General features: G+C 41.7%; 4 protein-coding genes across 10 annotated transcripts in view; 3 read left to right on the plus strand and 1 right to left on the minus strand.

The window, feature by feature from the left end:
• The window catches only part of LOC109893572 (alpha-(1,3)-fucosyltransferase 9), a 6,989-nt gene extending 3,336 nt beyond the window's left edge, over positions 1-3,653 (minus strand). The window contains exons 1-3 of one of the 5 annotated variants that reach the window (XM_031834887.1): positions 3,562-3,653; positions 3,081-3,109; positions 1-2,291 (exon numbers count right to left, since the gene is read on the minus strand). The exon at positions 1-2,291 is cut by the window's left edge and continues 3,336 nt beyond it. In XM_031834887.1, coding sequence (XP_031690747.1) covers positions 1,240-2,286 — 1,047 coding nt within the window. In that variant the 5' untranslated portion in view covers positions 2,287-2,291; positions 3,081-3,109; positions 3,562-3,653 and the 3' untranslated portion in view covers positions 1-1,239. Of the gene's footprint in view, positions 2,308-2,984; positions 3,110-3,311 lie in introns of all 5 variants that reach the window. The other 4 variants (XM_020486838.2, XM_020486840.2, XM_031834889.1 and 1 more) reach the window with 4 other exon arrangements.
• A 25,565-nt stretch (positions 3,654-29,218) lies between these two features.
• On the plus strand, positions 29,219-51,211 carry LOC109892019 (CD97 antigen-like). Of its 2 annotated transcripts, XM_031834890.1 has the most exons (19): positions 29,219-29,633; positions 34,531-34,608; positions 36,259-36,426; positions 38,067-38,219; positions 38,370-38,591; positions 38,902-39,030; positions 39,202-39,245; positions 39,388-39,492; positions 40,358-40,511; positions 40,821-40,940; positions 41,099-41,289; positions 41,482-41,643; positions 42,115-42,309; positions 42,651-42,868; positions 43,016-43,082; positions 43,182-43,273; positions 43,446-43,614; positions 44,457-44,558; positions 50,191-51,211. In XM_031834890.1, exons 1-19 carry the CDS (start codon positions 29,603-29,605, stop codon positions 50,230-50,232), a joined length of 2,442 nt encoding a protein of 813 aa, XP_031690750.1. In that variant the 5' UTR covers positions 29,219-29,602; the 3' UTR covers positions 50,233-51,211. The 2 variants fall into 2 exon arrangements, with proteins under 2 accessions (XP_031690750.1, XP_031690751.1); XM_031834891.1 differs by lacking the exons at positions 29,219-29,633; positions 34,531-34,608; positions 36,259-36,426 and adding an exon at positions 37,048-37,329 and having other exon boundaries at positions 50,191-51,203.
• An 8,792-nt stretch (positions 51,212-60,003) lies between these two features.
• LOC116375752 (prostaglandin E2 receptor EP1 subtype-like) lies at positions 60,004-71,355 on the plus strand. Its single transcript, XM_031832820.1, has 3 exons — positions 60,004-60,354; positions 69,249-70,205; positions 70,447-71,355. Exons 2-3 carry the CDS (start codon positions 69,249-69,251, stop codon positions 70,708-70,710), a joined length of 1,221 nt encoding a protein of 406 aa, XP_031688680.1. The 5' UTR covers positions 60,004-60,354; the 3' UTR covers positions 70,711-71,355.
• A 354-nt stretch (positions 71,356-71,709) lies between these two features.
• Positions 71,710-72,089, plus strand: part of LOC116352795 (long-chain fatty acid transport protein 1) — a 9,731-nt gene continuing 9,351 nt past the window's right edge. For both annotated transcript variants that reach the window (XM_031834892.1, XM_031834893.1), the window contains exon 1: positions 71,710-72,089. This exon is cut by the window's right edge. The gene's annotated coding sequence lies outside the window, so the exon portion shown is untranslated.

The raw sequence follows: 72,089 nt of genomic DNA on the forward strand, positions 1-72,089 counted from the left end.
CAGGACTGATCATAGTGGAGTCTCTCACATAGTCTATTCCAGTGACCAGAGGGAGGAGAGCTATAGTACCTTCAACAGTAACCAGACTTTCTCAACAGGCATTACACTTCAAAACCAAATCTCTCTCACAGTAATGTTAATAGGGTCTTTCCACCAATTTGGTGCCTTTTGAGAAGTGTAATTTGGTCAAAAATAACTTTTGATTTCACCTCATTTTAACCGTGTCTAAAAGAGCACATGTTCAACTATTAAAAAAAAGTTTTCCCTCATCTAAAAAAAATATATTTTATTAAGGGCCTATTAAAATGTCAAAAAAGTAATGATGATTTTTTTCTTAAATAAGCCAGACATCCACTTGTGACAGGGGAATGGAAGGTTGTTGCTAAAGGGAGTGGCAATTGAATGGAAGCCCTTCTCTATGAGTAACAGGGTTGACGTGTTCTGCCCAACCCGCTCAGTTTCTTCACCACGAAACAGCCAAAAAGATTAGAACCAGCTAACCTGCTTTTACGCTATGATTTGACTATTAGATGTTCTATTTAACAAAAATGAATAGTTTCACCATATTAAAAACGACAGGCCAGTTCACATAACAGGGTTGACCATACAATGAGGGACAGAGGTAAATGAATCACTAATCACATGAAACGAATACATCTTCAGAGATGACTTTGTTAAAGTAAAATAACTATGGCTTTACAATGATGTTGAAACTTGGGGATTAAGGGGGTTAAAATGTTCCTAGAAGTGACACAGGGTTGATGGAGGGACATGTCAAAAGGCTACATTTTGGTACTTCAGCAAGCCTTTATACATATCTGATTTATTTCTCTATTCGGTCTCTATTAAAAAAAGTCCCTTTGTTTAATATAACAGGTTTTTAAAATGTAATATTAGTGCAGAACATTGTGCACCAATATAAAAGGGATGCGAAAGGCACTCTTAGTGGAACGACCCAATAGTAAACAAGTAGATAACGGTGGTTTTCACCACCACACTGTTTATCAGTTAACATGCGATAGCACAGTAGCAAAGGACAGAAGAAAAGTAAAAAATATATACCATTTTGACTTGTACCGCCCCATTAATTGTTCATGTGGGGGAGGTTTGGTGAATGTACTTTAATGAAATAGAATTTGGCACTTCTGCCATTGTGTAAAAGATACATATTGCTCAGTTCCCCCCACCCTGGACTATGGAGAAGTGGATATTGTTTATTTGTAGTAGATTTGCTCCGCATCACTCCTCCCAGAACCATTTATCGAGCTCAGTAACCATCCGATTCTCAGGGTGGCCTCTGATGTACTCACAGCTGTTGCAAGCATTCTGAATGGGGAAGCTGTTGATACGGACCGTGTGGATCCTCTGCCACTTGAAGTATTTACGGTACATCTCCTCATTCTCGTCCAAGAAGAGGAGGTGTTTGGCCAGGGCTCTGGGCGAGCGGAAGTCATCCACATGGATGAAGGAATCTCCAGGGATGAACTTCTCATAGTTCCCTCTTGTCGGGCCCATGACCACAGGAACTGCACCCAACTTGAGAGCGTTATATAGTTTTTCTGTGATGTAGTCCTTATGGACAGAGTTCTCAAAAGACAAGTAGAATTTACAGCTGGCCACGATCATTCTGTATTCACTAAGAGATACCCTTTTGTTGAAAGGGTCCCCGTAGGTGTGAATCCTGATGAATTTGCGCAGCTCCATGTAGTACCAAGTCCTCTTGTGTCCTGGGTTCCAGTTGCTAACGATCCAACAGACCAGTCGGTTTTTATGTGGGACAAACTCCTCCCTCTCTTTAGTCTGAGGGACGAGAGAGCCATAAGGCATGTTGATGTCTGCATCCTGCCTGTAGTTCAAAGTCACATTAAACAGATCTTCCAAGCCAGGTATTCTATTCGTGTGTGCCGGCGATTCGAAATTCATCCACACCCATTTCTGGAAGGAGGGCCGTGGATCTTGGGGCAGGTTGGATAAATCCTCTTCGATTTCTCTGTGGTGGATGAGAACGGCATCCGCTTGACTGTACAGCTCTCTGTCCGCTGTCAGGTGACAGCCTTCGATGTTGTACAAGGACCTGCAGGAGTTCAGTTTAAAGGGATGGTCAAAGGGCCAGTGCCAGACCAGCACGGTAACGTCCTGTTTGTGCTCCGCCTGGAAGTGCTTGGCCAGGACAGGGAGCCAGGTGATAGCAGGTCGGTACAGTAGACAGGTCAGCAAGCAGCCCAGCAGGAGAATGCCCATCAGGCTCTGGTGCCCAATTCTACAATTTGGTCCAACACACGTCATTTGGCCTGCCAAAAGGAAAGGCTGTTCGTTTATAAGTTTATTAAGAAAAGGCAAACACATCTAAATCACTATTATTGCATGTATTCGTAAAGTTGACAATGATTATTTTAGCACGAGGACTACTGGTCAATCATAAACTCAGACCACAGACAGGTTTTAGGGTGCGGGCAGACATCTGCTGACGAGGCTAGTTCTCTATCAGCGTACCATTTCATTGGTTCACTAGTCATGCATATTATGTGGTTGTCATAACAGTAATCAAAGTCAATAAGACAAGCTTAGGTTTCTGTTAGGTTAGTGACTGAGGCAGTGGTTGTCACTAAGATCCTGAGTTCACAGGACATGCTTTCCACCCAGAGAAACAAATTAGTCATGTGGTCAAACTAAACAAATACTCTGGATATTTATCTGGGCTATTGTGTGTAGAGAGTCCACCCTCTGAACCAGAATATAGCAATAACTATTGAGGATACAGTAAGACTATTGAACTAAGGGGTCATGGGACCCAATGTGTTGGGGGCTGTGATTTCACCCGTGCCCGGGGTAATTAACTACAGGATGCAGGATATGTAACCTAAAGGGTTACTGATGAGAGGAGGACAGGTTCTACGTAAACATACTACGCAGTAAAATACAGACAGCATGTTATACAACGGGAAATACCAGAGTAGACAATAAATGACATGGTAATAACAAACCTGTGTGACTGTTTTGATAACAAGTTGCCATAAAGCCAGCTAATATTTAAATACATGAATATAGCTATGTAGGATCTATACGGTATCTGACCAAACCTTTGTTCCGATGTTCTGTTTCGACTTGTCTGTTAAAAGAAACACAAAATAATTTAACACAACCAATTATTTAGACTTGATAAAAGACAAACACATACTAAACTCAACACTAAATCAAACAGACAGAGACTCCATTCAAACATAGAGAACAGCTACATCCAATAATTCATATCTTCACCACATTCCACACTGCTCTTCAAGGAAATAATATACTGGGTGAAGGGTGCTTACCTGCTAGCTCTGAGATTTGACTTTGAACTTAAACAGAATGATGTTGCTAGCTTTGACTAAAAGCCACACCTGACACCTAGCTGAGTCACATTGCAGTCATGTGCCTCCACAACGTTGAGTGAGGACAAGCCTAGAACTGGTGTGCTACTACAGGCAGAGGGACAGCCTCTCTAGCCTTTGCCCTTCATGTCACACCTTAGACACACTGCCCACTTCCCTGCCGTGTGCAATTTGTCAAAGAAATACACACCTTCATAATGTGCTTAGTTTTGTCAATGTGGGTTGGAGAGCGACCCTTCTGTAGGTTCTCACTCCTGCCCCAGAGTTGTAATTGACCTGGTGCAGTTTATCAACCAGCTGATTATTAGAGTCAGGTGCGCTAGATTAGGGTTGGAGCGAAAACCTACAGCATGATAGCTATCGGGGAACAGGGTTGGAGAGCCCTAGTATATCATGTGTAAGTAGTGTTATGAAATGTAAATAATATTTTAAAAGAGAATGTATACGTGTAATGCAGTGTAAATATCAGAGAAGGAGGAAGTAAATACTCAAAATATTAATCGTAAGGTAAAGATTAAACTTGTCATCAGACAGTAAAGATTCTCTTTGGTAGGAGTCCTTTTGAAACCAGATATTAATTAGCTTCTTCTATAGCTGCGTTTACACAGGCAGCCCAATTCTGATATTTTTCCACTAATTGGTCTTTTGACCAATCACATCAGATTATTTCACATCAGCTCTTTTTCAGACTTGTGAGGCATCTGTTTCTTAAACTAGACACTCACATGTACTTGTCCTCTTGCTCAGTTGTGCACTGGGGCCTCCCACTCTTTCTATTCTGGTTAGATCCAGTTTGCACTATTCTGTGAAGGGAGAAGTACACAACGTTGTACGGGATCTTTAGTTTCTTGGCAATTTCTCAAATAGAATAGCCTTCATTTCTCAGAACAAGAATAGACTGATGAATTTCAGAAGAAAGGTCTTTGTTTCTGGCCATTTTGAGCCTGTAATCAAACCCACAAATGCTGATGCTCCAGATACTCAACTAGCCTAAAAAAGGTCAGTTTTATTGCTTCTTTAATCAGCAGTTTTCAGCTGTGCTAACATAATTGCAAAAGGGCTTTCTAATGATAAATGTGCCTTTTAAAATGATAAACTTGGATTAGCTAACACAATGTGCCATTGGAACACAGGAGTGATGGTTGATGATAAAGGGCCTCTGTACTCCTATGTAGATATTCCATAAAGAAATCTGCCGTTTCCAGCTACAATAGTCATTTACAACATTAGCAGTATCTACACTGTATTTCTGATCAATTTGATGTGATTTTAATGGACAACAAAAATGATTCTTTCTAAAACAAGGACATTTTTAAATGACTCCAAATGTTTGAAAGGTAGTGTACACATAGTATCGCTAAAAACTGCTTGCCATTAAACAACTTTAGTACAAACTTTCACCACCTGTGATGAGCCAAACATCCTTCACTTCTTGTTTATCTCACAAGCCTTCTGTAAACTATGAAAGCCCTCTATGTTCATGATAGATAGAGCTAAGGTTGCAAATCAGCAGGGAATAAGTGAGGATTTCTGAAAAAAAAAGGGAATTTATTAAAAATTTTACAACCCTAAATAGAGCTAAATATAAGCACTATAATGTAAACAGACAGGCAATTCTCACATAAAAGCTACACTACATGACCAAAAGTATGTGGCTCGTCAAACATCTCATTCCAAAATCATGGGCATTATTATAGAGTTGGTCCCCCCTTTGCTGCTATAACAGCCTCCACTCTTCTGGGAAGGCTTTCCACTAGATGTTGGAATATTGTTGTGGGGACTTGCTTCCATTCAGCCACAAGAGCCTTAGTGAGGTCGGGCGCTGATGTTGGGCGATTAGGCCTGGCTCGCAGTCGGCGTTCCAATTCATCCCAAAGGTGTTCAATGGGGCTGAAGTCAGGGCTCTGTGCAGGAAAGTCAAGTTCTTCCACACTGATCTCGACAAACCATTTCTGTATGGCCCTCGCTTTGTGCACGGGGGCATTGTCATGCTGAAACAGGAAAGGGCCTTCCCCAACTGTTGCCACAAAGTAGGAAGCACAGAATCATCTAGAATGTCATTGTATGCTGTAGCATTCAAATTTGCCTTCACTGGAACTAAGGGGCCTAGCCTAAACCATGAAAAACAGACCCAGACCATTATTCTTCATCCACCAAACTTTACAGTTGGCACTATGCAGTGGGGCAGGTATCGTGCTCCTTGCATCTGCCAAACCATGATTCATCACTCCAGAGAATGTGTTTCCACTGCTCCAGTGTCCAATGGCTGCAAGTTTTATACCACTCCAGCCGACGCTTGGCATTGCATATGGTGATCTTAGGCTTGTGTGCGGATGCTCGGCCATGGAAACCAATTTCATGAAGCTCCAGACGAACAGTTTTTGTGCTGATTTTGCTTCCAGAGGCAGTTTGGAACTTGGTAGTGAGTATTACAACCGAGGACAGAAGATTTTTACGCGTTACGCGCTTCAGTGCTCAGCGGTTCTGTTCTGTGACATTGTGTGGCCTACCACTTTGGGGCTGAACCGTTGTGGCTCCTAGACATTTCCACTTCACAATAACAGCACTTACATTTGACCGGGGCAGCTCCAACAGGGCCAAAATTTGACATATTGACTTGTTGGAAAGGTGGCATCCTATGACGGTGCCACGTTGAAGGTCAATGAGCTCTTCAATAAGGCCATTCTACTGCTAATGTTTGTCTATGGAGATTGCATGGCTGTGTGCTCAATTATATACACCTGTCAGCAAAGGGATTGGCTGAAATAGACAAATCCACTCATTTGAAGGTGTCACCATATAATTTTGTATATATAGTGTATATTGGCAGGAAGGATGTTTGGCATGCATTTTACATTTACAATAAATCATGAAAGTGGCCATTTTAGGCAATTTTTAGAGCTTATACATGTGTCCTGTAAGACCCTATGATCTGTAAACCGTACGTGATACAGAAAACAGTGTTAAGAGTCAACATTTTTCTATTAATTTATTCAACATTACAAATATTTATATCTCAAAAGTACCCTTTTTGATTTTGTTAATTTTAAGATTGTTTGGATAATACACTCTACAAGTACATACAAGTTGAAAGTTTACATAGACCTTAGCCAAATACAATGAATGTAAGGGGTGCGTGTTGGTGGCAGGGAAGTCAGGTGCAGGAGAACGAATTTGGTATCAACGGAGTTGTTTAATAAAATGCTGACAAAACTCCAAAACAACCAAAATGTACAAAATAACAAAGTGGGTACAAACCCGTCACACACCAACACTACATACACATCACATACAATCAAAACATTCTCTGACAAGGACATCAGTGGAAACAGAGGGTTAAATACACAACATGTCATTGATGAGATTGGAACTAGGGGTGAAGGAAGACAAGACAAAACCAATGGAAAATGAATCAGTGATGGTTAAAAGGTTGGTGAAGTCGACAGCCGAACATCGCCCAAACAAGGAGAGGGACCGACTTCTACGAAAGTCGTGACAATTAAACTATTTTTTTTCACAATTCCTGACATATAATCCAAGTGAAAATTCCCAGTCTCAAGTCAGTTAGGATCACCACTTTATTTTAAGAATGTGAAATGTCAGAATAATAGTAGGGAGAATGATTTATTTCAGCTTATTTCTTTCATCACATTCCTAGTGGGTCAGAAGTTTACATACACTCAATTAGTATTTGGTAGCATTGCCTTTAAATTGTTTAATTTGGGTCAAACATTTCAGGTAGCCTTCCAAAAGGCTGAACGGATGAACCAGACTTGTGGAGGTCCACCATTTATTTTCTGAGGTCTTGGCTGATTTTTTTTTATTTTCCCATGATGTCTAGCAAAGAGGCGCTGAGTTTGAAGGTAGGACTTGAAATACATCCACAGGTACACCTCCAATTGACTCAAATGATGTCAATTAGCCTATCAGAAGCTTCTATTGCCATGACATAATTTTCTGGAATTTTCCAAGCTGTTTAAAGGCACAGTCAATTTAGTGTATGTAAACTTCTGACCCACTGGAATTGTGATACAGTGAATTATAAGTGAATCTTATAATCTGTCTGGAAACAGTTGTTGGAAAAATGCACAAAGTAGATGTCCAAACCGACTTGCCAAAACTATAGTTTGTTTACAAGAAATTTGTGGAGTGGTTGGAAAACAAGTTAATGACTCCAACGTAAGTGTATGTAAACTTCCCACTTCAACTGCAACATTTCTAGAGTGGGCTCTGCTAAGCTATGATACATTTTGTAAGCACCACCAATACAGTGAATGGGAAAATGTATTAAAAGGGAACTCCCTCTGCTAGTGATTTGTTGAACGTGCAACCCTAAAGGAGAGCTGTGATTGGTTAATCCCCTTTAATAATCTCTTCAAAAGTACCAGAGACCCAAATCTGGAAATGTTACATGTTGAAGATTGTTATTGTTCCAAACAATATGTCAAAACATTTGGTGCCATATTATTAGCACACAATGATTACGTCAAGGTTGTGACTCCACAAACGTGTTGGATGCATTTGCTGTTTGTTTATAATGTCACACATGTAATTGTAATGGTGAGAGGTTAGCATGTCTTGGGCCTTTTTTCACCCAACTTTTAATCTAAATCCAATGACATGGTGACATTTTCTGTTGATTTCAAGTTGAATTCACGTTAGTTGAAATCTCAACCAAATGTAAATTAAACTAGACTTTGAACTGACATCTGTGCCCAGTGGGTGGGACCAAATTTGGTTTATATTCAAAATTTGGATGACTAGGTTGCCTAGACTTATTCAATACAAAATTATTAACTGGAATTTTAATAGGCCTACAGTTGCATAGGGCAGGACTAGACGAGGCAAACCTGCATATAGCAAGCTCAGAACTGTGAGTTTTATTGTCCAATCATGTTGTTTTCTCTGTGTCTATGCATAGGAAACCCAACTAGTCCTTCTTTCAAATATAATTCATATGAACAAGTGGTTGCGGTTTGACAGGTTTTCATCCTCCACAAGTCCAGGTGTTTTTCCAGGGGATTTTTTTAAACCATCCCAGCTAGCACATACCATTCTGAGAACTCCCCTCACTCCAGCCTCAGCACCTGGCTCCCTGCAACCCGCCCGAGCTCTCCCTAGCCTGCACCCCATTGTCCCCCTGTTTTTCAGTAAATACATTGGTTACCTTATCCCAGTTTCCTCGTCTGAGTCTGCTCTTGGGTTCACCTGCTCGCTCAGCGTAACATAATCTCCAGTCCAAGAACCTGAAGTAAATCATTAGGCCATGGCTATCCTCTTCCTTTATTAAAAAAAACACCTCCTAACAACTATAGAAAAGCTCAGTGTATTAGTGAGCAGTTATCTTCATATTATTCCTATAACTGCATTCTCCCTGTTCTCCTCTTTATATCAGCGAGACGTGGCTATTGTTGAGCAGGGGATGTCCCACCTGGTTGTTTTTCTACTCCCCATTCAGCACCAGGTATGTTTCCCTCGCCCTTAATTACCTAAGGATATGGACATGACCTGGTGAACAGGACCTTGGTATTTGCCTCGGTTGTATTCATTAGGGCAAAATGGAAAATAAGCATTTCTTATTGGACAACTTCTGTTTGCTGTAGGGTTGCAACACTAACATAACAGGGAGGCTTTGTATGGACAAGTCCAAGCGTTGCTGAACTTTAATGGCTCTAACTGCCATATTGTGTGTATTAATATGATGAGATGTAGGGTGTTTTAATGCCGTTTAGCAGGGGTGTCAAACTCCTTCCATGGAGGGCCTACTGTCGACAGGTTTTTGTTTTTTCCTTTCAGTTAAGCCCTGGACAACCAGGTGTAGGAGTTCCTTACTAATTAGTGACCTTCATTCATCAATCAAGTACAAGGGAGGAGCGAAAACCTGCAGACACCTGGCCCTCTGTGGAATGAGTTTGACTCCTGTGCCGTATTGGATCAGTGAAATGACTGATTATGGACACATTGGGTAAAGTAGGATTACCTACGTCTACTCTATCATGTTGAATGCTGGCCTTGTGCCTTTAACCCCTATTTTACAGTTGTTAATAAAGTTGCATTGCGATTCTTGAAGAATGTTACTTGTAAAATGTCTCGTGAGCTGAGACCATCATAACCGAAAACATATGCTTTTTTTTACTCCATTGCTTGTAAACAATGCAATTATATTATATAATTAAAGTTAATAATGACATGATTAGATCATTACACTGCATAGCTTCAAAACATAGTTAAAAGTATCATTTTGATTTCATGGCTGGTCCTGAGAGTGATTACATTTCTCAGCCCCACAGCTCAGCTGGTTACCAAACTGCCCTTATTGTGGAACAAGCAAATTAGTCATGAGGAATATACAAGCACTGTGGCCAGCTGTAAGTTCCACGTGTCATTTGACAATACGAGAGAACACCCTGACTATATGACTGAGAAACTGTTCAATGCCATGAAGTTGGGCTCTGTGCCAGTTTATGAGAAGTTCATCCCAGGTGATGCCTTTGTCCATGTGGATGATTTCTCCAAACCGGAGAAGTTGGCTCAGTATCTACAGGGCATGAGTGAGGACGAATACTCTAAGTTGTTCAGGTAGAGGAAGTTCTTCAAAGTTAATTGATGTGTCTTTCCTATTAACCATGCCCGTCGAGTGTGCTAATTTGTCCATCAGAAACAGCAATACCAGGTCACAACCAATCGGATCCAAATGTCACTGGGGTTAGGTGCATGGGAATAAGTTGAGAATGTGTTGGGAGAAGGTTTGGGTAGGTTAATTTCTAAATGCAATCCGTTACAGTTGCTAGTTACCTGTCCAAAATTGTAATCAGTGACATAACGTTTGGATTACCCAAACTCAGTAATGTAATCGATTACTTTCAGTTACTTTTGGATTACTTTCCCTTTAAGCAGCATTAGAAGGTGACAACAATTTATATTACCAATTGAACAACATCTATTGCAGGATAAATCAATGTTAGAGTTTACATAGATGGCCATTAATGGATGTTGCAGGTGCGTCGGCCGTGTCCGAGGGGGATCAGGGGTTGTCGGTGAACCGCAAACATTTTTGCTCCATGAACTGTGGCCTCTCGCTCTGGCGAAGGGCGGTGGGGGAAAGGAGGGCAACCTCCCCCTTGTTACCCACATGTGCCCCCCTACCTCCTCGCCTCCACCATCTGATGATTAGCAGAACGGAAGCAGGCTTCCTACAGTCTGCATCAAGGGCCCCCTTCGGGCTTTGGCCCCAGGGATTCAGACCCTGTAAGCCCTTGCATTAATCAGGCCCTTGATCCGCACTGTGCAGCCATTGCAAGAGCCATTTTTCACTGGCTGGCCACTGATCTGCAGTTTAAACTTCTTTAATTCAACCATTATTGGGTTAATATACACATACAGCACCAGTCAAAACTTTGGACTCATTGCAGGGTTTTTCTATATTTTTATTATTTTCTATATTTCCTCAGATTTCAGCCCAAATAAATGCTTCACAGAGTTCAAGTAACAGACACATCTCAACATCAACTGTTCAGAGGAGATTGCGTGAATCAGGCCTTAATGATCGAATAGCTGCAAAGAAACCACTACTAAAGGACACCAATAAGAAGAAAATGAACACAAGCAATGGACATTAGACCGGTGGAAATCTGTCCATTGGTCTGAGTTCAAATTTGAGATTTTTGGTTCCAAATGCCGTGTCTTTGTGAGACGCAGAGTAGGTGAACGGATTGTCTCAGCATGTTTTGTTCCCACTGTGAAGCATGGAGGAGGAGGTGTAATTGTGTGAGGGTGCTTTGCTGTTGACACTGTCGGTGATTTATTTAGAATTCAAGGCACACTTAACCAGCATGGCTACTACAGCATTCTGCAGCGATACGCCATCTCATCTGGTTAGCGCTTGGTGGGACAATCATTTGTTTTCAACACACCTTCAGGCTTTGACCAAGAAGGAGAGTGATGGAGTGCTGCATCAGATGACCTGGCCTCCACAATCACTTGACCTCAACCCAATTGAGATGGTTTGGGATGAGTTGGACCGCAGAGTGAAGGATTAGCAGCCAACAAGTGTTCAACATATGTGGGAACTCCTTCAAGACTGTTAGAAAAGCATTCCAGGTGAAGCTGGTTGAGAGAATACCAGAGTGTGCAAAGCTGTCATCAAGGCAAAGGGTGGCTACTTTGAAGAATCTCAAATCTAAAATACATTGAGTTGTTTAACACTTTTTTTGGTTACTTCATGATTCAATATGTGTTATTTAATAGTTTTGATGTCTTCACTACTATTCTACAATGTAGAAAATGGTAAAAATCAAGAAAACCCCTGCAATGAGTAGGTGTGTCCAAACTTTTGACTGGTACTGTATACATTTGTGAGAAGCCATCCACAACAATCACTATCCATAATTTGCAAAAAGCTAATAGCTAAATAAGAGAGCAGCAGTGTGATTCACATCAATGCGCTATGTAGATATCAATAATACGTGATATCTGTACGCCCTTAAACTACACCACTGCTGTCGTCCTCCAAGCGTTTATTCAAACGTTATAATCTTTGGATAATGACAACAGTCACACCATTGGAAGGCATAGTTTGGACTGTAGCCTATAAAAGCCTGTTCCTACCATTTTCTCGCGATCGTTCAAACAAACGCATTTGATGTGTCGTCATAGTGGTCTCTGATTTCTGGTCAGACTCAGGCAGAAAAATGTCATATTTTTTCAATGCTGATTTAAATGTAATTGAGGATATGGAAAGGTGCAAACATCCTTCTGAATTTAAACGTAATCCAATAAGTAATCGTCTGCTTTAAAAAAAAAAGTAGTCTGTAATCTGCTGGTAAGAGATTACAGTTACGTTTTTTTGTATTCCTATGCGAAATGGAAAGATTTTCGGTGAACGAACGTAAAGGTGAAAAATGTACAATACTTTTTTTTATAAAAGCGTTGCAAAAAGTATGTGTCCACAAGATGTCGCTACATCCCTGTGTAAATCACTCAACACTTCAGATCACAGCTACTGGTATGCTGATAGTCTGCCTATTTAAGTAACACTGTTTGCTAAATGACTGCTTGATGGTCCTAAAATTCTTTAATAGAGCGAATGCTGGGGTTGATTGTGTTGTGTGTCCTGTCCTGTCCTCTCCACCGTATCACCCCTGAACCACATATGACCTGGACAACTTTCTCACAGCCTTCAGTCATCACATTGACGAATTTACACTACAGGACAACAGGTGGAATTTACAAACAAGAAGTGGGAACATTGACTATTGTATACGGCACTTATTTATGGCATCAGATTCAGTAGTAGTTGCACAACGTTTGGGCCCTCCCTACTTGTACACTAGCAGTAGCATCCTGTGTGAACACCACAGATAAGAGTTTCTGGAACCTGCTCTCCTCTCTAGCGTTACTGCGTTGATTGAAATAAACAATCTGGCCTTCCCAGTTTACAGGCCTGTCACTGCTATAACTTCATCAATTCACATCTGTGCAGGCAACAGTATGAACTGTGCTGTATGGGAGAAGGAGCTGGTTGTCACATGGGTTGGGTGTCATTTAAAACAAAATACTTAATTACACCTGTAATTACACTGTAACAAGGACCCTTTAAAATGAAGTGTTACCCCATGTTGTTCATATTGTTGGTGTCGCACAACTTCCAGAGGCAGACAGATTGAGGTATGAGCAAAGAAACATGACACAATCAGTCCTTACTCAATCACGCAGAGCTTTGGGAGTGTTGGTATGGCAGAGCTGATGGTGAGGTGTTAGTGGTTTAAAAAAGCCTGGATGAAGATGAGGAAGTTGCCAAGAGAGTGTGACACTAGCTAGGTTTCCATCCAATGTGCAGAAATAAATTCCCATGCGACGAATGAAAAACGCATGCGCTATAGCGAACACCTCGCAGATACAGTGTGGATAAGATACATTATGAGATTATTATTGATAAAAACAATATTTGATCTGTCAAACGGCAGTCTGTCCTGGTGTGCGTCGGGTTATGGACCCATAATTTGATTGTTCTGTTTTCCGGTGATTTTTTTTGTTATTAAACTGCGCCGTTTGTAAACACAGTTTTTGCTCTCCTGTGTCTGACTTCTCTGCCTCCAGTACGCACCCCTTACACCCCTCCACCCCTTACAGAATCACCTACCCGACTATGGAGTTAGCAGAAGCAGGTACCCCGGGTATAGGGGTGGAGGAGCGTGTCCAGGAGCACGCAGCAATGCTCCACCATCTTGGCACCGTCATGGACCGCGTTGTCCAGACTATGGACCACTGGGAGAGACAGGGAGTTCTTCCAGCGCCTCCACCAGCACAACCAGGGTCACCCCTAAACACCCCTCTTCCTCCTGGTCCCAGTGAGATTTGTCTCCCCCTACCCCAGGAATACAACGGAAAGGATGCGAACTGTCAGGGGTTCCTTCTTCAACTGGACCTATACCTGTGAGAGGGTGTCCGCTCTCGTCTCGTGCCTCACCGGGATAGCCCTGGAGTGGGCCAACGGCGTGTGGAGAGAGGGAGATGTGGCGTTGGACCAGTTTGAGGAGTTCACCCCGGTGAGCGCCTCTTCCATCTGAGGCAGGAGACGAGGAGTGCCCAGGAGTTCGCCCTGGAGTTTAGGACCCTGGCTGCCGGCGCGGGATGGAGCGACAGGGCCCTGATCAACCATTACCGCTGCAGTCTGTGCGAGGACGTCCGTCGGGAGTTGGCCTGCAGAGACACCACCCTCACGTTCGACCAGCTGGTGGACTTGTCCATCCGGTTGGAGAACCTGCTGGCTACCCGCGGATGTTCTGATCGGGGCCTGGTGGTTCCATCCTCCCGCACCCCCTCTCCGATATCCATGGAGCTTGGAGGGGCCGTGCACAGGGAGAACGGAGGGGGTTCCAGCTCGTGCACCATCTGTGGCCGCAGAGGTCACACTGCCGGTCGGTGCCAGGTTGGTTCCTCTGGGGATCGAGGCAGCAGGCAGGGCGCTCTGGCGTCACCCCAGGTGAGCCGGCGTGGCCGCAGAGGTCACACTGCCGGTCGGTGCCAGGTTGGTTCCTCTGGGGATCGAGGCAGCAGGCAGGGCGCTCTGGTGTCACCCCAGGTGAGCCGGCACCATTCTCACCCAGAGCCCTCTGTTGCACATAGCTTTGTGTACGTCACTTTCCCTAAGTTTTCCCCGCATTCCCAGCATAAGGCGCTCGTCAATTCAGACGCGGCTGGGAATTTTATTGATAGAGCATTAGCCTATAGTTTAGGGATCCACATTGTTCCAGTGGCTGTGCCTTTCCCCGTTCATGCTTTAGATAGTCGACCATTAGGGTCGGGGTTGATTAGGGAGGTCACTGCTCCTTTGGGCATGGTGGCGCAGGGGGGTCACAAGGAGAGAATTAGTCTCTTCCTTATTGACTCTCCTGTGTTTCCCGTGGTGCTGGCCTACCTTGATTAGCTTGTTATAACCCCACTGTTCCTTGACCACAGAGGGTTCTAACGGGGTGGTCGCAAGAGTGCTCAGGTAGGTGTTTAGAGGTTTCCGTTGGTGCTACTACGGTGGAGAGTCCAGACCAGGTCTCCACCGTGCGCATTCCCCCTGAATATGCCGATTTGGCTCTTGCCTTCTCCAAAAAGAAGGCGACTCAATTACCACCTCATCGACGGGGCGATTGTGCGATAAATCTCCTGGTAGACGCTGTACTTCCCAGGAGTCACATGTATCCCCTCTCACAGGCAGAGACGGAGGCCATGGAAACATATCTCTGAATCCCTGCGTCAGGGGTACATTCGGTCCTCCACTTCACCTGCCTCCTCAAGTTTATTTTTTGTGAAGAAGAACGAGGGAGGTCTGCGCTCTCCATGTATTGACTATCGGGGTCAATACACGGGCACAGACCTCCCTCCTTCTACATAAAAAAAATAATAAATTGTGAGGTATAGTTACCCGCTACCGCTCATATCCACAGCGATAGAGTCAATGGAAAGGGTGTGCTTCTTCACCAAACTTGATCTCAGGAGTGCTTACAACCTGGTGCGTAGGGAGGGAGACGAGTGGAAGACAGCTTTCAGTACCACCTCAGGGCACTATGAGTACCTCGTCATGCCATACGGGTTGGTGAATGCGCCATCAGTCTTCCAAGCCTTTGTAGATGAGATTTTCAGGGACCTGCACAGGCAGGGTGTGGTGGTGTATATTGATGACATTTTGATATACTCCGCTACATGCACCGAGCATGTGTCCCTGATGCGCAGGGTGCTTGGTCGCCTGTTGGTGCATGACCTGTAGGTCAAGGCTGAGAAGTGCCTGTTCTTCCAACAGTCTGTCTCCTTCCTAGGGTATTGCATTTCCACCTCAGGGGTGGAGATGGAGAGTGACCGCTTTTCAGCTGTGCGTAATTGGCCGACTCCCACCACAGTAAAGGAGGAGGTGCAGTGGATTTTAGAGTTTGCCAACTACTACCGGAGGTTTATCTAGGGTTTTGGTCAGGTAGGGGCTCATATTACCTCACTGCTGAAGGGGAGCTCGGTACTCTTGCAGTAGTCACCTGAGGGCTCTGTTTACCTCGGCTCCCATGCTGGCCCATCGGGTATGCCACCGAAGCTCCGCCCCTGTGCCTTCTTCTCGAAGAAGCTCAGCCTGGTGGAGCAAAACTATGATGTGGGGGACCCGGACCTGTTGGCTGTCATCAAGGCTTTGAAGGTGTGGAGACATTGGCTTAAGGGGGCTAGACACCCTTTTCTCATCTGAACTGACCACCACAATCTGGAGTACATCCGGGCAGCAAGGAGACTGAACCCTCTCCAGGCAAGGTGGGCCATGTTTTGTGTTTACCCTTTCTTACAGACCAGGCTCCTAGAACGTTAAGGCAGATGCACTGTCCCGGCTGTATGACACAGAGGAGCGGCCCATGCATCCCACTCCCATACTCCCCGCCTCCTGACTGGTGGCGCCGGTAGTGTGGGAGCTGGACACGGACATTGAGCAGGCGTTACATGCAGAGCTTAGTGAAATAATGTACAGGAATTCTCAATTACCCACAATCCTCAAGCAAACTTGCTACATTATTGTTTGTTTTACAGAGCATGCTCATCCATAAAACCAGTCAACATTGCAGTCTGAGCTAGGACTGGGCTGTGCCAACTAGTAACCATAAATTCCAGCCTGGTCTCATAGACTAGACGTAACATGGTAAAAGTAAATCCGGGAAACTCAAATTAGGATAATATGTTATGTTTGGTATGGTTATATAAGACAGAAGGTTACTTGAGGCAAAATCGAAAGGAGGGTGGTTGTTCGGAGTGGATTGGTGGGCGTATAACACAAATCAAAGGTTGATTGTTCGAATTTCATCAAGGACAACTTTAGCATTTTAGCTAATTAGCCACTTTAACCATCAGTCATTTGCCACCCTTGATGTTCTGACTCATTTTCTGTGTTCTGACACGTTATGTTCTGAGTTCATCTTCTGTCTCACTTGGTAAAAAAAGCAGTTCTGCAATCCAGAGACAGAGTCCAGAAAAAGACAGAGATACATTATTATTAACAGCAGACTCGTACATTTCCTCAATGAAAACAATGTACTGAGCAAATGTCAAATTGGCTTTTTACCAAATTACCGTACAGACCATGTATTCACCCTGCACACCCTAATTGACAACCAAACAAACCAAAACAAAGGCAAAGTCTTCTCATGCTTTGTTGATTTTAAAAAAGCCTTAGACTCAATCTGGCATGAGGATCTGCTATACAAACTGATGGAAAGTGGTGTTGGGGGTAAAAATAAAATCCATGTACACAAACAACAAGTGTGCGGTTAAAATTGGCAAAAAACACACATTTCTTCACACAGGGTCGTGGGGTTAGACAGGGATGCAGCTTAAGCCCCACCCTCTTCAACATATATATCAACGAATTGGCGCGGGCACTAGAAAAGTCTGCAGCACCCGGCCTCCCCCTGCTAGAATCCGAAGTCAAATGTCTGATGTTTGCTGATGATCTGGTGCTTCTGTCACCAACCAAGGAGGGCATACAGCAGCACCTAGATCTTATGCACAGATTCTGTCAGACCTGGGCCCTGACAGTAAATCTCAGTAAGACCAAAATAATGGTGTTCCAAAAAAGGTCCAGTCACCAGGACCACAAATACAAATTCCATCTAGACACTGTTGCCCTAGAGCACACAGAAAACTATACATACCTTGGCCTAAACATCAGCGCCACAGGTAACTTCCACAAAGCTGTGAACGATCTGAGAGACAAGGCAAGAAGGGCATTCTATGCCATCAAAAGAAACATAAATTTCAACATACCAATTAGGATTTGGCAAAAAATACTTGAATCAGTCATAGAGCCCATTGCCCTTCACAAAATGGGACAAACACCAAATTGAGACTCTGCACGCAGAATTCTGCAAAAATATCCTCCGTGTACAACGTAGAACACCAAATAATGCATGCAGAGCAGAATTAGGCCGATACCCACTAATTATCAAAATCCAGAAAAGAGCCGTTAAATTCTACAACCACCTAAAAGGAAGCGATTCACAAACCTTCCATAACAAAGCCATCACCTACAGAGAGATGAACCTGGAGAAGAGTCCCCTAAGCAAGCTGGTCCTGGGGCTCTGTTCACAAACACAAACACACCCTACAGAGCCCCAGGACAGCAGCACAATTAGACCCAACCAAATCATAAGAAAACAAAAAGATAATTACTTGACACATTGGAAAGAATTAACAAAAAAACAGAGCAAACTAGAATGCTATTTGGCCCTACACAGAGAGTACACAGCGGCAGAATACCTGACCACTGTGACTGACCCAAAATTAAGGAAAGCTTTGACTATGTACAGACTCAGTGAGCATAGCCTTGCTATTGAGAAAGGCCGCCGTAGGCAGACATGGCTCTCAAGAGAAGACAGGCTATGTGCTCACTGCCCACAAAATGAGGTGGAAACTGAGCTGCACTTCCTAACCTCCTGCCCAATGTATGACCATATTAGAGAGACATATTTCCCTCAGATTACACAGATCCACAAAGAATTCGAAAACAAATCCAATTTTGAAAAACTCCCATATCTACTGGGTGAAATTCCACAGTGTGCCATCACAGCAGCAAGATTTGTGACCTGTTGCCACGAGAAATGGGCAACCAGTGAAGAACAAACACCATTGTAAATACAACCCATATTTATGCTTATTTATTTTATCTTGTGTCATTTAACCATTTGTACATTGTCAAAACACTGTATATATATATATATATATATACATATATATATATATATATATATATATATATATATAATATGACACTTGTAATGTCTTTACTGTTTTGAAACTTCTGTATGTGTAATGTTTACTGTTAATTTTTGTTGTTTTTCACTTTATATATCCACTTTGTATGTTGTCTACCTGACTTGCTTTGGCAATGTTAACACATGTTTCCCATGCCAATAAAGCCCTTGAATTGAATTGAAATTGATACAATAGCTGACCCACTCAATCTCCCAGCACACTTTCCTGTGTGTGAGGGTGGATAAAGTCCAAGAGGAAACCATGTTTGTGTGTGTGTGCAAATTTACAGCTGGTCGCTGTGTGCCTATGGTTTAAACACAGCTGTCTGTGTCGAATACAGCACTTCTAAGCACATCTCAATGTGAACAGCCACTGGTGTTGTTACATGTACTGCCTGTCATACAATAAGTAACCTATAGCCATACTGCCTGTCATACAATAAGTAACCTATAGCCATACTGCCTGTCATACAATAAGTAACCTATAGCCATACTGCCTGTCATACAATAAGTAACCTATAGCCATACTGCCTGTCATACAATAAGTAACCTATAGCCATACTGCCTGTCATACAATAAGTAACCTATAGCCATACTGCCTGTCATACAATAAGTAACCTATAGCCATACTGCCTGTCATACAATAAGTAACCTATAGCCATACTGCCTGTCATACAATAAGTAACCTATAGCCATACTGCCTGTCATACAATAAGTAACCTATAGCCATACTGCCTGTCATACAATAAGTAACCTATAGCCATACTGCCTGTCATACTAAAAGTAACCTATAGCCATACTGCCTGTCATACTAAAAGTAACCTATAGCCATACTGCCTGTCATACTAAAAGTAACCTATAGCCATACTGCCTGTCATACTAAAAGTAACCTATAGCCATACTGCCTGTCATACTAAAAGTAACCTATAGCCATACTGCCTGTCATACTAAAAGTAACCTATAGCCATACTGCCTGTCATACTAAAAGTAACCTATAGCCATACTGCCTGTCATACTAAAAGTAACCTATAGCCATACTGCCTGTCATACTAAAAGTAACCTATAGCCATACTGCCTGTCATACTAAAAGTAACCTATAGCCATACTGCCTGTCATACTAAAAGTAACCTATAGCCATACTGCCTGTCATACTAAAAGTTACCTATAGCCATACTACCTGTCATACTAAAAGTAACCTATAGCCATACTGCCTGTCATACTAAAAGTAACCTATAGCCATACTGCCTGTCATACTAAAAGTAACCTATAGCCATACTGCATGTCATACTAAAAGTAACCTATAGCCATACTGCCTGTCATACTAAAAGTAACCTATAGCCATACTGCCTGTCATACTAAAAGTAACCTATAGCCATACTGCCTGTCATACTAAAAGTAACCTATAGCCATACTGCCTGTCATACTAAAAGTAACCTATAGCCATACTGCCTGTCATACTAAAAGTAACCTATAGCCATACTGCCTGTCATACTAAAAGTAACCTATAGCCATACTGCCTGTCATACTAAAAGTAACCTATAGCCATACTGCCTGTCATACTAAAAGTAACCTATAGCCATACTGCCTGCCATACTAAAAGTAACCTATAGCCATACTGCCTGTCATACTAAAAGTAACCTATAGCCATACTGCCTGTCATACTAAAAGTAACCTATAGCCATACTGCCTGTCATACTAAAAGTAACCTATAGCCATACTGCCTGTCATACTAAAAGTAACCTATAGCCATACTGCCTGTCATACTAAAAGTAACCTATAGCCATAATGCCTGTCATACAAAAAAAAAAGCACACACATCCGTGGGTCGCTCGTCTTTTCAGTTCGCTGCAGCTAGTGACTGGAACGAGCTGCAACAAACACTCAAACTGGACAGTTTTATCTCAATCTCTTTCATTCAAAGACTCAATCATGTACACTCTTACTGACAGTTGTAGCTGCTTTGTATGATGTATTGTTGTCTCTACCTTCTTGACCTTTGTGCTGTTGACTTTGCCCAATAATGTTTCTACCATGTTGTGCTGCTACCATGTTGTGTTGCTACCATGTTGTTGTTATGTTGCTACAATGCTGTGTTGTCATGTGCTGCTGCCTTGCTATGTTGTCTTAGGTCTCTCTTTATGTGGTGTTGTCTCTCTTGTTGTGATGTGTGTTGTCCTATATTTATATTGTATTGATTTTATTTTTAATCCCAGGCCCGTCCCCGCAGGAGGCCTTTTGCCTTTTGCTAGGCTGTCATTCTAAATAAGAATTTGTTCTTAACTGGCTTGCCTAGTTAAATAAAAGGTTAAATAAAATTTTAAATAAGTAACCTATACTATACCATACTGCCTGTCATACTATACATAACCTATAGCCTGTCCTATATTTAATCTATATCCATACTGCCTGTCCTACTACACAATCTATAGCCGGTCCTACTATATTTAATCTATAGCCATACTGCCTGTCCTACTATACAGACAGGTAGTATGGCTATAGGTTACGTATAGTAGGACAGGCAGTATGGCTATAGGTTACATATAGTAGGACAGGCAGTATGGCTATAGGTTACGTATAGTAGGACAGGCAATATGGCTATAGGTTACGTATAGTAGGACAGGCAATATGGCTATAGGTTACACATAACCTATGACCATACTGCCTGTCATACTATCCATAACCTATGGCCATACTGCCTGTCATACATACTATACATAACCTATGGCCATACTGCCTGTCATACATACTATACATAACCTATGGCCATACTGCCTGTCATACATACTATACATAACCTATGGCCATACTGCCTGTCATACATACTATCCATAACCTATGGCCATACTGCCTGTCATACATACTATCCATAACCTATGGCCATACTGCCTGTCATACATACTATCCATAACCTATGGCCATACTGCCTGTCATACATACTATACATAACCTATGGCCATACTGCCTGTCATACATACTATCCATAACCTATGGCCATACTGCCTGTCATACATACTATACATAACCTATGGCCATACTGCCTGTCATACATACTATACATAACCTATGGCCATACATACTATACATAACCTATGGCCATACATACTATACATAACCTATGGCCATACATACTATACATAACCTATGGCCATACATACTATACATAACCTATGGCCATACATACTATACATAACCTATGGCCATACATACTATACATAACCTATGGCCATACATACTATACATAACCTATGGCCATACATACTATACATAACCTATGGCCATACATACTATACATAACCTATGGCCATACATACTATACATAACCTATGGCCATACTGCCTGTCATACATACTATACATAACCTATGGCCATACTGCCTGTCATACTATCCATAACCCATGGCCATACTGCCTGTCATACTATCCATAACCTATGGCCATACTGCCTGTCATACTATCCATAACCTATGGCCATACTGCCTGTCATACATACTATACATAACCTATGGCCATACTGCCGGTCATACATACTATACATAACCTATGGCCATACTATCCTTTCAAAATATCCCAGGTTTCCCATTTCTATTTCACCTTTATTTAACCAGGTTGGCCAGTTGAGAACATGTTCTCATTTATAGCTGAGACCTGGCCAAGACAAAGGAAAGCAGTGCGACAAAAACAACAGAGTTACATGGCGAGGTTTGTAAATGTCTAAGCAAGATGCCCGGACAAGTGACAATTCTATAATTAAATAAATGGAAATCATGATTTCTGAAAAGAAGAGTTTAATAGGACAGGCCTCATAAAATTAGAAGATTTTGTTGAAAAATACCTAACCAACGTCTCTCTACCTCACTATCCATACCCTGTCACAGGAAGCAGCAGATTTTACAGCGTTCCTAAAACAGCTGCCAGGAAATGGAACCTATTACGTCACCATCAGGGTATCTATTCAATAGCCTGGTCCCAGATCTGTTTGCGCTGTCTTGCCAACCCCTATGGTCATTGTCACGCCATTGGCACAAACAGATCTGGGACCAGGCTATCTATTCAGGGGCAGTGGGACCAGGGTCGGTACCCTTTTGCCTACACACTGTACTGTACAGCCAACAGTACCACGTTGTTCACACACTAGTGAAAGTTCTGAAGCTGTGGTCAACCACTTCAGACTGGTGTTAGAGTGCCACTTTCCATGGTGGACAGGCAAAGTGCTCTCAATAAGATATTTTTTTCCATGAAGTCATCAAAACCTAATAATCTATCCAGTGCAGTATATCAGCTACGTGGTGGTGCTGCTGCTGTAATGCTTGACACGATGCAACAGTTCTGTTAATGTTTGCAACTCAACAGTTCATTGGTTGCAGAGCAACAGCTTGTGTTTTATAAGGGGATGTGGTTATGAGAGGGTGGTTTTCAGGGTTGAGTTAAATATATTCTGCTTTATAAAAGGCTGGCGTAGAGTAACAGAGCAAGGAAGTCACCGAGCGAGCTGTGAAGACATGATCTACACTAGATATTAGATCATTTTGTTATCTTGTAATGACTTTTCAGGAAGTAGTTGAGACAGGCAGCCCATGTTTGAGTGATGTCTTTTGTTTGAGCCTTTAGAAAGAAACACAAAAAACAAATAGATCCAAAATAAAGCCCAAACATTTGTCGAATGTATTCATCTGCAGGAACAGGAAAAGGGGTGAGGAGACATCAGGATGATCTGGAACCGAGCCAAGATCATATCTATTGGCCTGTGATTGGCTCGCTAGCATATAACGGGACTGTGTGGAATTGTGTGTGTTGAATGGCCAGAGGAGGAACTTTGGGACAGAATAAACTGGTCTGTGAAGTGAATGTACAATGACCCATAAAAATCACTCCAAGATCAGTGCAAACCACTTACCCACTGTGCAAAAACGTTGCATCACTGTTTCCATGTCATTTCAACCCCAAAAAACTGATTAGGTTTGCAAAAATTCATCAACGTAAGGGAATGTTCTATTTTTTTCCCCACCTAACTTAACCTAAATCCGATGACAGGGTGAAATTTGTGGTTGAATTCACATTCAATTCAAGTTGGTTGACAGCTCAAACAAATGTAAATCCAAACCAGACATTGAACTGATGCCTGTGCCCAGTGGTTATGCATTAATCAGTCAGGCTATTATGGTGAACATGCCCATTTCTGGGGTAATATGATGAAGCAAGAAGGGTAAACTCAAAGGGTAAAACTGTCACGATGTTCGTAATAATGAATGTCGGACCAAGGCGCAGCGTACGTTGAGTTCCACATAATTTAAAGAAGTGAAACTTTAGCAAAGACTAAACCATGAACAAACAACAAACCATGACTACAACACTAACTCAAAACATAAACATTCAAACATTATCCCAATACCCACAGGTGGAAAAATGCAACTTAAGTATGATCCCCAATTAGAGACAATGATTACCAGCTTCCTCTAATTGGGAATCATACACAAACCCCAACATAGAAAATTAAACCTAGAACCCCACATAGAAATAATAAACTAGACTAAAACCCCTAGTCACGCCCTGACCTACTCTACCATAGAAAACAGGCTTTCTATGGTCAGGTCGTGACAAAAACAGAAGGGCAAACTTTAATCTGACATGACATTTGACATGATTTAGGGTTTTCGTGTATTTAGTGAAAATGTTTATTTTCCTTGGTACTGTAGCTCAGTCTCACTGACTGGCTTTAACGTCAGCTCTGAATAAAGTCTGTGGTGGACTATTTATACATCTGTGCTCCACTTTTCTTGTAGGGTCCAGAACATGTACAGCAGGCTAAATACTGTTGTAATCCTGTGTATAATAACTACATTATCTAAAGCAAAGGCTTTGTGTACATACTCATTGTGACTGTGAGGAAGTACGTCTGCCCACTAAGCGATTCTTTTTGTTTTTATGTATTGTAAGAAAGTTGTGTTGGGAAATGAGCTACACTAGATGAATTATTGGCAGTGATTATTTTGGAAGGGATAAATGGTAGGTTATCAATGTTTTTCAGGCCCCACCTGCTCAAATATCTCAAAACTGCAGGTCTTTAATCACATTCCTTTTCTCTGCATTAGTTCACAGTATCATTTGACGGTGTAACTTAGCCAGAGTTCACTCATCACTACCATAAGAATCCTTGGCGCCTACGGGCAGTACGTACAACAGACCCACACTAGAAATCCTTTGATCCCATTGTTGGCACCACAAGTCTTGCCCAGGTCAGATTCTAGTCACACTAGGGTCACGGTACAGCAAAACTGCTGCTCCTCCCTGGGCACCAGAACGAATCTAGTCAAGGCCATGCCAGTTGTCTGTCACCATTAGGTCCACAGGTCACCAGAGCTCCATGCCTGTGCTATTGTTTAGGAGCGAGGAACACTGGCTTATTCCAGATGGCCGTTCCCACCCGTCACCCAAATGTCCTCACCCCAAGACCCAAATTAGACAGAGCTATACTTGTATGAACAGACCCTGTATACATTTATTGGGACTTAAGTTATAAGATGGGAGGTAAGGACCCATTTGCATTAGTTAGTATATACACTGAATGTACAAAACAAAACACCTGCTCTTTTTATGACAGACTGACCAGGTGAAAGCTAAGCTCCCTTATTGATGCCACCTGTTAAATCCACGTCAATCAGTGTGGATGAAGGAGGAGACAGGTTCATGAATTATTTTAAACCTTGAGACAATTGACATGGATTGTGTATGTCTGTCATTCAGAAGGTGAATGGGCAAGACAAAATATTTAAGTGCCTTTGAATGGGGTATGGTAGTAGGTGCCAGGTGCACCAGTTTGAGTGTGTCAAGAACTGCAACGGTGCTGAGTTTTTCACGCTGATTAGTTTCCTGTGTGTATCAAGAATGGTCCACCACCCAAAGGACATCCAACCAACTTCACCCAACTTCAGGAAGCATTGGGTCAAGATTGACCAGCATCCCTGTCGAACGCTTTCAACATATTGGAGTCCATGCCCCGACGGATTCAGGCTGTTCTGAGAGCAAAACAGGGTGCAAATCAAGATTAGGAAGGTGTGTAAAATAATTTTGTATGTTTAAAAAAAAAATACAATACAAAACATACACATGCAAACATTACAAAACATCCATTACATCACACCTGCCCAGACACACATGCTCACACCGCCATCTCCAGCACCGCATCACTCTCTGCCACATGGCCTCAAACTGCACCACTTCGTTTCTCTGTCCCCCACGCACTTTCAACATTTAAATCATAAAGCATTTGACCTTTCCATAATGTGTTAACAATGGAGGATTGGTCGATTTCCAGTTTAAATATATGTTTTTTCAAGATGAAAAAAGTATAGTCCAACCTATTGAGTATCTCATTGCACCCTCATATTCCATGAAATATGCAGACAGACGGAACACTTTGACTTTCGAGCGTTCCCATGAGACATGTATTATTGAGTGATGGTTAAAATGACTGCCATTGAGCTGTAGTTTGTGAATGTTGTCTCTTGTATAATACATTCTATACATTAGTTTACACTGGATTAAGCATACATTTTACCTGTAATTGTGTTTTGTATGTTCCAATATTTCCTCATTCTTGTGCCAATATTAGTTCTTTTAAGTCTTGGTTCCAATAGTTTTTATTTTATTTTTTAAAGAGATTGGATAGTTGGATAGGCTCTTTGCAAGTTTTGTAGATCATATAAATATAGTTCTGACACAAATAGGATTCCCTCAACATTACTCTGGCGTCCAAAAGATTCCGTAAAATATACGTTTTAAGTTGCATGTTTTGAAAATATCTACATTGGTCAATCCAGAATTGCCTTTAATGTGGTCATAGAAATAAATGTATTTCCTAGTCATTTTGTTGATCTCTGCTCTTTAGGGTTCCATGACAACAACATGACCTCTCAGACTACTCTCTCTCAGACAGGAAGTTATGTTTGCTTTAGGACATTTATACTGTATATAACCCTTCTTACAGGTTTAGGATCTTCATTTGACCTGTTGGTAGAGCATGGTGTTTGCCATGCCAGTAGTGTGTTCGATTCGCACAGGGACCAGTACTGGCTAAGAGTAAAAAAGCGTATCCACTCACTACTGTAAATTGCTCTGGATAAGATGTAAAATAATCCTGCAGCAACAGGATTTGGTCCCATGCTCCTGCTTTTTCTATTCTCTCTTTTGCTAGTCCTCCCGGTTTTGACCCTTGCATGCCCTGACTCTGAACCCGCCTGCCTGACCATACTGCCTGCCCTGACCTCGAGCCTGCCTGCCACTCTGCACCTCCTGGACTCTGACCTTAGTGATCTTTTTGCCTGTCCACGACCATTCTCTTGCCTGCCCCTTGGAAACTAATAAGTATCAGAAACTCGAACCATCTGCCTCCTGTGTCTGCATCTGGGTCTCACCCTGTGCCCTTATAGGTTGGTCAAAATGAGGCTACATGAAAAGTGGAATACTGTTAATATAACCATGTGTTAGTGTGAGTTTTCAATGAATTAATTAAAATTACAAAGCTTATCTGCATTTCCTGTGATCAAATTAAGTGCCTACAGTGGTGGTCTGCCACTAAGGTGTTGACAACACCATAACCAAAAAGAACACTGTCTCTATAACGTTGTCAGAAACGCCACGTTGCACTCGCCTTCTTTGCTCTCAGCCCTCCTTCTTCCTCTTCTAAGACAAATCATAACTGTACTAGCAAGACTAGCAGAAGTACAGTTGATATACTGTTGAAGATGTGTTACAGTATGTAACGGATCTCGTCCTCTTCTGAAGAGTAGTGAGAAGGATTGGAGGACCAAAACGCAGCGTGGTAAGTGTCCATAATGTTTAATAAAAACAGAACACTGGACCAAACCAATAACGTGCATCAACGAAAGTCCCGTGTGGCGACAAACACTGACACGGAAGACAAACACCCATGAAACACAGGTGGAAAAAAGGCTTTTTTGCTTTTGCTTTACAGCCAAAGCAAGACAAGCATTTGTGTAAGTTTATCGATAGCCTAGCATAGCATTATGTCCAGCTAGCAGTAGGCAACTTGGTCACGAAAATCACTTACGCAATATAGTCGCTTACGCTCATTCTTCAACATAAATGCGTGAAACTGTCAAAATGCTGTAGACACCTTGGGGAATACGTAGAAAAAGGAATCTGGTAGATAGCTCTTTCACTGCTCAATAGGGACGCATCGGAACGCAGAGCTTTCAAAATATGAGTCACTTCTGGATTGGATTTCTCAGGCTTTCGCCTGCAATATCAGTTCTGTTATACTCAGACAATATTTTTACAGTTTTGGAAACTTTAGAGTGTTTTCTATCCTAAGCTGTCAATTATATGCATATTCTAGCATCTGGTCCTGACAAAATAGCCCAAATAGTCCAAAATAGCAAATTTTTCAAAAAATGAAAATACTGCCCCCTAGTTACAAGAAGTTAAGAAATAGTGGCATTAATAGTTAAAATCCTAAAGAAATTGATTATGACACAACAGCAACGATGATATTGTTCCTTTGAGAAAAATGTTGACTGCATTCTGTGTTTTTACCAAATAAACCACACTTTCAAACTTGTGCTAATCCTGTGGTTTGTGTGGATGACTATTCTGTTCTGTCCTATACTTTTAGGAAACAGAACTTTAAAATAAATGTTTTACTTTAAATCATAACATTTGATTTACCCACAGCTCCCAGAAAAAAAATTACTTGATTTTAATGTCCATTGTTAATGGATTCCACTGAGAGCTTTGTATATTACACTACATTGTTATCAGTATGAACAGACGCCATCTGCTCAAAGACGAAAAGGAGAGAACCATATATTTGTCATCACCACCATTAATAGACAACCACAGCCTATGGGAGTGTGTCCAAGCAGTGTTCTGTATAACAATGAACAGTCTCACTTCCCAGACTCCTTAATGTCTGATTCAATTTAGACCATACAGTCTGATAGAGTGGAAGAAGTGGAAAACAAGGTTGTAGATAGAAAGAGAGGGAATGGAAACTATTTGCACATCATTACACAGTATATATCCATAATATGACATGAAATGTCTCTATTCCTTTAGAGAGAGAGAACGAGGAGACCACCTAAAAGGAGGCAATTCCTAAAAATTCCATAACAATGCCATCACCTACAGAGACATGAACCTGGAGAAGAGTCCCCTAAGCAAGCTGGTCCTGGGGCTCTGTTCACAAACAGACCCCACAGAGCCCCAGGACAGCAACACAATTAGACCCAATCAAATCATGAGAGAACAAAAAGATAATTCTTTCAAATGTGTCAAGTAATTAACAAAACAGAGCAAACTAGAATGCTATTTGGCCCTAAACAGAGTACACACTTATTTCACTTGCTTTGGCAATTTAAAGAAATGTTTTCCTTGCCAATAATGCCCCTTAAATTGGAGAGGCCAGTTTAGGTCGTGTTGTCATGGAACCCTAAAGAGCAGGGATCAAAAAATAAAAACCGCAGCAGTTGCTAAACCCCCCTCCTCGTCCTCCAACCTCATTTCCCTCCCTCCCTTGTTTCAGGGGCATGACTCAACACCAGCGGCTCAGCTGAAACTGCCCAGAAACCCCTTAGTATGTCAGTGAGCCAGACACAGCCCAGACCACCACAGTCAAACACACAGGGTAGAACAGAAGGAGAGCGAGTCAGAGACAGAAAGTTCTAGGCAAGTGATGAGAGCACAGTGACTACTTGTCATTTTCTCACTCATCTGGTGATGTCAGCAGAACTCAATCTACTAGACAGAAGCTTGACTGAGTTGATGGATACGGGTGCCATTTTTCTTCAGTAAAACAACCCTGAGAAGTTGAGAAACTCCTGAGAAGAGAAGACGGATCTTTATCACACTTTTGAATAGACCGTTCAGATAGGGGCAGAGTTTCAGCCCTGGTCTAATCTTGTGCGTTGTGATTCTCATAGAAGAGATAGTGAGATTCTTCTTCACCATGACAGGCAGACTGCATCTCCTGATTCTGGGTGAGTCCTTTTTGTAAACTGTTTACACAGAAGTCATGTTGCCATGGAGAAGGTTGTGTGTTTGGGAGAGAAAGCACTAAATCAGACAGTGTTTATGTTTGGTCGGGGATGGTTAGATGAAGAGTAAAGTAAAAGACGTGATTGTTGAACTTGAAGAGGCAAATCATAACTTGAATTTTCACTTAGTCTCCCATTGATATCAAAGCATAACTAAGTGATAATTTGACTTAAATTTGCCTGAAATGCTAATGTGCAAATTCATTGGCAGGTCATGATCAGGGTCCCACAGGAGGTCACTACAGGGTTGAACACCTCTCAGTTTAGCCTGCTCCAAGATCTGTTCTCACTGTCAAATCAAATCACATTTAATTTGTCACAGACACATGGTCAGCAGATGTTAATGCAGGTGTAGCGAAATGCTTGTGCTTCTAGTTCCGACAATGCAGTAATATCCAACGAGTAACCATAACAATTTCACAACAACTACCTTATACACACACGTGTAAAGGAATGAATATGTAAAAAAAAATATATATGAATAAGTGATGGTATAGAACGGCATAGGCAAGATGCAGTAGATGGTATAGAGTACAGTATATACATATGAGATGAGTAATGTAGGGTGTCTTGACAACCCCTACGGTCATGGTCACATGCCAAACAGATCTGGGACCAGGCTACTCTCAGATTGCATGAGACATCATTTCTGACATAAGCTGAAACTACATTTAGGAACAACTGGAAAATGTTAAGTTATCAGTGGTGGAAAAAGTACCCAATACTTAAGGAAAATTAAAGGTACCTTTTATAGAATATTACTCAAGTAAAAGTGAAAGTCACCCAGTTAAATACTACTTGAGTAAAAGTATTTGGTTTTAAATGTACTCAAGTATCAAAAGTAAATGTAGATATCCTTTCAGATTCCTTATATTATGCAAACCAGACGGCACAATTCTTGTTTTAAAAATGTATGGTTAGCCAGGGGAACACTCCAACACTCAGACATCATGTACAAACAAAGCATTTGTCCTTAGTGAGTCCGCCAGGCAGTAGGGCTGACCAGGGATGTTCTCTTAATAAGGGTGTAAATTGGACCATTTTCCTGTCCTGCTAAGCATTCAAAATGCAATTCCCAAAGAGTTCCTTTGGGTGTGAAGGAAAATGTATGGAGTAAAAAGTAAATTTTCTTTAGGAATCTAGTGAAGTAAAAGTTGTCAACATAAAGAGTGAAGTACAGATACACCAAAAATATACTTAAGTAGTACTTTAAAGTATTTTTACACCACTGTGAGCTATTTTAATCCTTTGTATTGAAAGGAGTCAGATGACAGCAGAAATGTATCTCGTTCTTCTCAGTAATTGCAGGTTTAATGATATAGTGGTTTAATCATAACATTTGAGAACATCTAAGACATAAGGGGGGACATCTAAGACATAAGGGGGGACATCTAAGACATAAGGGGGGACATCTAAGACATAAGGGGGAACATCTAAGACATAAGGGGGGACATCTAAGACATAAGGGGGGACATCTAAGCATCTAATCCTGTTAATAGCCTGTTGAAATTGTTGAGTTGTTCAGTTAATTTAAACTATTTTACATGTGTCTAATAGATCTGTCTTGCTTCCCTTTTACGGCATTAGCGTTTATAACTTATTTCCAGTAAATGGAAAATCTTTTTACTGGTTCATTGAGTAAGACAGAGCAATAGGGACACAGCTCTTAAAATGGAAACAATGACACTCATCAGAACTGAATGGAACCTAAAGGACAGACCGTTGTCATAACACTGAATGACTTTTGGGAATCTGAGGACTAAAAGCCTGAAGGAGCACATGCAGAGGAATTAGCAGTAGACAGAGAGACACTCTCCCTATTCTCTAAATAGACCCTCTGTTCCTCGGCCTTTAACAGTGGTATCTATACTCTGATCTCCCCTGAAGCACCCCACAGTCTGATAACACTCACACCCTCACCCATATAGTCTTTGAAACTCACACATGTGCATGCACACACACACTTTCTGAGATTTAAAAAAATCCTTGTTGCCATGACATCACAGCGAGGTGATAACATTCAGTGTGATTTCTCGCTGCCGTGAAGAAGACAGGAAGTCTTTGATGACACATTGCAAGGGGTGGCTAATTGAGGAGAGGTGACGATCCCTCTTTAGGTGCATTTGGTTAGTTAGTGTCTCAATGGCTGAAACCTTTGTCACATTCTTTAGAATTTAGAAGTATCAAATTAAATAAAATGTTATTGGTCACACACATATTTAGCAGATGTTATTGGGGGAGTAGAGAAATGCTTGCAGTAACAATACACAACAATTCACACATCTAAAAAGTAAAATACTGGAATTAAGAAATATATAAATATTTGGACAAGCAATCTTGGAGTACGGAGTATATAAAACAGTATGTAAAGTGACCAGTGTTCAATTATTAAAGTTACCAGTGTTCCATGACTATGTACATAGGGCAGCAGCCTCTAAGGTGCATGGTAGAGTAACCAGGTGATAGCTGTCTAGTGACAGTGATTAAAGTTCAGGGCAGGATATTGGGCGGTGGCCAGCTAGTGGTGACTATTTAACAGCCTTGAGATAGATGCTGTTTTTCAGTCTCTTGGTTCCAGCTTTGATGCTGCACCTGTACTGACCTCGGCCTGTTCACCCCGCAACCATCCAGAAGGCGTGGCTCGGGTGGCTGAGGTCCATGATGGTCTTCCTGGCCTTCCTGTGACACCGGGTGCTGTAGATGTCCTGGAGGGTAGGCAGTGTGCCCCGGGTAATACATTGGGCAGACCAGACTACCCTCTGGAGAGCCCCGTCTTTGTGGACGGTACAGTTGCCGTAACAGGCGGTGATACAGCCAGAGAGGATGCTCTCAATGGTGCATCTGTAAAAGTTTGTGGGCCAAGCTGAATTTCTTCAGCTTCCTGAGGTTGAAGAGGCACTGTTGCGCCTTTGTCGCCACACTGTCTGTGTGGGTGGACCATTTCAGATTGTCAGTGATGTGTGCGCCAAGGACCTTGAAGCTTTTCACCTTCTCCACTGCGGTCCCGTAGATGTGGATGGGGGTGTGCTCCCTCTGCTGTCCACAAGGCTGTCTCGTCATTGTTGGTATCAGGCCTACCACTGTTTTGTCGTCTGCAAACAAACGTGACGAACGTGGCCACTCAGTCATGGGTGAACAGGGAGTACACAAGGGCACCCTTGTCGTTTGAATGCCTTAAGGAGGGCATAACTGGACTGTTTGTACTCAACTATATTCCCAGTCACTTTGCGGTGGTTTTACAAGAACGCTGCCATCTATCCACAGTTTTAATAGTCACAGTGGGAACAACATCCCCTATGCACTTCCTGATGAACTCAGTCACCGTGTATATGTCAATGTTATTCACAGAAGCAACCCGGAACAAATCTCTGTCCGCGTGATCAAAACAATCTTGAAGCATGGATTCCGATTGGTCACACCTGCATTGAATAGTCCTTACCATGGCTACTTCCTGTTTAACTTTCTGCCTATAAGAAGGGAGGAGCAGGATGGAGGCGTGATCTGATTTGGGTGGGGGAGGGCCTTGTAGCCATCCCGGAAGGGAGAGTAGCAATGGTCGAGAGTTTTTTAAGCTCCGTGCCGCAGACGATGTGTTGATAAATCATCAGTAGTGTTTTCCTCAGATTTGCTTTATTAAAGTCCCCAGCTACAATAATTCTAGGTCGGGTGAACAAAAGGACTTGAGTTCGTGGGGGGGGGGGGGGGTGAGAACAAAGGATCAAATTCAGGAAAGTTGTATTTCTGTCAAAAATGCTTGTGAGTTACCGCCGCGTGAGAAATAACATAAAAAGGAGCCATGAACAGGGCGACCATGTCTATCAGCGCCATCTTGAAAGCTATGCAAGGGGAAATAGATAAGCCTTGAGAGGCACCTATGGGTAGAATAATGACAAGCCATGATGTCAACTGTCACACTCTGGCAAAACAGTTTTAAAAAAAGAGGGAAAACACGGTAGATCCATTCTGCTACCCAGTTCAATGGTAGCAGCTGGAAAGTTAGTGTCAGTCTGGTTGGCAGATGGAGTGGAAAAGGATAAATGGAGGGTTGTGAAGGGAGAGAACAAAGCTACTGTATCAGAGAACATTGTTTGACAGATGGTTCCTCAATGAAAAGTTACACTATTTAAAAACGTTTTTTCTTAATATGTTTTACTAGTTAGAGTGAAACAGAGAGCACAATAAAAGTGGAACTTAAACAGTACCTACAGATCGTTTAAGAAGACTCTCTGTGACCACAACATTCCACACTACTGCTGCCTCTTCTCTCCACCCATTACCACAATGGACTGACTACCCATTTACTATCATACAGACTGAGGAGGTCTACAGTCATTATCACACAGTCCCATGCCAGGTGATGGCTTCCTGGTAAAGAGGAAATGGTCACCTCCGGACAGCCGTGTGCAATTCAGGGGTTATTATGGGCATATCCTGTGAGCACAGTTGCCGTAGGAACAATCTGCTGAAATCCAGATAGGGGGTATACCTTTTTGAACAGCGAGAGATAAACATTTACAAACTATTGCTGCAAGTTTCTGTGCCTGAAACCTCTCCAACTGATTAATGTCACAACCTTACAATCATAGTCAAAGGTCGGTTCTACAAAGTAGTTTTGTTACTCCCCCAATACCATTAATGTTCTGTGCTATCCAGGATCCTTGGGACATCCCTACCATATTGAATTTGAAATGTAAAAAGGTAAGGGTGAAGGTTAGGGTAAGGTGAGGGTTAAGGTTATGGATAGGCTTTAGGGTAGGGATGTTCCAAGTATACAGGATTGCACTGACCATACGATAATGGGAAAACTTATTGGAGAATCTGCCTGTTGCTTACTCTGCAGCTCTTCACCTTGCCCTGCTGATGGAACATGCATCAGGCTGTCCTAAAGGATTCTCTACAAATGGGGAACATTGCATTGGTATGTACATGTCTGTCTTGTATTATACCTTCTATATAGTGTTGAAGTCGGAAGTTTACATACACTTACGTTGGAGTCATTAAAACTCGTATTTTCAACCACTCCATAAATGTCTTAACAAACTATTGTTTTGGCAAGTCGGTTAGGACATCTACTTTGTGCAGGACACAAGTAATTTTTCCAACAATTGTTTCCAGACAGATTATTTCCCCTATAATTCACTGTATCACAATTCCAGTGGGTCAGAAGTTTACATACACTAAGTTGACTGCGCCTTTAAACAGCGTGGAAAATTCCAGAAAATTATGTAATGGCTTTAGAAGCTTCTGATAGGCTAATTAACATCATTTAAGTCAATTGGAGGTGTACTGTGGATGTATTTCAAGGCCTACCTTCAAACTCGGTGCCTCTTTGCTTGACATCATGGGAAAATCAAAAGAAATCAGCCGAGACCTCCACAAGTCTGGTTCATCCTTGGGAGCAATTTCCAAACGCCTGAAGGTACCACGTTCATCTGTACAAACAATAGTACGTAAGTATAATCACCATGGGACCACGTAGCTGTCATACCGCTCAGGAAGGAGCGTTCGAGTGTCTCCTAGAGATGAACGTACTTTGGTGCGAAAAGTGCAAATCAATCCCAGAACAACAGCAAAGGACCTTGTGAAGATGCTGGAGGAAACAGGTACAAAAGTATCTATATCCACAGTAAAAACGAGTCCTATATCGACAAAAATCGTACTTTTTGGAGAAATGGAGATCGTACTTTTTGGATACATTTTTGGAGAAACAAAAATGTAACTGTTTGGCCATAATGACTATCGTTATGTCTGGAGGAAAAAGGGAGAGGCTTGCAAGCTGAAGATCACCATCCCAACCGTGAAGCACAGGGGTGGCAGCATCATGTTGTGGGGGTGCTTTGCTGCAGGAGGGACTGGTGCACTTCACAAAATAGATGGCATTATGAGGTAGAAAAATGACGTGGATATATTGAAGCAACATCACAAGACATCAGTCATGAAGTTAAAGCTTGGTCGCAAATGGGTCTTCCAAGTGGACAATGACCCCAAGCACACCTCCAAAGTTGTCAAAATGGCTTAACAAAGTCAAGGTATTGGAGTGGCCATCACAAAGCCCTGACCTCAATCCCATAGAAAATGTGGGCAGAATTGAAAAAGCATGTGCGAGCAAGGAGGCTTACAAACCTGATTCAGTTACACCAGCTCTGTCAGGAGGAATGGGCCAAAATTCACCCTACTTATTGTGGGAAGATTGTGGAAGGCTATCCGAAACGTTTGACCCAAGTTAAACAATTTTAAAGGCAACGCTACCAAATACTAATTGAGTGCATGTAAACTTCTGACCCACTGGGAATGTGATGTAAGAAATAAAAGCTGAAATAAATCACTCTATTATTTGGACATTTCACATACTTAAAAGTGATGATCCTAACTGTCATAAGACAGGAAATGTTTTAATTGGATTAAACGTTAGGAATTGTGAAAAATTGAGTTTAAAATGTATTTCGCTATGGTGTATGTAAACTTCTGACTTCAACTTTATATCTGTTACGTTTTGAATGACCATTCCCATTCCCCAACCATTCTACCTCTCTTCACACTTTCTCAATAACTCTGTTTTTGACCCCAGATGAGAATGAGTGTAATCCTCCTAGTGATGACTATGACACTGAAACACAACATATCTGTGGTGAGAATGCAGCATGCTTCAACACCAATGGAAGCTTCTACTGTCAATGTGGTCTTGGGTTCATATCCTCATCACAGCGGATGAACTTCACAGCTGACAATTGTATAGGTAAACAACTCTTTTTTTTTTTTGTTACCTTATAGGATTTCTATACATTGCAGTCCTGGCCAGAGAACACAGCACTGCTGCAATTTTGAAATCCATGCACTTATTTGCTATAGTGACTATACTGTACTGAACAAAATATAAACTCAACATGCAACATTTTAAAATAATTTACTGAGTTAGTTTATATAAGGAAATCAATCAATTGAAATAAATTAGGCCATTATCTATGGATTTCACATGACTAGGAATACAGATATGAATCTGTTGGTCACAGATACCTTTAAAAAAAAGATAGGGGCGTGGATCAGAAAACCAGTCAGTGTCACATTCGCCATAATGATGAGACCAAGGCGCAGCGTGAGTAGAGTTCCACATAATTTTAATAAACTGAAACTCACCCAACCAACCAACCAACCAACCAACCAACCAACCAACCAACCAACCCATGACGCTACTGATGTGCACTAAGGCAACTATACATAGACAAGATCCCACAACACAAATGAGGTAAATGGCTACCTAAATATTATTCCCAATCAGAGACAACGATAAACAGCTGTCTCTGATTGGGAACCTCATCAGGCCAACTGACATAAAAAAAAAACTAGACATACAAAAACTAGAGTACCAACACTAGTCACACCCTGACCTAACCAAAATATATAGAAAAACAGATATCTAAGGTCAGGGTGTGACAGTCAGTATCTGGTGTGACCACCATTTGCCTCATGCAGCACAACACATCTCTTTCGCTTAGAGTTGATCAGGCTGTTGATTGTGGCCTGTGGAATGTTGTCCCACTCCTCTTCAATGGCTGTGTAAAGTTGCTGGATATTGATCGGAACTGGAACACGCTGTCGCACACGTCGATCCAGAGCATTCCAAACATGCTCAACATTTCTGGTGAGTATGCAGGCCATGAAAGAACTGGGACATTTTCAGCTTCAAGGAATTGTGTACAGATCCTTGCGACATGGGGCTGTGCATTACCATGCTGAAACACGAGGTGATGGTGGCTGATGAAAGGCACGTCAATGGGTCTCTGGATCTCGTCACGGTATCTCTGTGCATTCAAATTGTCATAGATTAAATGCAATTATGTTCGTTGTCCATAGCTTATGCCTGTCCGTCACTCTGTTCACAACGTTGACATCAGCAAACCGCTCGCCCACACAACGCCATACATGTGGTCTGCGATCGCTAGGCCGGTTTGAAGTACTGCCAAATTCTCTAAAATATCATTGGAGGAGGATCTTGGTAGAGAAATTAACATTCAATTATCTGGCAACAGCTCTGGTGGACATTCCTGAAGTCAATTGCACGCTCCCTCAAAACTTGAGAAATCTGTGGCATTGTGTTGTGTGACAAAACTGCACATTTTAGAGTGGCCTTTAGTTGTACGCAGTACAAGGTGCACCTGTGTAATGATCATGCTGTATAATCAGCTTCTTGATATGCCGGATTAACCTGGCAAAGGAGAAATGCTCACGAACAAGGATGTAAACAAATTTGTGCACAACATTTCAGCTCATGAAACATGGGACCAACACTTTACAGGTTGCGTTTTATATTTTTGTCCAGTGTATATTCTACGTTTGCATTAGAGGTGTGACTGACCATTCCTTTCTCTGTGCCTCAAGACATCAACGAGTGTTTGGAGAATAAGGACATCTGTGGTAACAATGCAGAGTGTCACAATACATTAGGGTCCTACTCCTGCTTCTGCAATGAGGGGTTTGTCTCCAGTACTGGAGTGGAAATATTTATATTTGGCCAAGGAGTCACGTGTGAAGGTAAGATACCAAAGAGAACTGGTAATAACACTAAATATCAAAAGATGTGTACAGTACATCCAGAGAGCATATCAGGCATATACAAGATGTCATCCTGTATGAAATGGTGAGAGTTTCCTTTTCCTATTGGTTGTTTTTACCCACATGTAGATAGAAACGAATGTGAGGACGACATCACAATTTGCGGGAAGCATACACAGTGCGTCAACACACCAGGCAACTACTCCTGTGTCTGCAATCCAGGGTTTGGCCTGAAGTCGGTCAAAGCTCAATTCACAGGGAATAGAGAATCGTGTGAGGAAATAACAGATCAGAAAGCCACCACAGACCAGACTGCAACCACAGACAGTGAGGATGCTCAAGGTGCTAAAGGTATGGGAGGAATTGTATTATCACCCTGGATGGGTTTAGAAATCCTGTTTGGAGGCCTCCAGATTTCCTGCTAATTCCAGGAATCTTCCAACTGGGATTTGGGGAAAACCTGGGAATTTTGAGAAAGTTCAATAATATTTTATCTATACCCCTTGAAGTATTTTGCTCAATTGCTCCTCTTCCTCATGAAGCACCAGATACTTTCTTTATGACCAGAATGTGTAATTGATATTATGTGAATTGATCGGTTTTAGGTAGATCTGAACATCTTGTGAAAATGTCACCTGTGCTTTCTGTCATTCCTTTGTAGACTTGTGTAAAATAAATAAGTTTATCTGTGGAGGGAATGGAACGTGCCATAATGCCACCAACAGTGGCCATCGGTGTGCGTGTCATTCAGGATTCACAAACTACGGAGACCCGCAGGGGAGATGTACTGGTGAGAATTACATTTATAGATCATCATTCTCATTGAGATGGAGCTGTTTCAACATTCAAATTGCAATACTTCCGCTGCATGATCATGTTGTCATCACTTCATCAATCATTTCATAATAAAATATATTTTCCTTTAAGATGCCTTATTCACTCATCTCTTCTCTTTCCACAGAGTTGAACTGTGACATGTTTGCGAGCGAGAAGCATCTTAAGATGGTAAGCCACATGAGTAGACAGTGTAATGATTCACATTTTGTTCTGCAGAACAAAATACAGACTAACTTCCTCCTCTCTCTACCTACCCCCCATGCCTGCTCTCTCTCTCTCCTCACTTTCTCTCCTCATCCCTCGTTCTCAGGTCATCCCAGGTCTGCAGGATGCTGTGGCCCTGATGAGGACCAGTTGTCTGGCGTTGAGGGAGAGTAATACGGCAGAACAAGTCGATGGAGAGGCCCTGCTAGAGGTACTACTGCTTATGTATATATTTATATTTGAGGCTCATTATAACCCAGGCATCCATCATATGCAGGTTCAGACTCAGCCCACACACATTAAGGAAAGGATACATGCAGGGAAACAATGACTGACCAGCACTGTTGGTACATCTTGCTTATAATGGAAACTTTCGATGTATCAATCAGCACATCCTCATCGGCAGACTCGATAGCCTTGGTTTCTCAAATGATTGCCTCGCCTGGTTCACCAACTACTTATCTGATAGAGTTCAGTGTGTCAAATCGGAGGGTCTGTTGTCTGAGCCTCTGGCAGTCTCTATGAGGGTGCCATAGGGTTCAATTCTTGGGCTGACTCTCTTCACTGTATTTATTTTTTATTTTACCTTTATTTAACTAGGCAAGTCAGTTAAGAACAAATTCTTATTTTCAATGACGGCCTAGGAACAGTGGGTTACCTGCCTGTTCAGGGGCAGAACGACAGATTTGTACCTTGTCAGCTCGGGGGTTTGAACTTGCAACCTTCCGGTTACTAGTCCAACGCTCTAACCACTAGGCTACCCTGCCGCCCCTATGAAGATGACTTCTAAACATAGCATTGTAGCATTGTGGTTAGTGTATGCCAAATATATAGTCATGTACATTTCGGAATTGGCCCTGACCGTGCTGTATATAACCTTCTTTTCTTCTCTTATTTCTTGTTTTATTTCATATATTTATTTGATCAGTTCTACTATTTTGATATTGAATACTGCAATGTTGCGTAGTGCTTGCAAGTTAAGAATGTCACTGTACTTGTGCATGTGACAAATAAAAGTCTCAGCCTCTGACTGTGTCTATGTACCCCTCCTCCCCCACCTCTCTCTGTCTCTGTAGACTCTGTTGTCTGCTATAGACAGGCTCCTGTCTGGCGGGCCTCTGAAAAATAACAAGGAAGTGAGTGTCTTGCTGGACCTGGTAGAGACTGCTCTGAGAATTATAGGACCTCTGCTGAAACACCCCGAGACCAGGAGGTTCAAAACTCACACCGGTAGGAGAACATCCTGAACTCAGCCATGAGTGCAGTCAACATAAACTCAGTCATGATTGTTTTGGCTTTTGAAGCCACCTAACGGAAGACAAGTTGTTATAACTTCCTTCGTAGAATATGTTCATTTGTGGCCATTTTTGAATAGCTTACAACGTTTTTCATTAGATTATATGGATTGACTTTTCATTGCATAAAAGGAAAGGAGAGAAAGCAGAAAGGAGAGTTGTAACATTCTGTTACATTCTGAGAGTTGTAACATCTCACCTACTGTAGGCCTGTTTGTGAAGATGTGAATGTATTTGCTTCCAGAGGTGGAGCTGTTGGTGCAGAGAAATGCCTCCTCACCCCAGGGGCCCCTCACCTTGTCATCTACACACGCTCAGCTAGACAGCCACTGGGAGACTGCTGCTGGAGACACCTCCTACCCAGGTTACCATCTTCATCATCCTCATCTTCATGATCAGCTTCAACACTGCCATCATAATCCCACCACAATCATCAGAACCAATCTTTATAATGTAATGATATAATGGGAAATGAATGTACACAGTGTACAAACTCCTAGACTTAAACATTTGCTTTCTCAGGATTTGCAACAGTGTCCCTGCTCAGCTATAAGGGTCTGGAGACATCCACCAACCATTCCTTCTCAGGGCTGAAGGCACAGGAGGGCCACAGCTTTCAGATCAACTCCAAAGTGGTGACGGCCACCATGAGTAACAAGGACACATCCTTTCTCAAGGAGCCAGTCACATTCACCTTCTCCCATTTGAAGGAGGTGAGGAGCAAAAGCATTACCCCTCTATCCCATTATTATGGTCTATGTGAATGTGGCAGTATCAAATCTTCTTCATATGCTCATATGCTGCACCTGCTTTGCTTGTTCTGGGATGGTCACTGTTTGAAGTGTCCTGGAGTAACATAGTTTTTCTACCTCTCTTCTATGGTAATTATGAATGTTGTTTCCCAGTCAGATGAAGGGAACTACACCTGTGTGTACTGGGATGAGTTGGGAGAAGGGACCTGGTCTGATCGAGGCTGTTTCCTGGTGCAGTCCAATGCCACCCACACTGTGTGCTCCTGCTACCATCTCAGCAGTTTTGCTGTTCTTATGGCTCTCTATGAGTTCAAGGTGAGGGCGATTTCTCTCTTAGTCTGGCTGTACTTCTGTTGTAAGATAGAGCAGGAACAATGCCTTTTCTAATAGTTTCATTTCACTTTGTGCAATAGGAGATCATTTGGCTTTTAAAAAGCTGGCATTCATTTGAGAACAGTGAATCCATGAAGATTTTTTCTGTTTTAAATTAGTTCTGTGTCTTGCCTGGCTAGATAGGGCTCCATTATTATTTCTCCAGGGGTATGTTGTCTATATTATTAAGACACGTGCATGAAAGTTGTCAGTCACTGTGACTCACAGGAGGTTGGTGACACATTAACTGGGGCTCGTGGTAATGGAGTGGAATAAGTGGAATGGTATCAAATACATCAAACATATGGTTTCCATTTACTCCATTCCAGCCTTTATCATGAGCCATCCTCCCCTCAGCAGCCTCCACTGCTGTGACTATATGGTGACGTGTCTTCGCCTCCATTCCTCCTCCAGGACACATTCCAGCTGCAGCTGATCACCTGGGTGGGCCTGTCCCTGTCCCTGCTGTGTCTCTTCATCTGCATCCTCACCTTCTCCCTGATCCGCTCCATCCGGAGCACCCGCAATACCATCCACCTCCACCTCTGCCTCAGCCTCTTCATCGCCAACCTGATCTTCCTCGTCGGCATCTCACGCACCGAGAGCCAGGTAAGCTTGCATCCAACCAATCACATACGCTCTGCCCTCGAGGCAGAATTGCCCTCGGGAACAAGACTGAATAAGGAAAATTCCACTGAGTTTTTCTGGCCGTGGGAGGTCAGAGGATGTGACAATGTGTGTAACATTTACATGTGGCGTACGTACTCTGTCTATGTGGGTGGTGAGAACAATGTTTTAGTAGGAAGAAATGTATGCAACGATTGTGTTGTGGGTAACTTATTGTACTGTGAGCCTTACCACTATCTACAATATATGTCATTTTGTTCAAATTTAGTTCTCAATCACTCTCACCCCTTTATTTCCTTTCTCTTCATCCCTCTCTTCCTCAGGCTGGTTGTGCGGTGGTGGCTGGGCTGCTTCACTTCTTCTTCCTGTCAGCGTTCTGCTGGATGTGTCTGGAGGGAGTGCAGCTCTTCAGGATGGTGGTCCTGGTCTTCAACACCACCTTCAGGCCCCTCTACATGATGGCGGGGGGCTACGGCGTTCCTGCTGTCATCGTCGCCATCTCTGCCCTCGCCAACGCCAAAGGATACGGAACCGAGCGCCAGTGAGTGACCACTACATTGATCCCTGACAGTGTCATCTCCTGACTGGATTCCCTATATATATATTTGTCTGACTCTCTGTCCTTCTCTGTTGTGTACTATAGAGATCAGGTATTCATGTGTCTTCATGTATGCATTGTGTGTTTTAGCTGCTGGCTCAACCTTGAGGATGGATTCATCTGGAGCTTCTTTGGCCCTGTCTGTATCATCATCATGGTGCGTATCACAGATGAAAGGTGGAATTAGTTTCATCACTCCTACTTACAATGTTTTGTGTCATGTTAGAGTTCTACTTATCTCCCTCTCCCCTCCTAGGTGAATGTGTTTTTCTTCCTCATCACAGTGTGGAAGTTGGCCCAGAAGTTCTCCAGCCTGAACCCTGACCTTGACAAACTCCGCAAAATCAAGTGAGCCGGCAAAGAAACTGACGTTCTCACACAGGCTGCGTTATAGCCCAAAACAAAGGACCACTGTTTTTCCTGGCCAGAACATGTGGGGGGAAAAACAGGCCTTACTATAAAATGACATGTTGTGACCCATGCTCTCGATCTAACTTTGTGTGTTTGTCGCCTCCTGCAGGGCATTCACCATAACTGCAGTGGCTCAGCTGTGTGTGCTGGGCACCATGTGGATCTTTGGCTGTTTCCAGTTTGAGGAAAGCACGCTGGCCATGTCGTACCTGTTCACCATCCTCAACAGTCTGCAGGGGGTCCTAGTGTTCCTCATGCACTGCCTGCTCTCTAAACAGGTACGTCACGACTCAAGACTCTGTCAATCAGGGTCCTTGAAGCAGTTCTAATATGGACATCGTACAGATGAGTCCAAACTGGGCTTGGTGGGATGAAATGTCATCTCATTAGTGGGCGGCCGCAAACCAAAAAACCTGAAATAACATTGTTCATCAATACATAAGATCATGCTGGAAGCTTCTGGCAGTCCAAACCAAATGTCAAAGACCAAGTCAAAGCCCCTCCCTAACAAAAGCCTAGGGGGAGTGATTCAGCATTGTATAAATAGTCCCCATGTAATGTTAAATGGGGAGCGAACATGGCTGTCTTAGAATGTTGTAGTGTCATGTACATGCACCATTATGCTCATTCTATATAGTATTTTTTAGGAGCTAACAGCGTCATGTAAAATGCATCATAATGCAGAAACCACATTGGCCCAACTCTCGAAATAAATGTCTTTGGGTTATACTACTTTGGCTGAATTCCAAATTAGTTGTTAAGTGTTTAAATAATACTGATTGGGTTTAGTTTACTGTAGGGCCTACAGTTAAGGGTAGGCCAATATGTGCTTGTTGGACTCATAACAACTATGGTGGATAATTAAGATGATGCATAAAAGCTGTTTACCATTGAAATAATTGGTCAAGGTTCTGTCTATGTAAATGACCCTCTCTCTCATGAGCATGCTTTACCGCATGCTCAAACATGGTCACACTAGAGAAGGAACGCCTACTTACAGAGACAGGAACAATGGAGGAATGAACAGCTGGTTCTGGTCTACTTATTCCTTCCTCCCACCCCTGCTCGACCAGCTTTCTCTACCGTCTTTGCTCATAGTGCTCTCTTTTGCACCTTATAGGTGAGAGAGGAGTATGGCAAGATCCTGGACAGCATCTGTGCACTGCAGAAGACGAAGTACTCAGAGTTTTCCTCCAACCAGTCAAGCAACAGCAAATCACAGGTATTAACTCTTACTAATTGAGTAGCCAATATCTAAAAGAACAGAAAGTCCTCCTCCAACACTGTTGAATTTGAGTGACAGCAAACCCGAGGCAAAGTTCTGCCTAAAAGTTCTGCCTAAAAGTTCTGCCTAAAAGTTCTGCATAAAAGTTCTGCGAGGTAATGTTCTGCGAGTAAAAGTTATACCATATTTATTGTTTACGAATGGGATGGTAAAATCTATTTCTGTCATGTACTAAGAAATTTTAGATCTTGAGGTGCAATACGTTTTAATAGATCCTCAAGGAAGATGGATTGCTTTGATTATACTTCTTGATGATAAACACATTTATATGGACCGAATAATGACCATCCAAACTTTGAAAATATTTATATTAATCTAAATAGATACAAATAACACTTACAGTTTTAAGTAAGTCAGTAGACTGTAAAGGAAATCATACTACCAACTATCACCCTCTGGTGCTCAGAGATTATGAATATTATGGGCACGTTGGAATTGACTGACATTGGCTCAGACACCCGGATCTCATAAGATAGACTTGTAGGAGGCTTAATCAAGCTAGTCGGATTGATTATTTTCTGGTATCCTTTTCTATGGTGCCAAAAGTGAAAAGTGTATTGATTGAGGATCGAATGTGGTCATATCATCAACTTATATCCCTCCATATAACTGACACATTTTCCACGAGGACAGGGATATTTACAATTTTACCTAGGTTTATTGACTGACAGAACTTTCTTAACAAAAACTAAAGACATAACATACCTTTCTTGCACAATACAGGTTCAACTGATCCACTTATCATATGGGTGGCCAATCAATTGAATCTTCATCCCCCCAAAATTGGTCAACAGAGAAAAGGCTTGCAACAGAAATAGAACATCTAACATTAGACATCAATGGTGTTGATGAATGTACTGCAGAAGCACTGAATAATCTATACACAACGTAAAATGAGTTTGAGGAACTTATTCATGAAAAAAATGGTTTAACTTATCAAACAAAACAGAGCAAATTGGATGGAGAATGGCAAAAAAATTCTAAAAGTTTTCCCTAAACCTTCAAAATGGAAACACAACCAAAAATAACCTAAGGAAAAAGTTACAAAAATGGATAAATTATTCTCACCAAAAGGATAAACATATTTTAAACAAGCTCTTGTCAAGTTCCTCAAACCTCATTTGACAATGTGTTTTGTGATATCTTTCTCCCCAAAAAATCATATTAAACTATTTCAGACACCAAAAAAATATTGTAAAGGCCTAATTACACAGGACAATCTAAGGTTGGCACTTGACTCTTTCAGATGGGAAAAACCTCTGACCTTGATGGCATTCCAATAGACATATATTCAACTTTTTATGAACTACTGAAAGATCCACTACTATTATGTTTTAATTACTCTATATTAATTGCCACCTGTTGGACACACAAAGAGTGAACGATCACTCTCTTACTGAAGCAGGAGCCAGGAAGGCAGTACAAAGATCCAGTATCTTAAAAAAGAAAATGCAAAAAAAAAGTTGCATTAAAAATGTCCTACCAGACATTATTCATCACGATCAGACAGGATTCTTAAAATGAATATATACTGGAGACAACATTACAGAACTACTAGAAATAATTGAAAACTACAGGAATGCAGGGAAACCAGGTATAATCTTTATAGCAGATTTTGAGACCGCCTTTTATTCTGTCTAGAATCTGTGTAACTGCCTGGATTTGGTTTTTGATACACTGCCGATATTGCAGGTTTTCCTACTTACAAAGCATGTAGAGGTCTGTAATTTTTATCATAGGTACACTTCAACTGTGAGAGACGGAAAAATTCCAGAAAATCACATAGTATGATTTTTAAGTAATTCATTTGCATTTTATTGTATGGCATAAGTATTTGATACATCAGAAAAGCAGAACTTAATATTTGGTACAGAAACCTTTGTTTGCAATTACAGAGATCATACGTTTCCTGTAGTTCTTGACCAGGTTTGCACACACTGCAGCAGGGATTTTGGCACACTCCTCCATACAGACCTTCTCCAGATCCTTCACGTTTCGGGGCTGTCGCTGGGCAATATGGACTTTCATCTCCCTCCAAAGATTTTCTATTGGTTTCAGGTCTGGAGACTGGCTAGGCCACTCCAGGACCTTGAGATGCTTCTTACGGAGCCACTCCTTAGTTGCCCTTGCTGTGTGTTTCGGGTCATTGTCATGCTGGAAGACCCAGCCACGACCCATCTTCAATGCTCTTACTGAGGGAAGGAGGTTGTTGGCCAAGATCTCGCGATACATGGCCCCATCCATCCTCCCCTTAATACGGTGCAGTCGTCCTGTCCCCTTTGCAGAAAAGCATTCCCAAAGAATGACGTTTCTACCTCCATGCTTCATGCTTGGGATGGTGTTCTTGGGGTTGTACTCATCCTTCTTCTTCCTCCAAACACGCGAGTGGAGTTTAGACCAAAAAGCTCTATTTTTGTCTCATCAGACGACATGACCTTCTCCCATTCCTCCTCTTGATCATCCAGATGGTCATTGGCAAACTTCAGATGGGCCTGGACCTGCGCTGGTTTGAGCAGGGGACCTTGCGTGCGCTGCAGGATTTTAATCCATGACGGCGTAGTGTGGTACTAATGGTTTTCTTTGAGACTGTAGTCCCAGCTCTCTTCAGGTCATTGACCAGGTCCTGCCGTGTAGTTCTGGGCTGATCCCTTACCTTTCTCATGATCATTGATGCCCCACGAGGTGAGATCTTGCATGGAGCCCCAGACCGAGGGTGATTGACCGTCACCTTGAACTTCTTCCATTTTCTAATAAAATGGGGCATTAAAACGCTCTCTTAAAGCCTCTATTACACCAAAATGATATCTAAATCCAAACTGGTTTTCCAGATGGATATTAAGAGGCACATCCAATGTCAAAAGTGAGCTTTTTGCTTTTCTACTGATTAAAACAAACCATTGTCGGCGGTGTGATAACGTAGCCCTGTTTAAAGTATTCTTCTTTTAAAATGAAGCCATACAGAGCTGGTCAAAATACTAATTTCATCCTCCAGAAGAGGCAGAACAAATATTACAGAAAATAATATGTCTAAACTCCAATGTACTGCTTTTTGGGGGGAAGAAATGTAGAAGGAAGGTATCATGTTTATGAATGACCATGTAACTAAGGACGGTAAAATTATGTCACACAAGAAATGACCAAATGTATATGGAGATAAATACAGAAGTATAACCCACTCATTGCAGCTCTGCCACAAAAAATGGAAGAGACAATTACTCAAAACAGAAACAAATTAATTGGTTTGTCTGCCTCAAACAATAAAACAGGCATGGCTTAAAATGACAGGTATAAATCATAAAATGTACCAGTTTCAATATAGGATTGAGAGGTTTGACAATTATACAGCATAAAATTCAAGCTAGTTGGGAACAGGTTTTTGATGTCCCAATACCTTTGAATCAGGTTTATGAACTGACATACAAAACAAAAAATGGACGCATCAATCTGATCTTTTCAATGTAAACTACTATATAAAATTCCGCCACAAACAAAGTCCTCAATATATGGCACAATGAACAGTCAGCCCTGTGCAGACTCTGTCATGAGGAAACACAAACAGATCTCTTTTGGTGCTGTCCTTCAGTGGCTCGGTTTTGGAGTCAGGTCCAGGAGTGGTTGTTACAGTGTCTTGCAAAAGTATTCATCCCCCTTGGCATTTTTCCTATTTTGTTGCATTACAACCTGTAATTTATATGGATTTATATTTGGATTTCATGTAATGGACAAACACAAAATAGTCAAAATTGGTGAAGAGAAAATAAAAAAATTAAAACGGAAAAGTGATGCGTGTATACGTATTTACCCCCTTTGCTATGAAGCCCCTAAATAAGATCTGGTGCAACCAATTACCTTCAGAAGTCACATAATTAGTTAGATTGCACACAGGTGGACTTTATTTAAGTGTCACATGATCTGTCACATGATCTCAGTATTTATACACCTGTTCTAAAAGGCCCCTGAGTCTACAACACCACCACGAAGCAAGCGGCACCATGAAGACCAAGGAGCTCTCCAAACAGGTCAGGGACAAGGTTGTGGAAAGTACAGATCGGGGTTGGGTTATAAAAAAATATCAGAAACTTTGAACATCCCACAGAGCAGCATTAAATCCATTATTACAAAATTGAAAGAATATGGCACCACAACAAACCTGTCAAGAGAGGGCCGCTCACCAAAACTCACGAACCAGGCAAGGAGGGCATTAATCAGAGAGGCAACAAAGAGACCAAAGATGAGCTGCCAAAAGGCATGTGGGAGACTCCCCAAACATATGGAAGACGGTACTCTGGTCAGAGTGAGAATTGAACTTTTTGGCCATCAAGGACAACGCTATGTCTGGTGCAAACCCAACACCTCTCATCACCCCGTGAACACCATCCTGACAGTGAAGCATGGTTGTGGCAGCATAATGAGGTCGGGATGTTTTTCATCGGCAGAGACTGGGAAACTGGTCAGAATTGAAGGAATGATGGATGGCGCTAATTACAGGGAAATTCTTGAAGGAAACCTGTTTCAGTCTTCCAGAGATTTGAGACTGGGTCCTTCCAGCAGGACCATGACCCTAAGCATACTGCTAAAGCAACACTTGAGTGGTTTAAGGGGAAACATTTAAATGTCTTGGAATGGCCTAGTCAAAGCCCAAACCTCAATCCAATTGAGATTCTGTGGTATGACTTAAAGATTGCTGTAGACCAGCAGAACCCATCCAACTTGAAGGAGCTGGAGCAGTTTTGCCTTGAAGAAGGGGCAAAAATCCCAGTGGCTAGATGTGCCAAGCTTATAGAGACATACCCCAAGAGACTTGCAGCTGTAATTGCTGCAAAAGCGGGCTATACAAAGTATTGACTTTGGGGGGGATAGTTGTGCATGCTCAAGTTCCGTTTTTTTTGGTCTTATTTCTTGTTTGTTTCACAATAAAAAAATATGGTGCATCATCAAAGTGCTAGGCACGTTGTGTAAATCAAATGATACAAACCCCCAACAAATCTATTTTAATTACAGGTTGTAAGGCAACAAAATAGGAAAGATGCCAGAGGGGTGAATACTTTCACAAGCCACTAAGTCATATCTCTGTTCAGATGGACCTACAAACTGTACTGTTAGGAGATCTGAAAAACCACGATAAATCGATGGGAAATATGATTACACTCTTCGGTAAAGTATTTATCTTTAGTCTTGGTAGAAAGGGTACAAATAGAGAGGTTCAAGACCCTCGTAAGACATCACAGTAAAATAGAAGGATGTATTGCAAAAGGAAATAGTCAAATGGTATTGTACTAGGAAAGATGGGTTAGTCTGTGGACAACAGAGGGTTGGAATTAAGATTAGAGTGTACTGTATATGTGAGCGAAGATAGCTGTGAGTAGCAGTACAATAAGTATTGTTGGCCGTTAGTTTTCTCCAATCAGGGGAGGATTGATAGTGCAAGTTAAAGTTCTGCATAAAATATTACATTTACTGTATTATACAAAAAATTAATAATGAAGGACTGTGATGACAGAGTCTGATCAAAAAGCAACTGATTGATGTTGTTATCTGTCTTTGCCCTCTCTCTGTCTGTGTCCCCCAGACATCCAAGAGCGCACAGAACACGGGAGAGTCTCAGATCTAGGGGGCTGGACGCTGGTTGCTGGACATGACCCCATGATGCCTAACCTCGTGACCTCCTAGCAACACCTGGGAGTTTTATAAAACCATAATCACCCTGGTTTAATGACAGGCATAAGTTAATGCTTGCCTGGTCCGAGATCTGTTTGTGCTGTCTTGCCAAAAGAGCACAAAGGGACCTGGAGAGATTGATGGGATGGTTGATGTCTGTTTTTTTTGTGACAACTATATTTCGCTTTAAGCAGTATTGTGCACATTTTTTAAAGATTCTGTAAATATTACTGTACTTTCTCGTTGGGCTGGCCTGGATATTATTTTAAGCTAAAACTCCAAAGAGTAACGATAAAAGTTATTTATTGTTTTACACTGATTTTCCTATTGACAGTTTCATGTGTCTTTTTCCAACCTTGATATTCTTTGGATTATATAATGCTGATGAGAAACCCCCCTCCTACTGTAGAAGAGTGGACTAGTCCTGCATGGTTTAACCAGGGACAACTCATCATGGATTATTACATTATGCATTATCCAGGTACTTTCTCTGATCTTAAAATACATAACAGATGAAAGCAACAAATTATTAAAAAAGTCATAAGCTATCATGGTTTTATTTATTTTTTAATCATTGTTTAAAACAACCATCAAAGGTCTAGTTGTGAGAGCCAAATTGAAATCATGTCAGATTGAAATGGATATTCTGTGTATATAGTTTTATTGTATCTCAATTTAAAAAAAGATCAACCAAAAAATACAAGAATCATGATCATGACTGCTACATCGTTTCTAGTAAGGTGTGCATCCTGTCAAATAAGGACGAATTAAAATCATTGTAAATATTTTCTTAGTAAAGATAATTTGTATGATTGTTTTTTTACTGGGAAATGGCATGCTTTTACCACTGTACTGTAACTTCTCTGATTTTAGACTTTATTTTCCATGCGATATTTTAATTCAATAAAATAAACATATTTTGTATCTGTGTAGCTTGATATTATTTTGTTAAATATGGTTCAAGATACTGTACATCTAAAATGTATTTCTGTCTCCTTTTTAGATTAAGGCAACTGCCATATGTGCAGTCTACCAGAATCTGATGTGGAATTGTTTTGAAAAGGTTTCTGATTGGTTCAGAACTGTTTGTGTTAGTACAGACGTCAAACTCTGAATGGGTGGGGATAGAGTCTCCATCAGATTGGCTCAAAACAGCGCCCTCTGTCAGTCATCTAGAGTGTATATATAAATCATTGAATGAAGGTCATTATCAAAGCCTGCAACCCCAACTTTCTCTCTTCTCCTCTCCCTGTATTTACCCTTCTCTCCAATCCTCCTCTATCCCTCTCTCCAACTCCAACTGCCCTTTGTGTTAGTGCTATTCACCTGGCCAGGGGTCCCATACAGAGCAGAAGACTGATAGGAATACAGAAGCACTTACTTCCCTCTCTCTGCTGTTAATTTCTCTCTCTGCTGTTAATTTCTCTCTCTGCTGTTAATTTCTCTCTCTGCTGTTAATTTCTCTCTCTGCTGTTAATTTCTCTCTCTGCTGTTAATTTTCTTCACCTGCTCAGATGGAACACAATCACCCCACTGGGCATACCTTCGTAATTTCAACGTGGAAATGTGTGTAATATTTGGTTAAAATGTTGATCCATGAGTTTTCAACCTTTATTCACCCACTCAAAAAGACAGCCAGAAGTGTGTGGAATTCCCAATGTGTTATCAACCATCTGAAACCCATCTAAAAGCACAAAATTCCAATTGAAAAACAATGTTTGATTTTTGGTGTAGTTGTCATCAATCTGTTATCAATGTGGTTTCAAACCATTTAAATAACAACAAAGTTCAAATTGGAATACAATGTCATATTTTCTATTTATAAAACAACTTAATGTGTTATCACGGTTATCACTGATTTATTTCAGCTTTTATTTCTTTCATCACATTCCCAGTGGGTCAGAAGTTTACATACACTCAATTAGTATTTGGTAGATTGTTTAACTTGGGTCAAACATTTCGGGTAGCCTTCCACAAGCTTCCAACAATAAGTTGGGTTAATTTTGGCTCATTCCTCCTGACAGAGCTGGTGTATCTGAGTCAGGTTTGTAGGCCTCCTTGCTCGCACATGCTTTTTCAGTTCTGCCCACAATTTTTCTATGGGATTGGGGTCAGGGCTTTGTGATGGCCACTCCAATACCTTGACTTTGTTGTCCTTAAGCCATTTGGCCAAAACTTTGGAAGTGTGCTTGGGGTCATTGTCCATTTGGAAGACCCATTTGCGACCAAGCTTTAACTTCATGACTGATGTCTTGAGATGTTGCTTCAATATATCCACGTAATTTTCCTCCTTATGATTCCGTCAATTTTTTTAAGTGCACCAGTCCCTCCTGCAGCAAAGCACTCCCACAACATGATGCTGCCACCCCTGTGCTTCACGGTTGGGATGGTGATCTTCAGCTTGCAAGCATCCCCCTTTTTCCTCCAAACATAACGATGGTCATTATTGCCAAACGGTTCTATTTTTGTTTCATCAGACCAGACAACATTTCTCCAAAAAGTATGATCTTTGTCCCCATGTGCAGTTTCAAACGGTAGTCTGGCTTTTTTTTATGGTGGTTTTGGAGCAGTGGCTTCTTCCTTGCTGAGCGGCCTTTCAGGTTATGTCAATATAGGACTTGTTTTACTGTGGATATAGATACTCTTGTACCTGTTTTTACTCCAGCCTCTTCACAAGGTCCTTTGCTGTTATTTTGGGATTGATTTGCATTTTTCGCCCCAAAGTAAGTTAATCTCTAGGAGACAGAACGCGTCTCCTTCCTGAGCGGTATGACAGCTACGTGGTCCCATGGTGTTTATACTTGCGTACTATTGTTTGTACAGATGAACGTGGTACCTTCAGGCATTTGGAAATTGCTCCCAAGGATGTACCAGACTTGTGGAGGTCTACAAATTTCTTTCTGAGGTCTTGGCTGATTTCTTTTGATTTTCCCATGCTGTCAAGCAAAGAGGCACCGAGTTTAGGCACCAAGGTAGGCCTTGAAATACATCCACAGGTACACCTCCAATTGACTAAAACGACTGTCAATTAGCCTATCAGAAGCTTCTAAAGCCATTACATAATTTTCTGGAATTTTCCAAGCTGTTTAAAGGCACAGTCAACTTAGTGTATGTAAACTTCTGACCCACTGGAATTGTGAAACAGTGAATTCTAAGTGAAATAATCTGTCTGTAAACAATTGTTGGAAAAATTACTTGTACACTGCACAAAGTAGTTGTCCTAACTTGACTTGCCAAAACTAAAGTTTGTTAACAAGACATTTGTGGAGTGGTTGAAAAACAAGTTTGAATGACTCCAACCTAAGTGTATGTAAACTTCCCACTTCAACTGTACATCACAGAAGACTGAAATATAACAAAACGGTTCATCAAAGAAACAGATTTTCAGGTTTATGTTAATTAAAATATCAATAACATTCCACCCATGAGGCCACTAGAGGGTGATTTGGTCATTTGGCTGCAGGAAAGGGCTACCTTAGATTTTTGGTTGAGATGAAGACATGAATCCAACATGTTAATTATTAACTTGTAGATTAAATTTGAAATAAACCAAAGCTTGAAACCCTATGCCTATATGTATTGTCTAGTTTTAGTTGAACCCTGGTTTGAATTCAAACAATAGTTGTTGATGACTTCACAAATGCTATAGGCCTAAATAGTCTCATTGATGATTATGCTTTATGATGTATGGTTACATTTCATTTGCTCTGTTAAACCTACACGTTGGAATGACTTTGATAGCAACAGTGAATCTATTTAGTTATTAAGAGATCTCTCAATAATCATTCTCTTGATAGCACATTGGTGGTAGTCAGGGACAAATATAAAATCTAAGCAGGGCTCTGTTAAATCTCTGGAAAGGAGACTAAAGGCTGTAGAAATGTCCCGTAGGTGGTGCTTCTCAGGCTATTTTTTTCTGATAGTGGGTATAACATTGAAGATCTGACGTTGTTTCAAAAGTATAAATTCAACATATTTTATACAAGGATTGAGTCAAAACGGTTGGCTGGTATTCCCTCACCCTTCTGAGCATTGGCTGTGAATACCCTTACCCGCTATGTACTTATAACTGATTGGTTTGGTTTTGCCCACTATAGTGCTGTCCGGTCAGAACATGATGTTGAGGCCCATACTGAACACTTGGTAATCAACACAATCACACAGACACAGCTGATACCCTCAAAGTTCTTTATGTGTGGTAATCCAAATTACTTCAAATCTCACTGTTGTGGTTCTATAAGGGAAATATATGCACACATGTAAACAGTATTAGTTAAGGGTTATAACTGTGCAATATTCACATGTACATGAATAAATGGGAAATGGCATTACACTTACAACATGGGGTCATACCCCAAACAGAAGCCATCGATTACAGGCAACATCCGCACTGAGCTAAAGGGTAGAGCTGCCGCTTTCAAGGAGCGGGACTCTATTCCCGGAAGCTTAAAAGAAATCCCTCTATGCCCTCCGACAACCCATCAAACAGTTAAAGCGTCAATACAGGACTAAGATTGAATCATACTACACCGGCTCCGACGCTAGCCGGATGTGGCAGGGCTTGCAAACTATTACAGACTACAAAGGGAAGCACAGCAAGCAGAGAGCTTCCCAGTGACAAGACAGCCTATAGAGAGGAGGTCAGAGACCTGACCGTGTGGTGCAAGGACAACAACCTCTGATCAAGACAAAGGAGATGATTGTGGACTACAGGAAAAGGAGGACCGAACACGCCTCCATTCTCATCGACTGGGCTGTAGTGGAGCAGGTTGAGAGTTCCTTGGCGTCCACATCAACAACAAACTAACATGGTCCAAACACAACAAGAGAGTTGTGAAGAGGGCACGACAAAACCTATCCCCCCTCAGGAAACTGAAAAGATTTGGCATGGGTCCTCAGATCCTCAAAAGGTTCTACAGCTGCACCATCGAGAGCATCCTGACGGGTTGCATCACTGCCTGGTATGACAACTGCTCGGCCTCCGACCACAAGGCACTACAGAGGGTAACGCGTACGGCCCAGTACATCACCAAGGCCAAGCTTCCTGCCATCCAGGACCTCTGCACCAGACGGTGGCAGAGGAAGACCCTAACAATTGTCAAAGACTCCAGCCACCGTAGTCATAGACTCTTCTCTCTGCTACCGCAAGGTAAGCGGTACTGGTACTCTCCCAGGGACTTCCTTCTTTCTATTTTTAACCTTAGGCTCCGCTCTGCTCTAAAAGCCTACGGAGTACCTGGGATTCCCTTATCGCCACACATCCCCTGGATGAGACTCTTTTGAATACTCTCAAATCTGTTGGCCTGGTCTCCACTCTCTCCTTCAAACTTAACTAGACCGAAAAAAGTGCACCTGCGGTTACTTCTTCTGGAACAGTTAGCTCCTATAATTTGGAGAACAGGTGAACTGGAAGGTGATGTAGAACAATGTTCTCATAATTATACACTATATTGTCACTTCTGAATAAAACGTGGATGATAATATCTTCAACAGTTGAACTCTTGATTCAGTATTCATACCCCTTGACATATTACATATTTAGTTGTGTTACAGTCTGAATTCAAAATGGATTACATTGATTGTTGTCTCACCCATCTACACACAATACCCCATAATGACAAAGTGAAAATATGTTTTTAGACACTTTTGCAAATGTATTGAAAATACAGAAATATCAAATTTACATAAGTATTCACACCCTGATTCAATAGTTTGTAGAAGTACATTTGGCAGCGATTACAGCTGTGAGTCTTTCAGGGTAACTCTAAGCGCTGTCCACGCTTGGACTGTGCAATATTTGCCAATTATTTTCGATATGTTTTAAGTTCTGTCAAATTTCTTGTTGATCATTGCTAGACAACCATTTTCAGGTCTTGCCATAGATTTTCAAGTAGATTTAGGTCAAACTGTAACTCAGCCACACAGGAACATTTACTGTCTTCTTGGTAAGGAAATCCCATGTAGATTTGGCCTAGTCTTTTAAGTTATTATCCTGCTGAAAGGTGAATTCATCTCCCAGTGTCTGGTGGAAAGCAGAATGAACCAGGTTTTCCTCTAAGATTTTCCCTGTGCTTAGCTCTATTCCATTTCTTTTTTTATCCTGAAACACTCTCCAGTCCTTAACTATTACAAGCATACACATAACATGATGCAGCCACCACTATGCTTGAAAATATGTTTTGCCCCAAACATAACAATTTGTTTTCAGGACAAAAAGTGAATTGCTTTGCCAGATTTTTTGCAGTATTACTTTAGTGCCATGTTACAAACAGGATTCATGTTATGGATCATTTTTTATTCTGTACAGGCTTTTTTCTTTTCACTCTGTCAGTTAGGTTAATATTGAAGAGTAACTAAAATGTTGTTGATCCATCCTCAGTTTTCTCCTGTCACAGCCATTACACTCTGTAACTGTTTTAAAGTCACCATCAGCCTCATGGTGAAATCCCTGAGCGGTTTCCTTCCTGTCCGGCAACGGAGTTAGGAAGAACACCTGTATCTTTGTAGTGACTGGGTGTATTGATACACCAGCCAACGTGTAATTATTAACTTCACCATGCTCAAAGGGATATTTAATGTCTGCTTTTTTTAACCCATGAACAATAAGTCCCTTCTTTGCGAGGCATTGGAAAACTTCCCTGGTCTTTGTGGTTGAATATGTGTTTGAAATGCACTGCTCGACTGAGGGACCTTATAGATAAGTGTATGTGTATAAGTGTATGTGTATAAGTGTATGTGTATAAGTGTATGTGTATAAGTGTATGTGTATAAGTGTATGTGTATAAGTGTATGTGTATAAGTGTATGTGTATAAGTGTATGTGTATAAGTGTATGTGTATAAGTGTATGTGTGGGGTACAGAGATGAGGTAGTCATTAAGACTATTATTACAAACAAAGTGAGTCCATGCAATTTAGTATGTAACTTGTTAAGCAGATTCTTACTCCTGAACGTATTTAAGCGTGTCATAACAAATGGGTTGAATACGTATTGACTCCAGACATTTCAGCTTTTCATTTTTTATGAATTTGTTTACAAAAATTGAAAACATAATTCCACTTTAACAATATGGGATACTATGTGTAGACCAGTGACAAAAAAACATGTTTTTAATTCAAGCTCTAACACAACTAAATGTGGGGGAAAATGAAGGGTGTGAATACTGAGATACTGTACATGTGTTTTTGGGAATGCTCAGTGGTCTCTGGACATACATTAAATACCTTCTTCAAACCTTGATAGAGGTAAATGTATATATGTCACCTCGTCTATTTTACTAGGAATTCATTTTGACATTCTATTGGATTGGATGAAATTGTTCATGTGCCATAACTGCTGCCAAAAAATGCAATTAAAATAAAGTGGTTTGATCCAAAAACCTATTTTCAATGTTCCTGGAAAGTATACTTTTTAAAACATTGTTATTCTGGAGAAGTCCACAGCTAAGCTGCATGGCTCAGCTACATAAGCTTTAGTGCATCTCCACCATCAAAGACCTTTGTTGGGTAGTAATATTATCTCTCAATGGTTGTATCTTGAACTGCTGTATCAATCCCACCCTACTTGCTCATGTTTTTTTGCTGTGCAAAGTATGCGAATGTTATGTCTTGTTAGGTTGATTGACACAATACGTTGACAAATGACATTGAAACAACGTTGATTCAACCAGTTGGTGCCCAGTGGGACAGACCTTTTCAAAACGTCATTGTGCTGTATTGTGGGTGAACACATGGAGGGCAGGACTGAATGGAATGGATGTCTCTTATACACTACAAGTTTCTGGATGAATACTGCCAGAGATGTGGGCAAGTGACTCCTTGCATCAAGGATTTCTGCAGCGCCAGCAACAACAACCACAGGGCACCAACAAGATAGAATCACATTTCCATTAAAAAAAGCATCAGTGTGTAGAAAATAGATAGGATTTCTTTTTAAGCCAGTCATAAAGCCAGCAGAAATTGGATACACCTATTTGATTTATATTCCCCAAATCGCAGAGCAATCCTTAGTTAACCTCTACAGGATTGGTGTGTGTGTCCCCACACCCTCACGGGACGGTTAATCTAACGTAGACTAATATGATTAGCATGAGGTTGTAAGTAACATGAACATTTCCCAGGACATTGACATATCTGATATGGGGAGAAAGCTTTAATTCTTGTTAATCTAACTGCACTGTCCAATTTACAGGAGCTATTACGGTGAAAGAATACCATGCTATTGTTTGAGGAGAGTGGACAGTTATGAACTTGAAAATGTATTAATGAACCGATTATGCACATTTGGGTTGTCTTGATACAACATTTTGAACAGATATGCAATGGTTAATTGGATCAATATAAACATTGCACGTACACTGTTGTCCTCTAGTGGACAAAATCTACTAGAATCAAAAAGCGCCTGGGCTGGAATAATACATTATGGCCTTTCTCTTGCATTTCAAAGATGGTACAAAAGAAATACAAAAAAATTCATTGGTTTTTTTCTTTGCATAATGTTTTACCAGATCTAATGTTTTATATTCTCCTACATTCTTTTCACATTTCCACAAACTTCAAAACTTTCAAATGGTATAAAGAATATATATATCCTTGTTTCAGGTCCTGAGCTACAGGCAGTTAGATTTGGCTATGTCATTTTAGGCCTTTTTTTTTTTAAAGTTGGATCCTTAAGAGGTTTTAAAACATTAACAAAGCAGTTTGTTCATTTACAGCTGGCTCCAGATTGCTCCTTTAAGGTTGAACATTCAAGGTGACTGCTTATTTCTAAACTTCACGGAAGGAGGTAGGATAAATAAATGTAAGCTCAAATGAGAACCCCAGTCAGGAGTTGACTGAAGCGAGTGGCTCTCTCTGATGCTCCGTCTTTTGTTGCTATGCTACCTGGTTTTGTTTTGTTGTTCTTTCTCAGGATTCCCCACAGGTGCCTTGGAGACTGATTGTGAATATGGAACTGCTGCGTCTCACCCAAAATCCTCTCAGGCACAGCCAATTGAAGTGCATGCAGGAGGAGACAGCATCACGTTCCTCTGAGCTAGACTGCTACTCAGGGACAGAAAACAAAGAGAAATTAAATGGCTTTATCACCAAGAGATTCAGCTGGAATGTAGAGGGACTGTACCGTTTTGTTTACCTTGCCTTGTCTTTATGAAATTAACAAAACATTTTTAGATTTTATGTGGAAAAAATAAATAAAAATAAATCTGTTCTGTCTAGTAAATGGTCTGAAGGTGGTTTTGAATGTTTGCAAATTGTTTTATCTGATACTTTATGAAAACGTTTAATTATGGGTGCTCTACAGTTCCTTTTGAAATGTGATTGTCTACCAATTATCTAATATCTACCAATCAAATTTTCTAAGTTCCATGAAGAAGCTATTTTATCTTATATTTTATCTCCACAAAGTAGTACTGTGAAACAACAAAAATATTACCATTCAAACAAATCTGTATTCTTCCCTATATGATATTGTATCTTAGAAAATTACCTGAGCTGCTAATAAGAGACTGGAATGAAAAATGTATCTAATATGTTACTTGACAGCCTTTTTATACTGAAACCAATTAGAATTATTAGTGGAGGCAAAAAGGTGACAGGACCACACAGCCACACATGTGACCCCCTGCAGCCCAACTGTTACTTATAATCGTTATCACAGACAGACCAGAGACTTTATTAGGCAGAACATCCTGGTGATGATGTCAGAGAGGGGCTAAGAGAGAAGATTATGCAGGTCCTGCGGGCGAAGATCAGATAAAAGCGTCAGAAGAGTCAGAGAGGGGGGTGGGAAGGGGGAGAGAGAGTGGAGAGCGAGAGGAGATAGACTCAGAGAGAAAGAGAGGAAACGAGTGTCACAATGAGTGTCTCAGTGACTGGACTATGGTAATGAGAGAAGAGACGGTGCTCCTCTGCCTGCAGAATTGAGTTTGACAGACCCATGCTGGCACAGCTGCAGACGAGAGGCTGATTTGGGTATCGGATGGTAAGACCTTCACACCTCATCCATCAATCCTGCATTCTGTATCATTCCACAAAGTGACATTCATATGAAGAACCATGCCCGATTGATGGTGTAAGGTAAGTGTGATTAACTCAGGAATAATCATGTTGGCACTAGGCATGCAATTGCTTAATAAAATATTCAAAACATTGGTTCAATTATTTTAATTCGCTATGCCACAATTAGGTTCTAATTGACTGTCATCTCAATCAAAATTGGAGGGGGGGGGGGGTTTACTTAGCTAACATTTGGAATTGTTTTAAGATGGTAATTTAGCTATTTGATTTAGAATTGTTGAAAGTATATATAAAATAGATAAAAAATTATTTGATAAAATATTAAATTTGGCCTTTACCACTATAGCTCATAGAAACACATTGAATAACACATTCAAAAATGAAAGAAAGAAAAGAGACTAAAAAAAGAAATCATAAGAAATACGGTTTTGAAGTGTCTGTCCTATATCTAGGAGATATCTGTTTGTTTTTTTTACACATGTTTAACCCCTTATTTTTGTTGGCACAAAAACTACCTCCATACTTCCATGAATTTGTATGGGTTACCTTCAGAAGAGCCTACCCTTTCCACAGTGGCGTCATATTAGTTTGTAGCCCAAACGGTTCAGAAGCTACAGACGGTTTCGTGAGAAGACCCTTTTTAGGGATGTCTCCTGGTCTGACAAACAGCACTGTAGCTCTGCCACTTTCCACTGCAGATGCGGAAGGACAACATAGGTGGATATGTTGGATTAAGACATGAAAAATAACAGATCTCTACATTTAAGGATTTTTATATGGATTCTTGTATTATGTTAATTAAATAGTGTATTTCTAAATACATTCCAATAATCAACTACTTCTATTTTCAAAGAAAAACTATCAAAATAGTTACTTCAAAATGTGAAATACCCTAAATAATATTTGAACCCCCATCTGTTTCATATGTATTTTAGCTACTATAGCTCTTCTCAAGTTTGTGAGGGGAGGAGATGTGTTTGCAGTTGTTATAGCATGGTTGCATCTGCAGTTAGGTTTGATAGGGAGCACTTGTGCTCCTGTTTGAATCACAGTACACAATGCAGTAAAGAGAATCAAGGGGAAACGTAATGTATTCACTTCAGATGACATGACGACTAATGGCTCGTCTTAGGTCATTGTCACTGCCCTGCCTCTACTAACATGAAGCCTGTGGTCTTATAATCAGGGAGGTTCTTTGTCAGTTTTACTTACTCTCTCAAGTTGAAATGTTCAGCTTTATATTCACCTTGGTTCCTCCGTGGATATACCTCCATTGGCAAGGAAGCGTCTAAAAGGGGGAGGGGAGTGACAGAGAGGGTGTAAAAAACTGCAGCAGAAAGAAAGAGGGATAAAGGAGTACAGTGAGAAACAGCTATCCAGCAAGTTTACAAAGCTACTGATTGTAACGGTTGTCATCTTCCTCTTCTGAGGAGGAGTAGGAAATATTGGACCAATATGCAGCGTGGTAAGTGTTTGTCATATTTATTACACTGAACACAGGGAAAAAAGCGAATAAAGAAAAACCGAACCAGTCCCGAATGGTGAAAAACACTGAAACGGAAAATAACCACCCACCAACAAGAGTGGAAAAACAGGCTACCTAAGTATGGTTCTCAATCAGAGACAACGATTGACAGCTGCCTCTGATTGGGAACCATACCAGGCCAAACACATAGAAATGTAAACACAAGAACGAAACATAGAATGCCCACCCCAACTCACGCCCTGACCAACCTAAAATAGAGACATACAAAAGGAACTAAGGTCAGGACGTGACACTGATTATTCCCATGCCCACCTGGAGATGCCATTTTGCTGTATTGTGCCAGGTGTAATTTTACCCCAGCAGAAGGAAGGAAGGATGTAATTTGCTGTTTGAATAGAGCTGGCTCATGAGTGTGAAACATCATTATCCTCTGTCAGGCTAGCATGGCTGAAGTGGATTGGGCAGCTATACTAGCAGACTGTAGAGGAAATGAATGAAGACTTGAGTGCTGGCCATGTTCAGTGATGAGATCAGTAATCTTCTCATTCAAGTGTTGACTTGAGAGAGCAATAACCCTGCATCAATTTTCTGTTCTGAGATGCTCAGAAGTAACCTGTAAGCAATCTGTTTTTCACTCTCTTTCTTTAACTCGTTGAGACCCAAGCATATATCCAAATTAAAAATTATATATGCCTCTGATTATGAAAATAATTACTTTTTTGAATTTAAGTTTGTAGAACAATTTTCTGGAAATGTTGCAAAAATGCAACAATGGTATCACGTTCTGACCTTAGTTCCTTTATTATGTTTTCTGTGTCTTCACCATACATAACTGTTTCGTTTTCGTTTCGTTCTTTCTCTTTGTTATTTTGTATTTTCGTGTTCAGTGTCTTTTCATTAAAAATGACGAACACTTACAACGCTGCACATTGGTCCGATCTGTCATACTCCTCATCAGAGGAAGACAAATCGCTTTACAATTGGGCTTCAATGTGTGTATTAATATGTGTATTAACACAATTGTGAAATAATATTAAAATGACATCAAAATGGATCACAAGCATGTACACATAATGGAAAATATGATGTAATGTATACACATTTGAAATGAAGTCATATTTTGTCTGAAATTGCCAAATTGATTCACTTGAACAATCCACATTTTTGTATTTTTCCACCAAAAGCATATATTTTTTCAATAATAAACTATTTTGTGTGTTTTCTATGTATGGAGAACATCTAACTTACTTTTAGTCATATTTGGTTGTCATTTCTAGCGTTGGGCCAGTAACCTAAAGGTTGCTGGATCGAATCCCTGAGCTGCCACGGTAAAAATCTGTCGTTCTGCCCCTGAACAAGGCAGTTAACCCACTGTTCCTAAACCAGTTAACCCACTGTTCCTAGACCAGTTAGCCCACTGTTCCTAGACCAGTTAACCCACTGTTCCTAGACCAGTTAACCCACTGTTCCTAGACCAGTTAACCCACTGTTCCTAGACCAGTTAACCAACTGTTTCTAGACCAGTTAACCCACTGTTCCTAGACCATCATTGTAAATAAGAATTTCTTCTTAAATGACTTGCCTAATTAAATAAAGGTTAAATCAAATCAAATAAAAATATACATTTATTTGGAGAGATAACCTTCTATCTTACTTCTTTACCATACATGGTCGTCATTGTAGGAATGTGACCTTATAAACCACTTTATTTTTAAAGAGATATATTTTTGTTATTTTGATGTATAGAGGTGGCATCAAAGTTACTTGTAATGTATTTGGTTGTCCATATTTACAATAAATGGAACGGAAACAATGTCTCTAACTGGTCTGTCAATTCATTAATGTGGCCCGATGTTCCCTGCAAGAGACTAGGATGTGCAGGAAAAGACTAACATTACTCAAGGACTAAGCATACACAAAGCAAGGACTGAAAACAACCTCCACAAACCAGTCTGTTGGCCTGTAACTATTCAGCAAAAACAGCTGTCACTTAAATCTGCCCCCAAAAATCATCCTTGGTTATCAGGTTAACCCATTCAATTGTTGGGAGCATACAGTATTTAGAGTGTGAGACTTTCTGTCTTTCTTTTTTATCAGCCAAACCATGAAACTAGTACTCAGTTCTGTGATGATGTGTAATCATCACCCATTCGCATGGCTATCTGCTCCCAGGGTGCCCCATGGGTCTTGTCATGTGTCATTTCTGTCACAACAAATACAGAGGACCTTGGAAAAAGGGATATGTATGCCTGGAGAGTGCAGAGTGACACTAAGGCAAAGATTTGAGGGCAGGCTTGAAGTTATCGGGTTCGATGTGTGTGCGTGCATGCCTGGTGTGTGTAACTATGCATACATAGTGCATTCAAATCAAATCACATTTTATTTGTCACATACACATAGTTAACAGATGTTAATGCGAGTGTAGCAAAATGCTTGTGCTTCTAGTTCCGACAGTGCAGTAATATCTAACAAGTAATCTAACAATTCCCCAACAACTACCTAATACACACAAATCTAAAAGGAGTGAATGAGAATATGTACAGTAAGTATATGGATAAGCGATGGCCGAGTGGCATAGACAAGGTGTAATAGATGGTATAAAATATAGTATATACATGTGATATGAGTAATGTAAGATATGTAAACATTATTAAAGTGGCATTATTTAGTGGCATTGTATAAAGTGACTAGTGATCCATTTATTAAAGTGGCCAGTGATTGAGTCTCAATGTAGGCAGCAGCCTTTCTGAGTTAGTGATTGCTGTTTAGCAGTCTGATGGCCTTGAGATAGTTTTGATGCACCTGTACTGACCTCACCTTCTGGATGGTCGCGGTGTGAACAGGCAGTGGCTCGGGTGGTTGATGTCCATGATGATTTGTTTGGCCTTCCTGTGACATTGGGTGGTGTAGGTGTCCTGGAGGGCAGGTAGCTTAGTTTCTGGAGAGTCTTGCGGTTGAGGGCGGTGCAGTTTCCGTACTAGGCTGTGATACAGCCAGACAGGATGCTCTTGATTGTGCATCTGTAAAGGTTTGTCAGGGTTTTGGGTGATAAGACAAATTTCTTCAGCCTCCTGAGGTTGAAGAGGCGCTGTTGCGCCTTATTCACCACACTGTATGTGTTGTTGTGATGTGTGATGTGTATGCCGAGGAACTTAAAACTTTCCACCTTCTCCACTGCTGTCACTTCGATGTGGATAGGGGGGTGCTCCCTCTGCGGTTTCCTGAAGTCCATGATCATCTTCTTTGTTTTGTTGACGTTGAGTGAGAGGTTGTTTTGCTGACACCACCCTCCGAGTGCCCTCACCTCCTCCATGAAGGCTGCCTCGTCGTTATTGGTAATCAAGCCCACTACTGTTGTGTCATCTGCAAACTTGACTTGGAGGCGTGCATGGGAATGCAGTTGTGGGTGAACAGGGAGTACAGGAGGGGGCTGAGAACGCTGAGATGTTGTTTCCTACCTTCACCACCTGGGGGCGGCCCATCAGAAAGACCAGGACCCAATTGCACTGGGCGGGGTTGAGACCCAGGGCCTCCAGCTTGATGAGCTTGGAGGGTACTACGGTGTTGAATGCTAAGCTGTAGTCAATGAACAGCATTCTTACATAGGTATTTATTTTGTCCAGATGGGATAGGGTAGTGTGCAATGTGATGGCGATTGCATCGTCTGTGGACCTGTTGGGGTGGTATGCATACTGAAGTGGGTCTAGGGTGGCCGGTAAGGTGGAGGTGATATGATCCTTGACCAGTCTCTCAAAGCACTTCATGATGACAGAAGTGAGCGATATGTGGTGGTAGTCATTTAGTTCAGTTATCTTTGCCTTCTTGGGTACAGGAACAATGGTAGCCATCTTGAAGCATGTCGGGACAACAGACTGGGATAGGGAGCGATTGAATATGTCCATAAACACACCAGCCAGCTGGTTTGTGCATGCTCTGAGGACGAGGCTAGGGATGCTGTCACACGCACATGGTTTGCAGTTGTTAATGTGAGTATAGAGAAATGCTTGTGTTTCTAGTTCTGACAGTGCAGTAATATCTAACAAGTAATCTAACAAATTCACAATGACTACCTTATACACACAAATGTAAATGGATGAATAAGAGACAGCCCTGCAAGGGTTAGCACATTTAAATGTTTTACTCACATCAACCACAGAGAAGGATGAGGGGGCAGTCCTTGTTAGCGGGCCGCGACGGTGGCACTGTATTATCCTAAAAGCAGGCAAAGAAGGTGTTTAGTTTGTCTGGAAGCGTGACGTCGGTGTCCGAGACGTGGCTGGCTTTCTTTTTGTAGTCCGTGATTTCCTGTAGACCCTGCCACAAACGTCTTGTGTCTGAGCTGATGAATTGCTGTCCCTGTACTGGCATTTCACTTGTTTGATCGCGTTGCGGAAGGAATAACTACACTGTTTATATTCAGTCATAGTCCCAGACCTCTTTCCATAGTTCAGTTTTGCGCCAATGCCGCCATCCATCCACAATTTCTGGTTAGGGTAGGTTTTAATAGTCACAGTGGGTACAACATCTCCAATGCACTTCTTTATAAATGCACTCACCGAGTCAGCGTATAGGTCGATGTTGTTCTCTGAGGCTGACCGGAACGTATTCCAGTCCGTGTGATCAAAATAATCTTGAAGCGTGGCTACCGATTGGTCGGACCAGCGTTGAATGGTTCTCGTCACTGGTTCATCCTGTTTGAGTTTCTGCCTATAAGACGGTAGGAGCAAGATGGCATCGTGGTCAGATTTGCCGAAGGGAGGGTGGGGGAGGGCTTTGAATGCATTGCGGAAGTTAGAGTAGCAGTGATCGAGGATTTTGCCCATGCGCGTAGCGCAATTAATATGCTGGTAGAATTTAGGTAGACTTGTTCTCAAATTTGCTTTGTTAAAATCTCCAGCTACAATAAATGCAGCCTCAGGATATATGGTTTCCAGTTTGCAGTCCAGTGGAGTTCCTTGATGGCCGTCTTGGTGTCTGACTATAACTGACGAGAATTATTTTGGTAGATAAAATGGCAGGCATTTGATTGTAAGGAATTATAGGTCGGGTGAGCAGAAGGACTTGAGTTCCTGTATGTTGTTATGAATAGACCATGAGTCATTAATCATGAAGCATACACCCCCGCCCTTCCTCTTCCCAGAGAGGTGTATTCAGACCCCTCTCAAATTATATTTTGTCCTCATCAATCTACACACAATACCCCATAATGACAAAGTGAAAACAGGTTTTTAGAAAAAAACTAATCGAAATACCATTTACAGAAGTATTCGGAACCTCTGCTATGAGACTCAAAATTGAGCTCAGATGCATCCTGTTTCCATTGATCATCTATGAGACGTTTCTACAACTTGATTGAAGTCCACCTGTGGTAAATTCAATTGATTGGACATGATTTGGAAAGGCACAGACCTGTCTATATAAGGTCCCACAGTTGACAGTGCATGTCAGAGCAAAAACCAAGCCACTAGGTCGAAGGAATTGTCCGTAGCGCGCCGAGACAGGATTGTGTCGAGGCACAGATCTGGGAAAGCTTACCAAAAAACACCTGCCGCATTGAAGGTCCCCAAGAAGACAGTGGCCTCCATCATTCTTAAATGGAAAACGTTTGGAACCACCAAGACTCTTCCTAGAGCTGGCCACCTGGACAAACTGAGCAATCGGGAGAGAAGGGCTTCGGGACAAGTCTCTAGCCAGAGACCGGACTTGAACCTGGTCAAACATCTCTGGAGAGACCTGAATATAACTGTGTAGAGATGTTCCCCATTCAACCTGACAGAACTTGAGAGCATCTGCAGAACATAATGAGAGAAACTCCCCAAAAACAGGTGTGCCAAGCTTGTAGCGTCATACCCAAAAAGACTTGAGGCTGTAATCGCTGCCAAAGGTGCTTCAACAAAGTACTGAGTAAAGGGTCTGAATTCTTATGTAAATATGATATTTCAGTTTTTTATTTATAATAAATTAGCAAAAAAATCTAAACCTGTTCTTGCTTTGTCATTTTGGGGTATTGTGTGTAGATTGATGAGGGGGGAAAATGTAATCAATTTTAGAATAAGGCTGTAACGTAACAAATTGTGGAAAAAGTCAAGGGGTCTGAGTACTCTCCGAAGGCACTGTAAGTGTTTGGATATGGTTCCTGAAAGGGCACAGAGGCAAAGAAAGCACGAGGCAAGTTCCCATTAGTGTCTCATTACAGACTTTTCAGTGCAATCAGGGTCTGTTCTAATGCAAAGTTAAACTCCTCAAGAGTCCTACACAGACCACCTGTCACACATAATCACTCAAAGGGAATGCTCGTAATCACACAGGTGCACTTGAGATATCTAGGAGTTTTGTTAAATTAAATTAGTACTAAGTTGTAGTCATGCAGATGTAACAGTATAACTTAAGACTGTCCCCTCGCCCATACCCTGGCGCGAACCAGGGACCCTCTGCACACATCAACAACAGTCACCCACGAAGCATTGTTACCCATCGCTCCACAAAAGCCGCGGCCCTTGCAGAGCAAGGGGAACTACTACTTCAAGGTCTCAGAGCAAGTGACGTCACCGATTGAAACACTATTTAGCGCGCACCACCGCTAACTAAGCTAGCGTTTCACATCCGTTACACAGAAAATGAATTTCCCTTTGGAGAGACATTTCATTTTGACAATTCAACATAATACATTTTTAACTGATCAATGGCCTTATGTAAGTATGACTCTCAGATTCTCAAATTGTCTCAAGTCACGCCAGTACTCATCCCTGTCCTATTACAACTGATTACACAATCTGGTCTCAGCGCATTTAGTATAATTCTGCACGTAAATCCATGACACTCCATTTAGTATGTTTAGTTTCGTATGGTAAGCATTAATTTGTTGATGTCCATCACCCATTTCGTATGATATGTTACGAATTACAATTCTTATTATGTCATAAATTTGCAAAAGGGACAATGTTACAAATGTGCAAAACATACAATATGTTATGAATTTGCTAAAAGTATTATATGTTATGAATTCTAGCTAGGTGGCTAACGTTAGCTAAGTTAGGGGTAGGGTTAAGTTTAGGAGTTACGTTAAAGGGTTAAGGTTAGGGTTAGCTAAAAGGGCTGTGGTTAGGGGCATGGTTAGCTAACATTCTAAGTAGTTGCAAAGTAGCTAAAAAAGTAGTAAGTAGTTGAAAGGTTACTAATTAGCTAAAATGCTCAAGTTGTCCATGATGAGATTCAAACTCGCAACCTTTGGGTTGCTAGACATTTGCGTTATACACGCGCCCATCCATCCCAACTTTAGCAATCCTCTGTCTTATGTACCCATACCAAACGTAACATATGATAGAAATTTGTGTGCCCTGGATTTACATGTACTATGTTACATCTAGTCTATGAGACCAGGCTGGATTACATAGATCTAATACGCAAGTGCGGTTTGCTTACAAACGTTTGAACCAGTCTTCAACTTAATATCTCTCATTCTTTGCAGATGGCATTGAAGCTGAATACTCCTTGCTCCTCTGACCTCATGGCTACAGTCTCTGCCCCCTCCTCTCCCTCTGTCCTCCACCACCTCCCAGAGCTAAACTTCTCCTCCTGCCCCTATCCATCCATCCAGACCCTGAATGCCACCACACTGCCACCCCTCATAAACCCTCCCTCCTTTGGATTGTCCTGTTTCACCATGACCCTGGGTGGCCTCTCCAACCTAAGCGCCTTGGGCATCCTGGCCAAGTCCTATGTACGCTTCAGACATCGGGCCAAAGCTCCGTTCCTGTTGTTAGTGGGGGCTCTACTGCTAACCGACCTGGCTGGTAATTTGATCCCTGGTGCCTTTGCCCTCCATCTGCACCTGGGTCAGAGTCGGAGGCACAGGGTGGCTGCAGGAATGCGTGACACCACCGAGCCTGCCGGGATGTTTTGCCAACTGTTCGGTGCCAGCTTGGTGTTCTTCAGCCTGTGCCCTCTATTACTGGGCAGTGCCATGGCCGTGGAGCGTTGTATGGGCATTACCCAGCCCCTCCTCCACTCTGCCCTGATCACGGTGGCCCACATGCGTCTGGCTGTCCTCCTGCTGTCCTCCCTAGCCCTGCTGCTGGCCGGGCTCCCCCTGGTGGACGTGGGTAGTTACACAACCCAATTCCCTGGTACCTGGTGCTTTCTGACAGTCCACGGGCCGCTCTCCACGGCTGACGCCAGCCTGGCACTCACCTTCTCCGGCCTGGGGCTCACGGCGCTCAGCCTCTCCCTGATTTGTAACACCCTGAGCGGGCTGGCTCTGCTGCAGGCCAGGCTCAGCTCCCAGGGCATCAGGACAAACACTACAGCAGCACCAGGACGATATGGAAGAACCTCCTCCTCTCCCCTACGCTCGCTGGATGTAGAGATGATGGCCCAGTTGACAGCGATCACGATGGTGTCCTGTGTGTGCTGGAGCCCCTTTCTAGTGAGTAGCTAGAGCCTCCACTGACATTTGACCTTGTTTATACTGTAGATGGTTTAACATTGGTAGCCTGCTTATTGTAGACAAGGCTTTTGCTTGTTTAAAAACAGACACATAAGTGTTTCTAAAATTAATAGTAGGATACAACATATTCACCTCATTTATTCAGGCCTGTCTCATATACAGTGTGCCACAGTGGCTTTTATGTCCCTAACATAGTGGCTTTTTTGTCCACCATCACCAGATCTACATCTCTCTGCTGGTGGGTCAGTTCTGCCGCGGCGGGCGAGGCTCCAGCCACACAGTACGTCAGTCAGAGAAGCTGGTTCTGTTGGGCCTCCGCATGGCCACCTGGAACCAGATCCTGGACCCCTGGGTCTACATCCTGCTCAGACGGGCTGTGCTGCGCAGGGTCTTCCAGGTCCTCCAGCCAGACTCCAGGTCCACCCTGACACAGAGCAGCTCCTGCACTACAGCCTCACGCAGACAGGGGATTGGACTACACTGACCCATGAATGTGTGTAAAGATATTCCCATTTGTGGATACACTCTCTGTGATGAACTGAGAGAGAACTCAAAAACACCAAGTGAAACAGGTTTGAGATACTTCACATCGATGCATAGCCCTACAGTACAAGAATGTGGACATATACTCATAGCAGAAGAGCAGTTGGCAGTCATGGGATAGTCAATTCATAAACACATTAGATGTTTCACTTAGTTTGGTGACCTGTAAACACCTGCAAGCATATCAGTCTCTAATTTGTATTACTGTATTTGTGTTGAAATGCTTCTAAATAGTGAAGAAGAGGCGAAGCGACAGGGTTTACTCCGCCCAAAATCTTACCATGAAAATATGACCACGAAGTGAGGAATTTAAAAAAAGAAAAAAAGTTATTTATATGCCTGTTGTTCAAACGCTTTTTCTTCACTCTCATTGGCTAGAATGGTCCCACCTGATGTCGCCTCCCGCACCTGCTTTACATCTTTGAGGACATGTATTTCCATTGTTAGAGCGGCCACTTGACTATCTTGTCAATATAATATATAATCTTTGTTGTAACCCACAAGTCTGTAATGTTTATGTTTACTTTAAATGGCCGCATGGAATTGCTTCTTTGTGATTCAAAATAAACAGCTGCTCCTTCACAAAGTTTCATTTCAACATTTGTAGAACGAATTAGGCTACTGTAGAGGTCAAAGCTATTTGACTCAAAAGGAAAGTATAGCCTACCCGAGAGCCTCTGTATGACAAAAGTAGAGAATAGATCAGGGCTTTTTGCATCACACATATATCGTATCAGTAGGATATCTGTATACAGTACACAGTATTTGTTGAATGTGATTTTATATTCTCAATATGTAGCAACACGTGCAATCATTGGTCAACTGGATGAAGTGAACCTGAAACAGGCGGGCCAAGAGGCGGATTCTCCTTCGTCATCATAACATCGGCCAATGGGATTGAGTCAGTAATTCGATGAGGAGCTAATGGCTGAGTTCACAGAGAAAGGACGATACTATTTGGGCGGTGCGGTTGGTGGTCGTCGCAATGCAATAACATTCAATATGGAGTACATAGTACTGTGATTCTTATATTTCGGCTACTACAAATAGATAAGTATCCATTAACTGTCTAGTCATTCCATCATTTAGTGAATCTGTTTCAGAATTCTTTAGAGCGCGTAGGCTATGCATTTGATGTTCATAAATGTATGCATTGTTACAGGAGAGGCGTTGTTCTGATAGCAATTTGGTGCGGTGACAGTTAAACTGTTGTAACATTTAGATACGTATTAATGTAGCAATATTTCAAATGATAAATGTTATCCTCGCAACAGCGTGTGGTGGCGATTCTAATTTGTATACAAGCCTGGTAGTGGTTAA

The sequence above is a fragment of the Oncorhynchus kisutch genome, linkage group LG10 (assembly GCF_002021735.2).
Source record: "Oncorhynchus kisutch isolate 150728-3 linkage group LG10, Okis_V2, whole genome shotgun sequence".
NCBI classification, from domain to species: Eukaryota; Metazoa; Chordata; class Actinopteri; order Salmoniformes; family Salmonidae; genus Oncorhynchus; species Oncorhynchus kisutch.

Excerpts from the sequence above, each read along its gene's own strand:
- LOC109892019 (XM_031834890.1), top strand. The coding sequence starts at position 29,603 with ATGACAGGCAGACTGCATCTCCTGATTCTGG. Across the intron at positions 34,609-36,258 it reads AAATGGGGAACATTGCATTG|ATGAGAATGAGTGTAATCCT; the intron begins GTATGTACATGT and ends TTTTGACCCCAG. Across the intron at positions 40,512-40,820 it reads GAGGTTCAAAACTCACACCG|AGGTGGAGCTGTTGGTGCAG; the intron begins GTAGGAGAACAT and ends ATTTGCTTCCAG.
- LOC116375752 (XM_031832820.1), top strand. The coding sequence starts at position 69,249 with ATGGCATTGAAGCTGAATACTCCTTGCTCCTCTGACCTCATGGCTACA. Across the intron at positions 70,206-70,446 it reads TGTGCTGGAGCCCCTTTCTA|ATCTACATCTCTCTGCTGGT; the intron begins GTGAGTAGCTAG and ends CACCATCACCAG.